At 38.3% G+C, this 72089-nt stretch overlaps 1 long non-coding RNA gene across 2 annotated transcripts; it reads left to right on the forward strand.

Annotated features, from left to right (window-relative positions):
- The first annotated feature begins 4420 nt into the window (after positions 1-4420).
- Positions 4421-40984, forward strand: LOC134739575 (uncharacterized). 2 transcript variants are annotated; one of them, XR_010126360.1, is made up of 5 exons: positions 4421-4566; positions 7691-7910; positions 12858-13142; positions 39376-39518; positions 40856-40984. It is a non-coding gene; the product is annotated as an uncharacterized LOC134739575 (long non-coding RNA). The 2 variants fall into 2 exon arrangements; XR_010126361.1 differs by lacking the exon at positions 40856-40984 and adding an exon at positions 39980-40248 and having other exon boundaries at positions 7725-7910.
- The last annotated feature ends 31105 nt before the right edge of the window (positions 40985-72089 follow it).

A 72089-nucleotide genomic window follows, 5' to 3' on the forward strand; every position in this document is an offset into this window, starting at 1 on the left:
CAATTTCACTTTCTGAAGTTTCCGTTACCTGTGGTATGATATGATATTTTGAGAGACAGACCATATTCAAATAACTTTTATTACAGAATATTGTTGTAATTGTTCTTTTTATTTTGGTTATTGTTGACAATCTCTCACTGTGCCTAATTTATACATTAAACTTTATCATAGGTATGTTTATATAGGAAAAAAATGTAGCATATTTAGGGTTCAGTACTATTCGTGGTGTCAGGCTTTCACTGGGGAACTACTGCACATTAATAGGGTGCTATTATCTCCTTGAGCACAGACAGCGGGCTCCTTAGACGGTTGAGATCAATTGGCAAGCATTTGCTTCTGTAGCTGACTTCGCGTAAGTTCCGAACTATGCCCTGAGACCCTGATAAAGAATCCTTTCTGTCTGTTCAAAGGGCCTGGTGAGCTGGATAGAGTGACTCAGAGCAAATCAAATTGGAAAAATAGCAAAAAAAAAACCAAACAAAAACACACAAACACACACACACACAAACAAGCAAAAAACCAGAGACAGACAGAATAATCATCAAGTTGACCAATAAAAAGAAAGCGAAATGCTGTACTGATGAACACTGCAGAAAGAGATTTGAGGGAAGCCAGGCTGTTCTCTTAATAAAACAGCAATAACATATGAAATAGTTGCAAAAAAATTTTTTTTAATTTAATCTACTGATTTTTTTTATTTTTCAGTAATAGTAATAGAATAAGAATCATACAACCATACAACCTTTAATGGTGATTTAGCAGTTTTATGGAAAGCTAAAGATAAAACAATTCTAAAATAGAAATGAAGAGGGGGCCACTAAATTCAGTCTTCTTCCCAACTGAGATCCAGGATAAGGAGGAACTGGATTAGCAAGCAAATGACAACCTCATCATTAGAGCTCGTTTCATAGTCTCTGCAAGCCTGTAACTAAGCCCTGAAGCAGATGAAAAAATTCTGAAGAGAGAAGCATGATACAGTTCATTAATTTAATGAAGAGAAGATTCTCTTTCTCCATGTCTTTAGGAAAAAAATGACATATAATTCAATCTCCTCCATTCCCTAAATCAGAGTTTCTAGTGTGTGGTCCCTAGATCAACATCAGCATCATTTGGTAATTTCAAAATGTAAATCTGAGCTCTTCCCCAGTCCTATTGAATCAGAAACTCGGGGAAGTTTCAGCAATCTGTGCTAATAAGCCCTCCAGGTATTTCTGATGCTCGGGAAAGTTTGAGACCTACTTCCTTAAAGCGTGTGTATTTTCCATTTTAAAGCCTTTATCAAGAATGTGTGTGGTGGAAATTATCGTAGAAGTGGACTGGATGCATTCACGCTTCCATAGGCTTTCTGTTTCTTGGCTTATTTGGAATTATAAAGCTAAGGGGTAGACGGACACATTCCTAATACAAGAATGTTGGTATTTGCACAATGAGGTCCTGGGAGACTTTTTAACACATTAAAAAAACTGGTATGAGAAGTAAGAGGGAGTTGAAACCTTAACTATTGTCCTGTTTTCCAGGATGAAGAAGATCTTCCAGGACTTTTCTCAGGGGATCATCCTCTACATTGAGAAGTGGCACAAGGAGGAGATAATTTTAATCCAACTCATAGCAAAGTGATATGAATTCAAAGAGGGCTGTAGCCTACTGGTTGACCTTGTGATTGGAAATTAGCTCATGAATTAATTTTTGCCATAGTGACATTGTATATATTCATTTGTGTCTTTCTTACTTATAACTTAATTCTCTTAATTTCCTGACTATTAAAAGTTTGGTATTTCTGAGAGTTTCCTTCTCTTTCCTCCAGCTCCCCAATGATATCCAATAAATATTCCAGTTCATATAAAAAAAGAGTAATTTTTGCACTTAGTGCAATTTAACATCCTTTTAAAATTGAGATAGATTCCATATGCCATCAAATTATTCTCCTAAAGTATATGACTCAGTGGATTTTACTATATTTACAAAGCTGTACAACCACCACCACCAATTCTAGACCTAGCAAATGCAGTAGTCTTCCCTGCTTCATGCCTGTGAAATGTGTTGCTTTTCCTTAGTGTCCTCATGAGGGAGCCTCAGAGAGTGGAGAAAGTCCGGGTTCATCATGATAGCACCTCGGCGGTGAACTCACATGAACAGGTGAGTAAATCTGAAAAGCACAACATACTGGCTAGATGATAGCTTGAGCTATATTTTCTTCTTAATTCCTGGGGTAGCTGAGCATAGAAATTTCAGTTTAGTTACATAAACTGTAGCATGATTTTTTACTCCTCTTTTAATATCAATTATCAAAGATTTAGAAAAATGGAAGAAATAATAATCTATGCTTCACAGAAACTAGGATAAAAATTAAAAGGCCCTTATTCCCCTCTTTTTCCAGATGTTAGCTATCATAACCCCTACGGAAATATTAAAAGGCTATGACCTAGGCTGATTAAATTTATAGACGCAATAAAAAGAAGCCCACCATATGCATAAATACCAGCTTTGGTGGGTGGGAGTAAGATAGTGGGGGATAAGAGAGCCCTAGAATAGCAGATACTAAAATAACCATGGGCTCTCAAGCAAAAGGGCCACCAAGAAGCAAGGGCGCCTTGGGAAGGGAAGTGTCCTGGGGTACAAGAGTAGGGTCTGCAGGATAAGGAAGGGAGCGCAGCTATCTCTCCCCTCTTCCTGCTGCCTGATTACCCCACATCCCTCTAGAAATTGGTGCTGTGGATCCAGGCTTCCATCTGTTTGCATTCAGATCTGTGATCTTGCCAAGTCTAATCTGACCAAATTATTGGCAGCTTTGCATCGTACACAAGTGACTGGGGACCTCTTCTCTGAATCCAGAGATGAAGTGAGCCACTTGGAAGAATCCTGCAAAGATAGTAAAACTTCTGAGCATTTATTTCCCCAATCCTCTTGGAGGCTATTCAGCCAGATACTGTGCAATACATCCACCTGGGAGGCTGCAGCAGAGGAGAGATCCACATTGATAAAACACACAGAAAGGGGATTTTGATGTCAATGTAAGGGAACTTGGAGAGTTGTAAACCATGGCAGACTGTACTGTTTAGCTTCTGAGGAATAAGAGCCATTACTTCAAGTTACTTGTTCAATACGCTGAGCTACAGGGTCACCCCAGACTTCAGGAAGAGCCAGAACACTCAGAACCTAGACTCTTACTCTAAAACTAGGAACTCCAGCTGCTGCTGTGTGAGAGCTGCTTGAGAACTGTGTGTCATGTTCTGGGCTTTTCTCTTTCAGGGATTGCAAGGCCAGGACCCTCAAATTTGCCCAACTCGGAGACCCTCAGAATGCCCCAGGGACCTGGGTCCTTCTTCCTCAAAACAGAAAGGAGTTTAAAATGAGATTGGACCATGACAACAGTGACTATCATTATCTAGATGACAGTAGGTTTAAGGAAAATATTCATTTACTGGCTTTCAAACTTGATGAAAGAGAAAGCATGAATTACAGACTCAGTATTTAAAAATCAAATGCATTATTCAGAATCAAATATAAAAGCCAGATGCCACGAATTACTCCAAAAATTCACATTTTTTTTGAGATATGATTGATTAAAGTTCTATTTGAGGATGGATTTTCCTATGTGACTTTTGGTTTAGGAGTCTTCTTCAGATAATCTTTTTCTAAGAACTAACCAAAAGGAATTTATTTGTTATCCAAGAATTGTCATTACTGTTTCTTCATTTCAGCACTCATTTATTTATTCACAGGTCGCATGCTGTCTGACCTGTCCTGGTTGGTGGGAGGGATGGAGACTGGCTTCCTGTGTAGGGTGCCCAAGGACTGGCTGTGGAGGCTGCTGGGCCTAAATGCTTTCCCCCCACTTTTTTCCGTGGACTGACTTCTGTATCCCAAATGACTGACATATTTATTATTGACCCTCTCTGACAAAAGACAAAGAATTATGGATCTACATTTTTCTCTCTCAATCTCAGGAGCCAATATATTCAGTGCAAAAGCTCAATTTTCATTTGAAAGAAAAAACAATTGGCTCAAGAAAATTTTTTTCCCATAAGTCTAAATTCTAAAAATTTGACTTATTAAAAACAAGAAAGATGTGTTATTTTATATATATATATATATGTTTTTGTCCTTAGTTCCTAGCTCATAACTCCCCTAGCTCTTGTTAAAATATTTTATTATTATATTGGGTGTGTTAGTTCGCAGGAGCAGAGCTTGGGAAACTGAATCTCTCTACTGCCTTCTTTCTCCTACCCTAAGGCAGGACTTTAATCTTCTCTCACCTTTCTGATTATGGATCTTAAGAAATTTCCCTGAGAGGGCTCTGCCCTGTACCCTATACTTGGGGAAGGAATGCTGATGTCACAAAGCTTCCATAAAAACCCAAAAGTACTGGGTTGAGAGGGCTTTTGAAGAGCTGGACATGTGGAGGCCGACAGGAAGGTGAAGAAGTCATCCGCATGCTGTGAGGGTGGCGCACCCCAACTCCATGGGGACAGAAGGTCCTGCATTTAGGACCCTTCCAGACCTCACACCTATGTATCTCTTCATCTGGCTGATTACTTATATCCTTTCAAAGACCCTTCTTTGCTGGTAAACGTTAAGTGTTTCTCTGAATTCTGTGAGCCACTCTAGCAAATTAATCAAACCCAAAGAGGGCGTCTTGGTGACCTCAACTTGAAACTAGTTGGTCACAAGTTTCAGAGGCCCAAACTTACAACTAGGAGGAAGAAAGGAACAGTCTTGAGGACTGAGCCTTCAACTTGCAGGATGGGACACTCTCTCTAGGTGGACAGTGTTGGAATTGAATTGGGGGACACCCAGTCACTTGGCGGCGGGGGAGAATCTGCATGCATTTGGTCACAGAAGTCTCCTGGGGTGATTGTTGTGTGGTGAGAGTGGAGGAGAAACACAGTTTGAGGGTCGTTTTTCTGATACGAAATGAAAATATAATTTAAATACATCTGGAAAATAGATATGTCTTTATTAACACCATTCTCAATTTGTCAAATTTCCAATGAAAGAGACGTCTATTTTGTGAATTTAAGGATTTAAGGCCAGGCAATAATAGATTTAAATACAAAAGTGTAGAGGTGTCATTATTATACATTTTCTTCGTAAGTGAGTATGATGAACTTTATCGGTTGAAAGATCGCTGCTGAGAGTCAATGGCACTGAGTCATATTTTAACCTTTAGAATATGACAGAATAAACCATTAGCTGTAATCTTATTCATATTGTTTCTGTGGTTGTCAGAGTCTGCCACAAAGTCCCAGCACTCCCTTCGTCATTCCAAAGCATCACATTTAGTCTTAATTTCTACTCTCACTTCATCTGAGATAGGACTCTTTTGTCTGTGCTAACACTGACAGGTTTTCAAACTGTCTTTTTAAACATTAGATTTTGTATTTGTAAGGCCCCTTTCCACTGCTAGAGCCACTGGAATTGCACTTTGAAGTTTGAGTATAATCCTTTATAAGTCTTAGTATGTGAGGATCCTAACTATACACTAAGGCATAAAGAATTCCCTCCATTCAGACAATGCCCCCAATCCTATGAAGCAGGGAATGAACCCAGACATGAAGCAGGGAGGAGGAAGTAGCTGGAGGGTCAGATGGAGCCATTCCTCCATGATGTGTTCAAAATGATTTCTTATACCTCCAGTGAATTTATAGGAATCCTTGCTGATTGAAGTCATAAACTTTGTCAATGATATAAAAAAGAAATTTTGGAAAAACAGGCTGAATGTCAGATGTAGACACAATACCACCATTGATTATGATGTTAAATTATATGGGGGTTGTCACACATGTCGAGGGACCACTGGTCTTCTTCATCCACTGTTAAAAGTCACCCTAATGGATAGTCTTTTTGGCATGCAAAGTGGTTCAGGATGTTTGTATTGGACATTTGTCTTAGAACTAAGTAGACTTTCCACAAGGGTGGTCTAAGAGTTAGGGTGTGTAGTATGAAGAGTGTAGGAAAATTTATTGGATACTATTTTGCACTGTTTCGCTCCATACTGAATTTGTTATGTCACAGGCTTTCACTCTGATTTTTTTCCTGAGTTTTAAAATCCATAAAGTGTGAGAAAAGAACAAAAACTTTTTGTAGTCTACAACTGCTAACAAATTAATCTCAGAAATCCCTTTGAAGGCCAACATAAATGTGACCTACATCAATGTATATGGACTCAGGGTCTATTCAGCTCAGGGATGTACCTGTGTTGGATACTGAATGGATATTGCATCTCTGTGAAACCTGCTCTGGCATCATAGTGTCTTAACATTAATCATGAAAAAAGTTATTTTGATTTTCTGCTGAGCTTTGGTTAATTTTACTGACAATAGATGCATTACAAAAGAAAGGAGCTCTTTGAAAAACTGAAAATTTAATAGGAAATTTTATTAAATACATCATTTTGATTTGCAACCTCATTATAAAATTTGAAAAGTTCATATTCCGCATTTGAATTGTCCATGTTTCCTTAATAAGGTGCAATAAAAATAGAATATAAAAGTATGCAGCTTCTCATCACTTTCATCTTTAATTTAATTAAACTTCTCTGGCTTGGTAAATCATACAAACCCATTAATATTGATCCTAGCATGTGTGGTTTTTTCCTAGCTATTTGTTGAATTCTATTATTTTTAAAATACGCTATCTTATTAATTATCAAAAACTACTTACATGTCTCTTTTCATTCTAGTTTACTCATATTGTTTTATAACAAGAAAAGAGATGAAATTTGTTGATATTAGAGGGAAGTTTTGTTTAGGTTAAACAGGGGGTAATTTGAATTGAAGATAAAATATATAACCACTCTAGATATGGAGTTCTGACCTCCTCTGATTAATAGTTGGGACTGAGGTGGAGTTGAGGTAGGGGCTGTAATTCCACAGTTCTTAGACAGACCTTGACCTGCAGTGGGTGAGATAAAGGAAATGAGGTCTTCTTGCAGTTCAGGAAGCCTGACTCCTATTCATGCGCATAACTCCATCTAGAACAGAAGCAGGGTTGTTTTTTTATTTTGGATTCAGGTTTCTCAGTGTATTTTCTGAATAAATAATGAAATTAATTAGTTCTAATTTTCAGAATTTTTCTATTTGCTTTAAAAAATATTTGTGCATGTATATGTATGTGTGTGTGTATATATATATATATATATACACACACAATTCTTTGGGTTTAGGGAATTTATTTTCTTGTATACTTATATACAATATAAATTGGTCTTACTTTATATTTGGAAACTGCATAAATTGAGGTAGTTGCTTGTCACAAAAACTGTTCTTGTTTTCTTTAACCTGAACTGGAAATTCAAAAGCTTATTAAAATATTAAGGCAACTAGTGTTCTCAAAGTAAATTTTCCCTACTCAGATTTTAGTCAAACAACAACATGCCCATAATGAGTTAAATTTGTGCTTTAAGAAAAAGAAAAGCAATTGTGCTGAGGAATCCTAGTTGGCCCAGGAGGTTAGAAAATGGACATTGATTCTCCCTCTACAAGTCATCAATTTGATTCGGTCCAGGTTGGCAGTTTCTCAGAACATCTGTCGTCTGATTGCTCTTTAGTGGTCAGTAAACAAGAAAATCCAGATGTTCTTAGTTTAGTAGAGATCCATCATCTAAAATGCCCCTAAGTCCTGTACACTTCTATGTGCCTAAAGGTCACATTGAAATGGACTAGGGATCTCTGAGAATCCTTTCTCCCAGGCATTACTTCTAAGTGGTGGACATGCTGTCCTAGTGCCTCCCTCATATGGCCAGAGGAGAAGGGCCTTGCCCTACCTCTCAGACTGCAGCCCTGAGCCACTCCTTGGAGGTGAGGAGCACCATTCACCTGAGCAGCTCCCTGCCCTGCTGGAGAGCAGAGGAGCAGTGTCTGAGAAATAAATCTGCCTTCAGTCATACGGTTCTACCAATCTGAGCACACGTAAGGGTTTTTCTGTGTTGTCTTCTTCCAAGCAAATGCTTTCTCCTTAGAGTATTTTTTTTAAATTAATGTAATCTCATCTAGAGGAGGAGATTGTTTTGTGATCACCCTGTGTACGCCATATCAGCCTGCCTCCCTAAAATGTGGTTCAGATGTCAAGACTGAAAATGCTACACATGCAATAAGACAGAATGCAAAGATCTGTTACAATATTAATGCTTTCTGGGGAGAGCATCATTTTGTAAAGGGATGGCTTAGCCATGGTCACCCATGCCAACATCCACAATACATAGTTACAAACGTGTAAGTGTAAAAAGTCATGTTGACTTGGGGCTTGGCTTGTAGACGTATTGATTTTTATAGGAATATTTATATACAAATTTTTCAAAATTTAAATCTGTAAAAGCCAATTATTCTTATCACTGCAGTGCAGGTGTATGTGGCCAGGTGATATTCTGGAAAAGGGTCTGGGAAAGGATGGTCATGTTGGATGACTGGGACAATCAACCAAGTATAGGAGGGGATACTGAATACTGATATTATTTTGCTATTAGTATTTTGGCTACACATACTATACTTCTATTTATCAGAGTAACAGGGAGCTTGTTGGAGGCATTGACGAACACTGTGGGCATTTTTCCATATGTACTTCATGTTAGAGTTTGGGTGAAGTCCCTGGTTAAAGAAAAGAGGTACCTGGGAAGTCAGCCTGTAAGTTAGAGTTGCAGCAGTAAGCAGAAAATAAACGTCCGCGTGGGTCACGGCTATACCCTGTAGCCATGAGGATGGAGGCTAAAGGTCCAGCTCAGGCCGTTGTAGCTAAAGAGGTATGCTCTCAATTTGCCCAAGAACTCCGACTTTCTCAAGACAGAACTGAAAGTACACCACACAGTTGACAGATCTTTGAGGGGAAGGTGTGTGTCCAAATTGCCAAGCTCGGATAGGAAAGAGACCTCCTGTGTTCTAGAGACAGCCCTAGATCCTCCCCAGCCATGGCGTTCAGATGGGCAGACACAGGCTGCTCAGCGGTGTCCAGAGATGGCTTCAAACTTGCTGTCATTTATCTATGCTCTGATCAAGGGCACGGGTTATAAAATTGTTGTAAAACCAGTCCAGTTGGGAAAGACATAGAATGCACCTTTCTCCCCATCTCAATGTTCCCCTGCCTGCCCACTACCCACGACTCTTGTGGAGCTGCTTTTCCCCTTTTCTTCCTGTGCTTTAGCCTTTATGGCATGCCACCAGGCATATCTATGTGTGTGCGCATGTGTAAGTGTGCACCTGCAGGCTAGATCATTCTCATAATTTATTTTTAATTACTAAAATTTGTGCATACAATCATTACACATATTTTTATTTTTACTTGTATTAATTTAAAATGTATTCTAATATCTAAAGTTCATTTTAAATTTTGTTTTATATGTGTTTATTAAAATTCATTTCAAATATTAAAATTTGCTTTTAATATTTAAAATTATTATAGAGTTCAGTAATTCATCACAACGTATACTTCATTTCTTCTCCCTAAAGGAAAATATATTCAAATTTTTTCATTGATTATTTTGGGGTTTATTTCCACATCATTAATAATTATTTTATATTGTTGCTTCTTAATTTTTCAGTTTTAGCTGTAATCTGTTTACTCCCTACAATTAAAGGTGGGAATTTACCCCCCTCATATGAATCTTTCTTCCCTGACCTCTTCTTTTTTCCAATTCTCCTTTGTTTAATCTTCCAAATATACTTGCATCATAATTTTGTTTAGATCAATATTTAATATTTACATTATTACTATATACATGTTCTTCATATGTGTTTGCATAGTTTATTATAATGAGTTTATCTTTCTTACTGGTATTCCTCTGTCACTGTTTCAGTGCCAGCCTCTCCTTCCACTATGTAACTTTTGTCTCAGGATGCTCCATCACACCCTCACTCTCACAGCCTGGTGTGAATTCCTCCCAGCCTTCTGGCTGCTCTGAGCTGCCTGGAATGATTTCTCTCTCGGCCCTCTGGCCGCCCCCCAACCTCGGACCCCAGCTTTACTATCATCTTGGAAATCCTTTTATCTCTTTGAATGGTGGATGTCAAATTTCCTGAATTTCCTTATCTTTTATTTCTTTCTTTCTTGGATTATTCCTTGGATTTTGTTGGTCATGTTTTCTAGTAGCTTCCTGAGATAGGGTGCACAGGTTGTAAAATTGTTGAGAACATATATGTTTGAAATGTCTTTTTTCTACCCTTGCGTTTTATTTGTAGTTTGACTTGCTTTAGAATTCTAAGGTGGAAATCATTTTCTTTTTTTTTTAGAGACAGGGTCTCCCTCTGCTGCCAGACTAAAGTTCAGTGCTGTGATCACAGCTCACTGCAGCCTCAAACTGCTGGGCTCAAGTGATGCTCCCACTTCAGGCTCCTAAGTAGCTTGGACTACACATACGAATCACCACGCTCTACAGTTTTTGTAGAGATGGGGGGTCTCACTATGTTGCCTCGGCTGGTCTTGAACTCCTGGCCTCAAGTAATCCTTCCACCTCGGCCTTCCACAGTGCTGAGCCACCGCACTTGGCCTCAATCCTTTACATAAAACCTGTTTTCCTCTTAAGAAGCTTGCTGCATTTTCTGTTTGTTATATTCAGTGTTCCGAAAATTTATGATGCCATCCCTCGATATGGCTCTGTTTCATCCATTATGTTCAGCAGTCAGTGATGCCTTTAAATCTGGAAACCCACGTTTCCCAAGTCCAACCTTATTTTTTTTTAAGTGTTTTACTGACAATTTTCTCCTCGTTTTCTTTGTTCCTTCAGTCATCTTTAACTGAGAATCTGTAATCTTTATATTATAATAAAATATTTAGACTTTTTTTGTTAATACCTTTAGAACTGGTTAATTTATTTTAACTACAGTATGGTATTATAATATATGAACAGATCTTAATTCAATAATACATTCATAGACATTTAGATTGCTTCCCTTTTGAGATTTTATAAATAATATTTTAATGAATGTCTTTGTGAGTGTATTTGTGTGCCTGTGTACAGAATTTATGTTCTGTAGAGAATGGCTAGAGGAAAATGTACATTTAAACTTTACCAGACATTTTTACATGTTAAGTGGTAGTACCATTTACATTCCTACTTATGATCACTGAAAAACATTTCTCTGCATCCTCATCAATGCTTGACACAATTATACCTTTAAAATGTTGCCAACATAATGGATAAGGAATTGTTACTCAATTGAATTTGCAGCTATAAAAGTTGGAGATACTTGCATATATATTAATTCAACATGAAAGTTTCCTCTTCTATGAATAGCTGATTCATATCATTTGTGCATAAATTCTAAACTAAATTGAATTTCTAGATATAACAAAAAGCATACCTCAAAATATAAAAACAATGCAAAATCTGAATTACATAGAAAATACTTGATTTTTGCTTAATAGGATTCCATAATAGGAAAATATCTAAATTTGAAGGATACATCTAAATGAAATTTATTCATAATTTTTATATTACTTTGTTATTTCAAATAAGGAGACCATTCCTTTTTAAAAATTAAAATAGCAAATGAACTATGAACACTGATTTGCTTTTTATATATTAATCTTGTTGGCTGTTTTCATCATTTATGGACCATTGCTAATGTGCCTTATTTGTAAGCTGCTTCATTTTTTGAAGTTACAAACAAAAATATATATTAAATGTTTTTCTATGTCCAAAATAGAAGACAAATTAACCATAATCCTGAAAATAGGTATAATCAATATTAATATTTTATATATATCTCTCTCCTCTTTTTATGCCTATATAAAAGTTATATATTTTAAATGTGAATATTTTGTGCAATTCACATTTTTTTCAGTCAATACCACATGAGGAGCATTTCCTTCTACATTATCAAACATTATTTTGCAACAGTATTTTAAATGGCTGCATAGTATTCTGTTATATGGATATACAACAATTTAGTAAAGCAGTTTCTCACTTTTCTATTGAAAAATTTAGCGTGGTAACGGTAAAAGTTCCTGATGAATGCCTAATATAGAGTATATTTTTACTCCTACTTTTTCCCATAACATTATCTGAATATCATTTTTATTTCCCATTCTAAAATTATTACAATACTTCTATGCTTCATTTGTTAAAGACAACATACACGTGCACACACGTGCACATACACACAGGCACTTCCCATGTCTTTTGGCAGAGAGATTGATATCCTGGTAAATGGAATCAAGTTTGGTACCATAAGAAATTAGTGACTTTGCGTGCTTCGTTAGACCAATCTGTGATCCATCAGGAAAGTGTTAACCTAGTTTAGTTCCTTTGCATGGTTATTTTTAAATAAATTGATATTGAACTGATGTCCAGTTGCATGGGGTGGTGTCTTAATAAGTAATTCATTGAACTTATCAGCACATCACAGGAATTTCAGATTAACACTCCTGATTTACATGATTAAAAGTGCCACCATTAGCAGAACAAGGAAATGAAACACTTGCTTCCTAAGGAGCTGTTGAGATGATCATTGAAATATCTGAGTACCGTATTTCACTGAATCACAAATACGTATTTTCATCCAATTTTAACATGAAAAATGTGAATGACCTTACAGTCAACTGTGTCTTAAAATATAGCTGGTGGCAGTTTTACTTTCTTAGTGGTATGCACATTATAGCACAGCTTGTATTTGGTGGCTTCCATGCTTGGACCCACAATCTACCAATGATGTGATGGATACCTTTGGCGTGGCTCCCATCATCCCCACATTCTCGTGGTTAAACACTGCGCAGTCCACTCCCCTTGAGCATGGGCTGGAGCCAGTACGCAGAGCACCGCAAAAGGGATGGAATGCCATTCTGAAATTAGGTTATAAAAGACTGTGAGCTCTGTCTAGCTAGCAACCACTCTATGACCCTTCTTTCCTGCTTGTTCTGATGCGCAGGACCACCCGATAAGGTACTGAGGATGGCTTCTGACCTGGAGGCATCAAGGACCTGAAGGCAGTAACCATTTCAGAGGACAGCCACATTTCTCAAACTACAAACATCTAAAAAGTCCATTAACTGTTGAGTGGATATATAAATTCTGATGTTTTATAAAACGGCATACCCTACATCAATGAAGATGAGTGAATTACTTCTGCATAAATCAACATACATGCATCTAACCAATATGACACTGAGTGAAAAAAGACATCCATAGAAGAGCACAGCTCACCATTCAGGAGGTGAGTAGGCTGAAAGAATCCATGGTGTTAGAAGCTGAGACATTAACTCAAGGATGAGAAAAGTAATAATAGAAATTGGGAACCGGTGATGAGGGTTTTTTGGTTAGATAAAATTCTGGTAATATTCTATTACTTTTCATCTGAGTGATGGTTATCAAATTGTGTTTATTTTTTGATAATTTAGAAAGTGGTACACTTATGATTTGTGTAAATTGTCTATGCAATTTTTATGTCATGACTTTTTTGTCACTGTGGCCGGGTGAGAGCTAGAGTGTCATGCACCGATTTTTTTTTTATTCTCATTTTGCTTTAAGTTCTGGGATACATGTGCTGAACGTGCAGGTTTGTTACATAGGTATACATGTACCATGGTGGTTTGCTGCACCTGTCAACCTGTCATCTAGGTTTTAAGCACCACATGCATTAGCTATTTGTCCAAATGCTCTCCCTCCCCTTGCTCCCCACCCCCCAGACAGGCCCTGGTGTGTGATGTTCCCCTCCCTGTGTCCATGTGTTCTCATTGTTCAACTCCCACTTATGTGTGAGAACATGTGGTGTTTGAGTTTCTGTTCCTGTGTTAGTTCGCTGAGAATGATGGTTTCCAGATTAATCCATGTCCCTGCAAAGGACATGAACTCATTCTTTTTTATGGCTGCATAGTATTCCATGGTGTATATGTCATGAACCAATTCTTAAATGTTTTGAACCAAGAGAGAGAAGCTTCTATTTGCAGCCTTTTGGCCAGACAGTGCTAATCTTAAGTCTTTGGCTAACTGCATGAGGGCTAAGGATTGTAGACATGTGTGTGACCAAAATACAGAACCAGAAATAAGCAAAGTGTGGGAATATCTATTATATTAAGCTATTTCCTAAGGTCACATAGCTGTTAAGTGGAAGAGTCAGAGCTGTAGCCTGAGAGTTGAATTCTAGAATCTACTCAGCTAACACACAGTAGACTGCCTATAAGAAAAAGTGGCTTTTTGAAAACTTATATAGTCATAGGTTATGGTACTTAAATTCAGGTATCCCTATGTTAATTTAGTGTTCCTTTAATTATATTAGATACTTTTCAATTTTTATTAGTCAATTTATACACTAAACATTTTAAGAAACTATTTTATATCAGGTAACATATACTAATCTTAGAGATTCAAAATGTTTAGGAAAAAATCCCTCCCTCAGTGGCTTCATGGTTAAGAAAAGCTTATGGATACAAAATCAAATTAACTTAAATCTGACACATATTTACTAGGGCCAGCAACTGGCAAAAGGTGATCTAAACAGTAGACATTCAAAGATGAGTAAGACATAAAGCACGCCCACAACAACCTCACTGTTTAGTGGAAGAGATGGGAACATTTTAAAAAATAGCTGAGGTCAGTGCAATATAACATGAAACATGTCTGAGGCTGAGAGCTGGGTGAGCCCAGCTGGCCATGTAGGGCTTCAGAGAGATGGCAAGATTTTATCTGGGGTTGTAAATAGAAATGAAATTTGTCAGGAAGATATGGAAATATTCGAAGAAGAAAAGCTGATTGTGGAAAATGTCTGGTGTCAAGGAATTGCCTGTCATGGCTTGGAAGGGAAGGAGTGGCCAGTGTGAGTGGTCTCAGCTTGCAGGAGACAGGGTTTTGCTAACAGCCTTGTTCCCAGCTAGAGAGCACTCAGTAGTCAGAGGATAAATGAAGTTACCATAAACTTGAGCTAGAAGGAAATGGTTCAAGAGAGAATTCAGAAACATATTCCATTGCTGGGGTGAGAGAGAGGACTCAGGGATGATACAAGGTTCAATGTTGAACAAGTGGGTACTGCTCACAGAGATAAGGAAGAAAATGGTTGTAGAAATTGCTACTGCTTTGGATTATGATATGTTGGACACATTCAGTCTAAGTTGCCTGTGAAGTATTTTGGGAGAAGAGTCCAATACATTTCAGCTAAGTAATAGTTGTATATTCTTACATCCTTACCTTTCTATATTATCAAATGCTCTTTGCTCTTTCACTACTTATACAGAGAAGAAATTCAAATGAAAATGTTATGAAAATATCCAAAGACTAAAAATCCACTGCTATCACTGAATCTAGGATGAATGCTTTTTGGAGCTATCAATTTGTGAAAATTGTAAGACAACTTATTTTATTAAAGATCATTTTTAAATCAAGGGTAAGGCTTTCTGTGGGGCCAATTTCATCACTAAAATTAGTAAAAAGTGAGAGCAAATTGATCTACCAGTTTTCTGTTTGTTTTTACCTTTGAATTTTAACAGTGTTATTGAGATATAATTAATACACCATATAATTCACTTATTTAAAATACACAATTTACTGATTTGTAATACACAAATTTGTGCAATTCTCACAAAAATCTACTTTCAGATATTTTCATTATCACAAAGGAAACCCTGTATTCATTAACAGTCTACAAAGCTCTTTCCATATTTTAGAAAAACTGTACTTAATACTCTAAGCAATTGTACTACTTCAAAAATATGTATTTCAAGATTCATAAAAGGAGATACTCCTTCACTATTTCAAACATAATTCTAATATTATAGCTTCTATATATACCAACTAAATCTAATTAAAAGTCAATGATGCAAACCAATAATATAATAGTAGATCAAATGCTAGCATATCAAGCACACAGATTGTTAGAATAAACTTAACAAATTAATAAACCAACTATATACTATCTGCAAGGAGCTCACTTCCAATATAAAGATACGTGTAAGTAAAAGGGGAAGAATGGAAAAATATATGCCATGCAAACATAAATCAAACAAAAGCTGAAGTTATTATATTAATGTCAGATCAACTAGACTTCAGGGAAAATATTCCAGAAAAAATAACATTAAATAATAATAAAAGTGCTATTCACCAAGAAGACAGAACAATCCTACAAGCATATGCACAAAATAACAGAGGCACAGAATATGTAAAGAAAGAACACTCTGCTTCTAGGAGTTAAAAACTCATGGACTCAGAGAGTAGAATGACGGTTACCAGAGGCTGAGAGGTGAGGAGAAGAATGCAGAGATTTTGATCACAGGATATGAAATTGCAACTAGACAGGAAGAATAAATGATAAGTATTTAAGATGAGGGATATGTTAATTAGCTTGATTCAAGCATTCCACATGGTATACATATATCATTATAACATCACTATGTATCCATAATTATATATGATCATAATTTGTCAAAAAATAAAATAAAACTAATAAATCTGAAAGGAGAAATAGGTAAATTCACGATTATAATTGGGCACATCAATAACCCTCCTCTCAGTAATTAAAATAAATGATGGGCAGAAAATCATAAAATACACAGAAGAACTGAACAATAATACCAATAAACAGAATCTGATTAATATTTACAGAACTCTTCAGCCAACCAAAGCAGAATATACTTTCTTTTTAAGTGCCCCAGGGATATTCACCAATATAGACATTATCAGTTCATAAAACAAACTTAAATATGTTTAAAATTTTATAAATAATAAAAGTATACTCTCTAACTATAATGTAAATAAATTAGAACTCAATAACAAAAAATGAGGTTCCAGTTATTCATAATCTTCCCATTTTTTCAAGTATTACATCAAATACTTGGAAATTAATTAGCATATGTCTAATAACACATGGATCAAAGAGGAAGTCTCAAAGGAAATATACAAACACATTGAACTGAATGACAATGAAAGCGCAACATATCACAGTACGTAGAATGCAAATAAGTTCTGCTGAAAAGGAAGGTCATAAGGCTTAGAAATGAAGAACGGTCTGAAGGAAAGCACTTTAACTTACTAGAAAAGAAGAGCAAGAGCAAAATAAACCAAAATCAGGAAGAAAGAATAAAATAAAAATATACAGCAAAAAATGATAAAAATTAAAATAAGAAAATAGAGAAAGATTAATAGACTCAAAGTGGTCTTTCAAAATGATCAATGAAACAGATAAACTTCTTGCAAGCCTGATAAATAAATAAAAAGAGAACATCCATCTTACAGAAATCTGAAATGAAGAGGGGATATCACTACTGGTATCACAGATAGTAAATAATCAGAGCTACAAACAACTCTATGCACTTACATTTGACAACTTAGATAAAATGGACACTACTTGAACAGTACAAACTACCAACACTGGTCCAAGATAGAAGAGATAATCTGAATAGTCCTACTATAAAGAAAATTGAACTATTATTTAAAAACCTTCCAAGAAAAAAACTTCAGGCTTAGATAGTTTCACTGGTGGAGTCTACCAAACTTTAGAGAATAAATAACAATTCTACATAGTCTCTTTCTGAAATAGAAGACATATTTCTAAAATCATTTTGGAGTTTGCTATTTCCCTGATACAAAATCAGGAAAAGACATTACTTATAAAAAAAAGAAAGAAAATTATAGAGGAATATTCCTCAAGAACATAAGCACCAATATCCTGAACAAAATATTAACCAAAATATGTTGGTTAATATTATATATACATACACACACACACACACACACACACACACACACACACATATATATATATATTTTCACCAAATGGGGATTTATTCCTAGGGATGAAAATCTCATCTGGTATTCAAAAAAAAAAAAAAAAAAAACAATCAATATAATTTTCCAAGTTAATAGTGTAAAGAAGAAATGCCATACAATCATATCGATTGATGGAGAAAAAGCATTTGACAAAATGCAACACCTTTCATGATAAAAAATATCTCAGCAACCTAGGCCTAAAACTTCCTCACCCAGATAGAGATCACCTACATAAAACCTACAGCTATCATCGTATCGTATGTATGTCAAGAGGTACAGATGCCATGTAAAAGAGCTCTCAATGGCCAAAGCTGAAACAATTTGAGTTATAACACACATACATATATAAATTTCTACATAAAGTAACATAACAATTTTGTATAAAGCCAAATATATCTTTCCTATGACCCGAAATTCAACTCCTAATTATTTACTCAAGAGAACTGAAAACAAGTTCACAAAAAGGTTTTTCCAAAATGTTCATAGCAGGTCTATTTATAATAGTTAAAAACTGGACGACATCCCAGGTATCTTCAATAATGAATGAACAAACAAATTGGAATATTCCCACAATGGAACACTACAATAAAAAAGTAACAAATGTTTGGTGAATGCAAGAACATGGAGGCATTACAAAAGCATGCTGAACAAAAAGCCTCACACATGTGAGAACATATGGCTCCATTTCGTTTACACAAAATTTTAAACAGGCAAAACTGATCTCTATTGAAAAAACAAATCCGAACAATGGCTGCCAATTTGGGTGTAGTGGGGGGGTAGTACTGGAAGTGGCATAAAGAAACTTTCTGTGCTAAGCGTAATATTCTATATTTTGATAGGGGTTTAGGTTATGGTGTATGTATTTGAAAAAAACTCAGTAAATCTACGCTTACTACTTATGCATTTCATTGTGTATACATTTTAATACAAATCTATAAAGAAATATTGAAATCACGCTAATGTATGCATACTTAAGCATTTGAAAAGTTGTGTACTGATGTCTGCAATATACTTGAAAGCATTTCTAAAAATGGATTAAATGATAAATGGATGTATAGATTTGATAAATCAAGTATAATAAAATAATGACAAAATCTAGGTGGTGGATATTTTCAGACTCATTGTAAACTTCTTTCAGTTTGCTGTGTTCTTGAAAAATTTCATTAGAAAATCCTGAAAAAATTAATGCTACCCAATTCGTTATAGAGATGCCATTTTCCCACCAGATTAGAAGATAGACTGATGCACAAATGCCTTTAAATCAACTCACTGTGTCTAAATAAGGTCGCTGAATCCATTGTTCGTCATTTGATATTTTTATTTTTTAGATTCATAACTTTTCTTGTGTCTGTTTACCGCTTTGAGCGAACAATGAAATTATGTGCTCTTAAAGATTCTGATATCCCAACAGACCTCAGACCTGCAAACCTAATTGTTCGAAAGGCTCTTCTTATTGACCGACCTATATTTATGTGCATTGTGATTGCTGCCTGTGGGGTCAGGCATGCAAACATCAATAACCTACCACCAGAAGGCACATTTTAATGACAAAGGTTAGGGAAGCAAAGATTTACAGGATTTGCTCCCAGCAAGTTCCTTATTCATTTTAGGGTCTTCCCCAAGATTTGTGAACCCCAAATATAGCAGAGAGGCTACTTGCTCATCCAGGGCTGTGAACTTGTTCATGTAGTAATGTTATACCATCTTTTATCCATCTTTATTCGTCTGTTATAAATTAACACAGTATCCATACCCTTGGAATCACATAGTATCCACACTCTTGGAATCACATTGAAAAAGCACATAGTATCCAAGCCCTTGGATTCAAATTGAAAAGGTTTTATAAAACTAGACAGAAAAGGTGGTTTTGTGGAGTACTCTTTGGAATTAAGCTGAGGAAGAATGTTCCAAAGAGGACGATCCAGGAGGACACAGGGCAGCAGAAACGAGGCACAGGGATGATTAGAGAATACAAAGATAGACCCTGGAAACTGTCCCATCTCCAATTTCCTCATTAAGGCATGTGTAACTGCAGCCACTGGCCTCCCATCTCTGGGATCACATTCCTCTCCTCCAATGTAGCACTGTGAGATTAGCAGGTTTCATCTGAATTTCAGATGTTCTAGGCACATTCCTGTGCTCCAACATAGCAGGCTTCATCGGAATTTTAGATGTTCTGGGCACTTTGTCAGAAGTGAATTTGTCAGCATGGAGAAGTAAAGCTTTGATTATCTCAAGGAAGGGGGATTCTACGTATAATAAAACACTTGCTACTCAGATGTGTCTGTGGGTACATAACAATTGCTGCAATCATATCTCAGTCCTGTGGAAAGACGTGGGTGGTATGGAAACATAAACCAAGCGGAAAAAAAAAAAAAAAGAGTCTGTATTAGTCTGCTAGGGTTGCCACAACAAAATATCACAGACTGGGTAGTTTAAACTGTGTCTTCACCTGGTTTTCCCACTATGCACGTCTGTGTCCCAATTTCCCCTTCTTGTAAGATCACAAGTCGTACTGAATTAGGGCTTACACTGTTGACCTAATTTGAACCTGATTACCTTTCTAAAGACCCTGTTGCCAAATGCAGTCACATTCTGGAGTACTGGGGGTTAAGACTTCAAATAGAAATGTTAGGGTGACATAATTTAGTCCATAGCACAATCCTTTTCCTTAAAATATTGTGAAACTCATAAGATAAGAGTATATCACCTTGGGAGGCTGAGGCAGGTGAATCGCTTGAACCTGAGAGGCGGAGGTTGCAGTGAGCCAAGATGGCGCCCCTACACTCCAACCTGGGTGACAGAGCAAGACTCCATCTCAAAAAAAAAAAAAAAAAAGAGAGAGAGAGTATATCACTTCAATAAACTGTAACATGCAGGGAAGGGAGTGATAGTTTTGTGCTTTGCTACAGACTTTCATCATCTTTTTTTTTTTTTTTTTCAAGACAGTCTTGTTCTGTCACCCAGGATGGAGTACAGTGGTGCAATCTTGCCTCACTGCAACCTCCACCTCCCAGGTTCAAGCAATATTGCTGCCTCGGCCTCCCAAGTAGCTGGGATTACAGGTGCATGTCACTGCACCCAGCTAATTTTTGTATTTTTAGTAGAGACAGGGTTTCACCATGTTGGACAGGCTGGTCTTGAACTCCTGACCTTGTGATCCTCCCACCTAGGCCTCCCAAAGTGCTGGGATTATAGGTGTGAGCCACTGCACCTGGCCTCGTCATCTTTTTTGTAGTGACAGGAAGCAGGCTTGCTTGTGCACCTGAGTCCACTATGCTTCCATAGGGATGTGCACATCAGTGCTTGTCCTACTGTGTTGGTTGCATGATTTTATCACAGGGGTCTGATTCCAGCCCACTCTGTTCCCCTATTACCTGGCTTCCCTTTCAGTCTGACCAATGAAAGGTACAGGCAGGAGACAGAAGGACAGAAGGGAAGGGATGCCAGGGTATCTCCCCCTCTCTCTCTGCCTTGGTGAGTGTTTCCAGTAGCAGCCACATCTCCTTGCTGCTCAGGTTCCTAGAAAGCCCTGAGCTCCATGGTTCCAACTTTTACTAGGCAGTCCCCAGTATAAAATGCTAGCCCCATCAAAATGCCTCTTGTATTTGGTTACTTGAAATTCTACTGCTTCCTACTGTTGGGACAGTAGCTCCTTCATGCAGTTAAACTGCCATGCTAACCTGCCTGCCTTCTCATCTTCCCATCACCTATGTAACAGATCTTTATGTTAAACTCCCTATATTTGGAAAAACTAGAGTAGTGTTTGCTTCACTGCCTGGATCCTAGCTGATACGGGGGTGGTCTGCTGACCAATGTATTTGATTTATACACGCACACACACACAGACACGTGAATAGACATAAACATACGTCTCGCTTTTCCTTTGTTCTTCTCTTTCTAAACTTAAATACTTTTTATTACCTAATTCGAGCTCCAATTTGGGGTTTGTAGATGCTCAGATTTCTTCTGAAACATATTTATTTGCAGAAAATAAAATTGAAGTCTTTATGAAAATCTAAAGATGCTATGCTAGTTTATTGCAGTAAGGAGAATGAAGGAGAAGAATAAGAGCTGTGACAAAATTATAGAAGCAAAATAATGTTGTCAGATTTAATTAGGGGGTGTATTATGGCAAGATGGGGTAGGGGAGAAAAACAATCCATGCTAAAGCTGGTCACTGGCAGAGAATATTTTGAGTAAAATATGAAAGGAACATTTGTATTCTTTGTCAAAATCATTACAGATTTATAGATAGTTTGAAAGTGGAAGACATGTGAAGAAATAATTGTAGGGAGTGTGGCTCACGATCTAACCTAACCTTTGCAAATGCCATGAGAGACAGACAGTAAAGAGACTAAAGGGCTTGAGACATAAAGGAGATGGGATTCATTCTGGATCTTTAGGAGTTACTAGGGTGTTGTGAAGGAGTAGGGGATGGGTCCTCTGGGCAGCTGGAACAGCGTGTGCAAATTATCAAGGTGCCCCGAGCCTCAGTTGGTTAGGGCATGGTGGAAACTGTGTGTGCTAGGAGCATGGGGTACATGGGCTGGAGAGAAAGGGAATGAGATTCGGGCTCACACACCCATCACTCTTGAATAGGCGGGACGCCTGACCACCCTTGGGAAGAAAAATGTGAGAATAACAAGGTTTGAATAATAGTACTGGGGCTGACCACAGACTGCTAGGGTTCCAGTGGGGAATGGAGGGAAATGATCTGATGAACTCAGTTTCCTTTCCTTTAAGGATAGGGCCACAAAGCTGGGGAGACCTTTGTTGTCAGTCTGTAGGCTCCTCACATCTCCGCTGAGATAATGATAACCCAACTTTCACTTTAGGGGCACTTGAGCAGAACGTACTGTTATTGGCCATGTCCAGGTTCATTCTGCCTGCACACAGTAAATCAATCACTGTGACATGGGCTTTGCAAAAGAGAATAGATGTATTCACAAGGCCACAGAGCAAGGAGGCAGGAGAACAGGTCTCAAATCCTCCTCCCTGAAGATAAGGCTTATGGATATTTATGAGTTAGGAAAGTAGGGTGTTCTAAGGTGAAAAATGAATAACAAGTTCATTCTGCATAAACGCAGTTAGGCTTCATGGGACTTCACAAGACATATGTACAGAAAACAGTAGTGTCACCATAATCTAAGGATGGATCTTTTAGCCCTCCAACATCAAAATGCCACTGGTAGTTTGGGGTAAAATATGGAAGGTCCAAGTGCTGTACGGCACTTGCACAGGCTCAGTTGAAGGGTTCATGGTCTCAACCAGTTTGAACTGAGGGAAGCTGGCTTAAGTTTCTCAAAAACAACTGAAGCAACCGTTACCATGGTGACCTTTGAATGTTATCTGTAAAGTGTCCAGTGAAGGTTAAGTTTGAGCGTTCAGTCGCGAAACCTTCTGCTACCGCAGCCTTTGGCTGCGTGGAAAAAAGGAAAACAATAATAAAGATAACACAAGGTAAGTGACCAAAAGCAATCAAGGCAGGCAGACCTGATCAGATTAACCCCTCAGTTTCAGGACTCAGAGACAGCGCCTTCAAACCCATAGTGCCTAGAAAGAGGAGAAACGGAATAGAGTGACAATTAGCTGAACAAAGAGATAAGCACAAAAAGGCATGTGCATGTGCCTGTGAGGTGGCAGCAGAAGCAGGAGCATTCATGCCAGCAGTGCCAGCGAGGGAGAGAAGAGGGGCCTGGGTGGGGACAAGGCTGGGACCTGCTGTGGGTGACCAGCTGGCCTGTATGTCTTGGAACCCCTGCCTGCAGCCTCCCCTCAGATAACATGCTGCACTCTGGGTGCTGTATGGAAACTTCTGGACCTCTGGGAGGACATTTTTACAAAATTGTTGTACACTATTTTGTAAAAATAAATTATTTTATTCAATTTCAAAATATTTATTCTTATTTCAAAATAAGAGCATACACATGAACACTGTCATTAAAGCCTGTCAGGGAGGTCCCAGAGATCTTCAAGGAGTTACAGTCTCTTACTTGAAAAACTGCCACAAAACTACAAATTAAATACCTACAACCTTAGAAGTAGAAATTATATTTAAAGATCATCGCACGTGATGATAAAAAACCCTGTATTCATATGAAGCTTTGGATGAACCGATTATTAATGAGAAAGATAATTTTAAAATTAATTACCTCCTTATCAAAGATAGAGTGATTACTGCATGAAAAGGCACTTTGAAATGAGGACCACTTGTGAATCCACTCTGGGTTTCTTGTACTGCCTTCAAAAGTTACAGGAACTGGCAGAGAAATCATTAAAATATGACTGTGTACATTTAAATTTAAGATTAAATTCAGACTCAAAGTTGATGTATATGAAGAGTTAAGCCTTTTCATAAAATTGTTCCACAAGAATCATCATCTTTAGATGCACTGAAATTTATTTTTCAAAAGGCCTCGTTAGGTATTTATCCTATTGTTGTCACAGCCAATTTAATACTCTTCAGGAACAGTTGGATCAGGATTTTGAGTCTACTCAAAATTTAATATAATAAAAATTATTTGTGATTTTACATTTCCCAAGAGCAAATGACATTGTTTATAATTATATCAATAGAAAATAAAGTTGCTAAGTGCATAAATTAATGGCTTAGTAGAAGTATTTTCAGAAAAATTTAGCCATCGAAATCTTATGCTCTATCAAGGTATCACATTAATAAAGTATTATTACTTATTTATTATATACAATTATTATTTCAAAATATTATTTTTGCAATTTATGATTGTGATGTTATGTACAAAATTACTATGAGTTTTATTAATGAAAAAAATTTTAATCAGAGTAATTTTGTACATTTCTGATTGTGGTGTTACTTATGTACAAAATTACTCCAGTTATTATTAATGAAAAATATTTTTATAAAAAAATTAGCTGAGCTTGCTGGTATGTTCCTATAGTCCTAGCTACTAGGGAGGCTGAGGCAGGAGAGTCGCTTGAACCCAGGAGGCAGAGGTTGGAGAGAGCCAAGATCAAGCCACTGCACTCCAGCCTGGGCGACAGAGTGAGACCCCATTTCAAAAACAAAACCCAACTATTTTTATATAAAAGGGTCTATATTTGAGTATCTGTAACTGAGCTTATTTTTCTTACTTTTGAAGAGGAGGTCTCATGTTTTCATTTAAGAATATTTACTGAAGTTTTATATATTTAATGTATGCAGCACGATGTTTTGAAATCCTTGTACATAGTGAACTCATGGCTGCTGTCAAGATAGTTAACGTGTGCGTCTCTTCACAGAGTTACCATTTCTTTGAGTGTGGTCAGAACACTTAATATCTACCCTTTAGCATATTTCATGTATATAATACAGTAGTATTAACTATAATCTGCATGCTGCACATTAGAACTTATTCATTCTACATAAATTAAAACGGTAATAAGATATCACCTCCCACCTGTTAGGATGGCTATTATCATAAAGACAAAAGATCACATGTTGGGAATGATGTAGAGAAAAGGAAAACCTTATACACTATTGATGGGAATGTAAATTGGCACAGCCACTATGGAAAACAGTATTGAGAGTCCTCAAAGAATTAAAAATAGAACTATCATATGATCCAGCAGTCCCTTTTCTGGGTGTATATCCAAAGAAATGAAATCAGTGTGTTGAAGAGAGATACCTGCACTCTCGTATTTATTGCAACATTACTGACAACAGACAAGAAATGGAATCAACCTAAGCATCCAACAATGAATACATGAATTAAGCAATAGTGGGATATTAACAATGGAATATTATTCAGCCTTGAAAAGGGAAGAAAATCTTGCCACTTGGGACAAGGTGGGTGAACCTGAAAAACATTCTAAATCAAATAAGCCAGATACAGAAGGAAAAATATAGCATGGTCTTACTTATATGTGGAATAATAATAATAATAATAATAATAATAATAAACCACAGTGCATTCACAGAAACAGAGTAGAATGGTGGTTACCAGGGACTGGGGAGAGGGGCAGTGATGGATAGGGGATGGTATTAGGGAAACTGAGACTTGTTGGTCAAATGATACATTTTCATTTTTGCACTGGCTTCACAAATTATGTGACTGGTTCTGCTTATAAGTGTGCTAATTCTATAGAATTTATTTGTTTCTCTCGTTTATATTTTCATTTCCTTTTGTTGGTATTTTTAAGCTACTTAGCTACCTCAGCATTACTAATGTGTTCTAGCTAATATTATCTTTCAGATTAATTACTCTGAATGAATTGCATAGCCTTATACAGTAAACAAGTTTAATGATTTGTAAACTTCCTCCAGACTGCTGTGTGCTTTACTGTTTCTAATGGAATCTGTCACTGTTTTATTTATTTGTTTATGTTTGTTAACATTTCTTCTTCCCAGTGAATCAAGGAGCTTTCAGCCCATCAACGTGAGCTGAGTGTCACCTAATTCCCAGTTATAAACATGAGCTCGTAGAAGGGTGACACAATTTGGGTGCGTCTCCACCCAAATCTCATCTTGAATTATAGTTGCCATAATCCCTATGTGTCATGGGAGGGACCCTGTGGCAGGTATTTGGATCATGGAGGCCATTACCCTCATGCTGTTCTCATTACAGTGAGTGAGTTCTCACAAGATCTGGTGGTTTTATAAGATGATCTTCTCCCTTTTGCTCATTCTTCTCTTTCCTGCCACCATGGGAAGAAGGACATATTTGCTTCCCCTTCTGCCGTGATTGTAAGTTTCTTGAGACCTTCCCAGCCCTGTGGAACTGTGAGTCAATTAAACTTTTTTCCTTTATAAATTACCCAGACTCAGGTATGTCTTTATTAGCAGTGTGAGAACAAACTAATACAAAGTGACACTGGTTCTCCAGGTGCCATCCCCATAACTGGTTGTTGAGTACCCCAAATGAGTTTACTTCTAAAGTCTGTGGGCCAGGATACTGAGGAGAACTTCCTTAAATACCACTTTGATACTCATTTTCCTCTGACTGCCCGAAGTACCAGTTATGTACCTACTAATGTCACATCAGGCCTCCATGGCCCTTAGAACCCAGCACCATTATTCCTTCAAAGTGAGCAAGGATGTGCTTCAGGCTGGGCCAGCAGCATGGCTCTTCCAGGGGAACCATGGAGGAAGCACACGGGGAAGGTTTAACAACCAACTTTCCAGTGTGCTAATAAAAATTCTGATTGATTAGTATTGCTATTATTTTAAGAGAAGGGGAGGGATGCTCTGCCATGTGGTGTAGGATTTTCTTGAATGGGAAGCAGTTTCTGAATCTAAGGTATAATGTTGGAGAGGAAAAGAGATGGTGCTAAGGACGGCTTGGTGGGATAGAGTCCTCCAATAATCTCATACTCACTTCCAACCCAAGACATGCCTGATGAGCCTACAATATGAGAAAATCGAAAGCAAAGGATGTTTGCAGAAAAGCATCCCTGGCCCTTCCTTTTGTCTAGACTGACAAAACCTCCTATAAACCTCCAATTCTAGAGCCTCCCCCGAGGTAGAGGACTGATGGATGGAAGGGGTGGAGGTAGGTGCTGCTATTTCATGGAGAAGTATAGGCCCTGTTGCTCCGTGATGTGGAAGGTTTTGGGGCCAGGTACAGAGGAGACAATTTGTTCACAGCATGGTGACCTGGTGGCTTTTCGGCAGTCCAGCAGAGATGGAGGTGTCAACACGACCACACACTGTTTGCTCAGCATGAGGTTCATCTATCTCCCAGACATGATTTGGCAGTCTTCTCACTATTTTCTGTATTCTTTCAAGAAAGAACTGCCACTCTGTTCTCTGCATTGCATGATTAACTTCAGATTTTTTTATCTAACAATTGCCAGTGTCTTCCTTTGTTTGACTACATACCATGTACAAAGTATTTTTAGCATATCTCTCATATTATCCGTTATTAACTCTCTTAGCTTTAATTTATGACATATAACATATCATAGTAACTTCTACTCAGTGTTCTAAACTGGTATGGAGTTTCTTCATTTAGCAATATGTTAAAGCTTGTGTGTGTGAGTGTGTGTGTGTTTTAAGAGAACATTGATTACATATGACCTATATGATGGGCCTGTGGTCACCTATACGATGGACCTGTGGTCACCTCTATAGCATTTTGCCTCCAGATAGGGGACTGTCCTCTAACTGGTCAATTTGGGGAGGTTAAGGGCTCATGGTCAGGTGGCCTCTAGAGGTCTTCTCTCTCTTCAGCAGGCCTGTCCAAGGAAAATATAAGTAGCCTTGGCTCCTCCACACTGCAAGTCTTACTATGCAGGCTTCCATCTGCAGCAACCCCAGTCCAGTGCTAAGACTGGATGGGAGAGTTGGTCTAATTCTGGAATTCAGTGAACTTTCACATAAGCTACATCCTGTGATTTAGCTCCTATCAATAGCATGGGTTATATTTTGATGACTTCTTTTCTTTTCTTTTTATGTTTTCTTATCTTTTCCTTTCTTTTCTTTCTTTTTCCCTCCCTTCCTCCCTCCGTCCCTCCCTCCCTCCCTCCCTTCCTTCCTTCCTTCCTTTTCTAACTTTTTTAGAGCTATTGGCAAGGGCAAGTAGAAGGGTGCTATTCATTGGGATACACATGGGATAATCCAATGTTTGTTTGGTTAATACAGTCAGTGAACTCCACAACTTCTTTATCACTGAACATTAAAATTGTCTCTATTGGATCAGGTTAACTTTCAATCACTTAGCTGGTGTGTGTGTGTTTCAAGATTATTTAGGTGAGAAGTACAATTTACATGCATCCCCCAAAAAAAACCCTGAGGATACTTCTCAGGCTAGGTAATCTTTGAAGACGAAACATGGGATGGTGATCCTTTCCGTACAACTCAATTATTAAAAAGGTATGCATCCCAATGTCTTGCCTGTGGGTCGTTCCTGCTTGAAAAGACTCTGGCAGAAATGTACAATGATGAACCTGCTATTTGTGGACTGGTAATAGCTAGGTTGAAGTGCACGTGGTGACCCACACATCATCCCTGCAGGGAGTTGCTCTGCTACTTAGGGGTTGTCATTATTGCATTTTTTTCATCCCAGTATTTCAGAATCAATCCAAGATTCATCTAAATGCAAAATAGGTGATAATGTTGCAAATGGGCAGAATACTGAAAGGAAATAAAATACAATGACCTTAAGAAAGAATGGGTCGTGAGATAAGCTTTTGATGAATTATAGAGCAGTCTTGGCAGTAACGCCATGATCAATGAATTAATCATTTGTTGCTGCACTGTTACATTGTTTTTAATCTGATAATGGAGGGGATACATTTTCAGTATAATTTATCCTATGTTTAGCATAGATGGGACCTTCAAAAAGTGCTTCTAGGTGAAGAAAAATCACCTCTGAATTTGAAACAAATGGAATGTACACCTGTTGAAGGAGAAACTTCAAGTATAAGAAACTTCTCTGAGAGGTAACTTTCACTTCTGCTGATGAAATTAGTGTGCTTTATAATTCAATCAAGAACACAAGATTTTTATAAATGTCTGCAACATTCTTGTATTAGTTTCCCATTTATGTGCAACCAATTACTACCAACTTATCTTGGCTTACCCAAATATTCTGCTTAGGGTCTCTCCAGGATGTAACCCTGATGTCTGCTGGCTGCATACTCAGTCGGAGGCTTGATTAGGGAGGGGTCCCAGTCAGTCTCACTCAGGTTGACAGAACTCATCTCCTTGGACTGTGCGACTGAGAATCCTGGCTCTCCCAGGTTGATGGCTGGAGACTGCCCTCAGGTCTTAGAAGCCACTCCAGTTCTCTGCCACATGTGCAATCATGACACAGCAGTGTTCTTCTTCCAGATTGGGAACAAAATTCTTATTTACTCATAAAAGTTCCCAGTTCTCTTTTAAGGGCTTTCATCCAATTTTAAGTAAGATCCAGTCAAGATAATATCCCTTTTGCTTGACCAAAAAAAAAAAAAAATACCTCATCTGCAGTCTTAGTTGCCTGAAAATCTCATCACTTTTGCCTTAAAATGTACTTAATGAAAAAAAGTGAAATATGTGTTCATTTTGCTAAATAATGTAACCCAATCAAAGGAGACTGATCCCATCTCATTTTTCATATCCTGGTGCTTAGAAACAAGTCACAGGTTCTGCCTCACTCCAGAAGCAGAGATGATCCAAGGCCATAAATCCTTGAGGGACATTTTAGAGTGCGTCTGCTACAACTTTAATTAGTTTATCATATCTGGTGTAATTTTCATGTGACAATTTGAAGAGATTGCGGAAAAGGGGAATTAAAGATGAGAAATTAATTCAGTCCACTGCAGAAAAGTGGGAATTTGATTCTAGGAGCATTGTACTCATTACCTGGGCAGCTAGATAGTCCTAGAGTAGTGGAAATATCCCTCAAGACAGTCACTTCGCTCCATGCTTTCTCTTTCTGCTGACCAAACACTTTGGTACTTTACATTTTGGTCTCCCAAGTGAAACTGCCACCACAAAAGGGTGTTCTGAAAAATCACACCACCAGTTTTAACCCTATTTAAATGACTATATTCTCATTCTGTATGAGTAGACATGGGACTGAACAAAAAAAATAAAAAATAAAAATAAATTGTCATTCCTGTTTATCTTCATCCTAAATTTTTTTTAACAGACATTTATTCATTGATTTACTGCTTGCCTGGAGCTTGTTTGTTTCTGTCCATGTAATGTCACTCACTGTCTGCAAGGAGACTGAGATCTGTTTTAGTTCCTGTGATTCATCTGCCCTGAGGCCAGGTCAGGGGTATCTTCTCCTAGGATGAATTCCTTCCTCCTCGCTGCCCCTAAGCCCACTATATTTCTCTGGAGCCAGGAACCCCTGGGGAGCATCCCTGTTAGCTGCCATGCTCACACTGAAGCTCAGCCCTGGGCTTCTTTTGGTGACAACTCCACTCTTCCAAGGAGGCCAAAATCTGGTGGGGTCTGAGGACTCACCTTGAGCTGCTGGGATCACAGGAAAGACCCTGCAGCCTTTGCTACGGGATCTGGTCCAGGGACCCTTTGGAGACTCCAAAAAGATAGTCATCCTTCTTTGTCAACTGAGGAGAGCTAATTTTCATTCCCTGGAGACATACACAAAATCTGTTCGCTGGACAGCTCCGCCCAATGCAACCAGGGGGTTTTCTTCTTCAACATCTCTCTATCTGCCGTGCCACCCTTGTGCATGATGATCATGGTTTTCCTGACAACACTGCTTCAGAACCCAGATTCTTCTGTTATGGCAATGGCCTCTCAAAAGAGCCTTTTAGTGATGAAAATACCCTCCAACATAGAACCGTTTCTAGGCTGTGATTAAATGTGGGCATTTGATACAGAGCCAAACACCTGAGGAAGATGAAGTGACTGGGTCTGGCTTTACAACTACGTGGTGTTAAGACACAAAGAGAGTGTGTTTCTATGTCTGGTTCGGCTTCCCTTTTGGGAAGAAGAGCAACAAGGTCAGTATCCCTCCACTCTAGAGGAACCACCATGAGGGTCATGGCGGTCTTGAATTGTGAGCTATGGAGATTGCATGACTCTTCTATGTTGCTGCGGCACATCATCATCCCCCTTGAAATTCATAAGCATTTCGGGTCCTGAAATCCTACGATGCAGGAGGGGACCCTTCTCCCTTTTGAAACACAAATTCCAAGTGACCAGTCCTTAAAGTAGGTTATGCTTGGGTATAGTTTTAATTTAATCTCACAACACTTAGCATAAGAATTGATATGCCGCATATCTCTAAATAATCATCTGAATTCAGGTTTTGTTTTATGTCTTTGGAGCCTGGTACTGAAAGCATTTTCTGGTATAGAAGATTCTGAGATTGTTTTCCTCTGACAGAGTCATCCATAATCAACCAAGCGATGTGCCACATTCAAAGAGGCCCAGGTGTCAACCCAGGACAGACAGAAGAATTTGTTACATGGAATAAACAGTGAAGCTTAAGCCAAAAGATCCTCTGGTGATTTTTCTCCTTCATCCTTCATTCTTGACAATGAATGAATGAATGAATGAATATGGATTGAACTGTCATTATTAAATATCTTTTATATTCTTACTTGTGTTGAAGGTTTCACAGGCAACAGAAGATATATTGATAGGATATACATATTGATGACTGCAAAATAGTCTCAGAGATAGTGCAATAATGACCACTTCTGCAAATGATTTTTCTTTGATGTGCTAGAAACTGTTAACTGTTCTAGATGCTTAGCAGAAATTATCTGAAATTCTCACTGGGGAAACTGCAATGTGGGTAAAGCTAGCCTACTTTAAAAATAAGAAAAGCAAGGCTCAGAGTAAACTTACCCAAATCTCCACATAAATAATGAATGAACAAGAAGGCATTACTATTATATGATTATTATAACATTAAATATGAACAGTTAATTGACAAGAGTGTCTTATGTGGGTTGGATTATCTCAGAATGAGAAGAGTACTTGGTGAGTTGCAGTCACAATGGAGGCATAGAATTGAATTAAATGGTTCATTTTTTTCTGGCTATGATTGATTATTTCACTCCTCAGAATTGAAAATTAGGCTGGGCACGGTGGCTCATGCCTGTAATCCCAGCACTTTGGGAGGCCAAAGTGGGTGGATTGCCTGAGGTCAGCAGTTCAAGACCAGCCTGGCAAACATGGTGAAACCCTGTTTCTACTAAAAATATAAAAATTAGCCAGGTGTGGTGGTGAGCACATGTAACCTGGGTACTTGGGAGGCTCAGTCAGGAGAATTGGTTGAATCTGGGAGGCGGAGGTTGCAGTGAGTTGAGATCCCACCACTGCACTCCAGCCTGGGCAACACAGTAAGATTCTATCTCAAAAAAGAAAAAAGAAAGAAAAGAAAAAAGAGAATTAAATAATCTTTAGCCACACAAAAAATAGTCTTGGTAGTGAAAATCATGTACGTAATTATCTACAAGCCAATTATTTTTTCCCTAAACTAAATTGGAATGGCTAATTTTTAACTTGTGGTCATCCTTTCTACCCTGTCTTTTATGATACTTCCCCTGTTTGAAGTTAATTATATATATGTTTTCTAAAAAACTAATATATAATGAAGAACAGAACCCATTGTAGGTCATTTTCTAAGAGAATAAAGAGTAAACGAGGCAGCTATCCTTTCTAAGCTTCAATCTCCTCATCTGTAGAAAGGAAAAAATATTCTATTATTATTTGTAAAGTATTATTTATTAATTTTTATTATTTTCTATTATTATTACCATGTAATATAATAACTTCCGTGATTTTTGTGAAAATGGATAAAATAATATTTGTAAAATGACCAGTACCATTGAGTACATAGAGAGATAATTAGTATTTATTACCTTTGGATAGGAAAATTAGCTTTCGGCTAATTGCCATCAGAATCAGCCTTCAAACCAAAAGCTCTTGGATAGTTTCTTAATTAATTTTCCTGGGGAGATGCACCCCTAAAATAATTCCACAAATTTCTAAAAGAACCAGCTATATTATCCAGTGAGCCTTTCATCTAGTCCAAATTTCAGCATATTCAAAGCTCTTAGGGGACTTCCAGGTTTATAAACTATTGCTGGTATTGAAAAGTTTTGCTTTTGGTGGTGCTTTGTATAATCAACAAATTTAATGTTATTCACCCTTAGGAGTTCTTGACAAATAATATCCTAAACAAACAGTTAAAACATAAGAAAGAACTAAAGCTTTTTATGAGTTCTAAAGACCCAAACAAAACTTAAACTCCCTTTATATTCTGACTCCCACAGCATCTTTTCAGACTGTAAATAATTATCACCTCATTGAGGAAGAAAACAGAATAAAATATTTGCATTCTAGCATCTCTTCCTACTTATACCTTAAGAATGAAATGTTGGATCCTGGTTATGACTCTAGGACAGAATGCTTTGGTACTGACCCAGACTGATATGGTTCTCAATCAAATGCACTCTGTTTCCTGTACTACATCAAATGCATGCTGCCTACCTGTCCACTTTGGGTTTAGAGAGCAAATCAAGAAAGTAAACAGTGTGTGGAATGTTTAAGATGTAAATTACTCTAAAGGATGAATCACAAAGATGCAAAATGGTACAATCAACTTAGAAGACAATTTTCCAGTTTCTTACAAAACTAAATGTTATCATACTATATGATATAGAGATTATGCTTCTACATCTTTATATGACAGATTTGAAAATTTATGTCCACACAAAAACAAACAAATGAATATTAATAGCAGCTTTATTCATAATTTCCCCCAAATTGGTAGTAATCAAGGTATTCTTCATTAGGTGAATAAAATGAGGTAGAATCAAATAATGGAATATTTTCCAGTGGTAAAATAATGAGCTATCTATCTATGCAATGATGTGGATGTACTTTAAACACATATTGCAAGTGAAAAACTGGCTAATTTGAAAAGGCTACTTACTAAATAATTCCATATATATGACATTCTAGAAAGACAAAACTATAGGTATGGTAAATAGATTAGTGGTTACCAGGAGTTTGAGGCTGAGCCAGAGTTGATGAGGTAAAGCCCACGGGATTTTTAATGCAGTGACACTTTGCATATACGGCTATGAATTAATAATGCTGTGTTTGTATCATACATGGTACTTGATAGCACAAAGAGCAACCTTAATCTATGCAAGTTTTTAAAAATCATTTGGTAGTTCAGGGGATCCCAGGATGAAATGCAGATTGTGACAAAAGAATCTGTGTACACATGTATGAAACAACCTCACTGATAGGCATGGTGGGGAAAGTGTTGACCTAAGCAACATTGGGAATTAGTGGAATCTGTAAGATTAAAAACAGTGGAAACTGCACATAAGCACTGTACTCTAGTTGATAAAGTTGATATGTATAGGTTAGCAGTGGTGAAACCACTGTACATACATACTGGAATGGAACAATTACAAAAACGGGTGGCAGATGGTAGGAACCAGGTTTCTAAATGTTGAAGTGGAAGTTTATAGAAAAGCAAAGAGAGAAGGCATGAATGATCCATGTGGTAATGAATTAGAGTTAGAGACATCAGTATGAGCTCATGTTTAGCTACATGTGTGTGCATATAGATGCATACATAGAAGGATATTTATAGATATATGGATATGCATAGTTTAGTATACACATATATTTCCTTGTTCTAGCAACTGAGAGGGTCTAGAAGCAATGACACCCAGTAGCAAAAACCGCACTTATCACCCAGAGTTTGTTTTCTAATTCTATTATGAGATAAAAAGAAGCAACATACTTGAAAAAATTGCTGGTTCTAGGAATGGTACAGGGAACAGGCTAGATGATCCTGGAGCTTCACATAGTGCCATGAAGTGAAGAAATGTTTTCCAAAGTCCACAGTCATGAGGGTATGTCAAGGAGACACAGGAGATGACTGAAGGAGCCCCAGATAGCTGAAGCTGAATAATTAAAGCAACAAAACTAACAAGGAAGTATTAAAACTCAAAATATAAGTTAAGTATCCATGATTCCACATTGATATAAATTAATGACTGTTTAAGAAAGCAGAATTGGAGAATATAAAATCTTTTTTTGGAGAAGAATTCCACACAATTTATGTAGACATTTCAGTCTCAGGGAGATAGAACATAATTCCACACTTCCTAAGTTTGGGCTGTGCACACGGCATTCTTTCCAAAGGGTACTGTATAGAAAGGAAGGGAGAGTAATTGTACAGTAGAGGAACCTGACACACACTATCTCAGGCAGATGATCAAGATGAACAACAGTGGTTAGTTGATTTGGCTTGGCTGTGTTCCCACTCAGGTCTTATCTTGAATTCCCACGTGTTGTGCGAGAGACCTGCTGGGAGGTAATTGAATCATGGGGGCAGGTCTTTCCCATGCTGGCCTCATGATAGTAAGTCTTACAAGATCTGATGGTTATTACACAGGGGAGTTTTCCTGTACAAGCTCTCTTTGCCTGCTGCCATCCATGTAAGATGTGACTTGCTTTTCCTTGCCTTCCACCATGATTGTGAGGCTTCCCCATCCACATGGAACTGCAAGTCCAAATAAACCTCTTTCTTTTGTAAATTACCCAGTCTCAGGTATGTCTTTATCAGCAGCATGAAAATGGACTAATACATAAGTCATGGTCAGAGTATGTACGCTTGATTTAATGTGATGGAAATGGCTGAGCCACTGCCATTTTCAGGCACAGCAAAGAGGAGCCTAAAGAGAAATAGTGACTAAAGGCATGTGGTGTTCTGAATGGGATCATGGGTCAGAAAAAGAATAGTAGGTAAAAACCAAGGAAATCCAAATAATATACATACTTAGTTAATAAAGATGTATCAATATTAGTTAAGTAATTTTGACAATTGTACTTTACCAATATAAGATGTTAATAATAGGAGAGACTGGGTGCATATGGAAACTCTGTGTACTATCTTCACATATTTTCTGTAAATTCAAATTTTTTTTTAAAAAAGTTCACTGACTTTTTTGCAAACTTGTAAAAGGCATTGCTTTTTTAAAAAATAAAATTATAATTATTCCTTGCTCAAAATCATTTGGATTTTTTATATTAGATTTGCTTTTTGTGACCTTGCTATATTTATTTATTAGTTCCAGGGATTGTTAAATTTTTTTAGCTTCTTTGATATAAATTCTTTGAGATTTCCCCTGTAGGTAATCATGTCATCTTTGAATAAAGACAGCCGTATTTCTTCCTTTGCAATCTATACACCTTTTATTTCTTTTTTGTGTCTCGTAGCACTAGCAAGACTTCTCTTACTGGATAGCAGTAGTGATAGAGCACATTGCTTTGTTTCCAATCTCAGGGAAAATGTTCAGTTTTTTACTATCAAGTATTATGTTACTTGACTTTTTGTAGGTTTTTTATTCTTATTTTTACTTATTTATTTATTTAAATCAAGTTGTGGAAACTCCCCTGTTACAAAGTCAGCTGACAGTTTTATCACCTGTGGGTACTGGATTTGTTATCTGCTTTTCCTGCATCAATTGATAAAGTCATTGTAAAACGTTCGTTAGCCTACTTATAGATGGATTACATTGACTAATTTCTGAATGTTAAATTAGACTTGTATAACTGAAAAAAAATCTCCTTTGGCTATGATGTATAATACTTTATATATATTGTTGGATAAAATGTGATAATATTTTTTGACAATCATGTCTACATTCACGAGAGATATTGGTCTGCAGTTTTCCTTTTCATTTTACAAGACATTTTTCTTTTAATGTCTTTATCTTGTTATTAGAGTAATGCTGGACTTTGTGAGTTAGAAAATGTTTCTTCTGTTTTTATTTTTGGGTAGAAATTGTGCAAAATGTGTATTATTTCACCTATTCCAAAGGCAGAAGCAGCCATCTGAGGTACTTAAAACTTTTAATGAGATGCATTATATAGTTTTAGTTATAGCAGATTCTTTCAAGGGTTAGCCTCAGCTCTCATGGTTTTCTGAATGGTTTTGAGATTGTTAAAATTAGAAAACCTATGTCATTTCCTTATAGGTTTTAGAAATATATTTGTCACAGGGAAAAATCACTTAGGTTAATCTAATCTACATTCTGTAGTTTGGCACAGAAAGAAGAAAGACAGGATGTCTGCCCAGCGAAGTCACAATAGAGTGAATTTTCATCCTGATTTGCCCAGTAAGTCTCATCCTGCCTATTGTCTAATCAGCTTTTCCAGTTTTGCATTTTTCCTAGATCTTTTATTTTTTAAGTAGTATGATTAATCATTGCATGAATACAAGCTGTGATGTTTGAGTCAGCCTCCCACGCCATGCATCCAGCTCCTCTCTAGTTTTTACCTGCCCATGTAAATAGACCTATATTTCTACAGTGATACTAAACATTTTCTAAATAAGCAAGTCCTCTAAGTTTTGCTTGTTTTTTTTTTGTTAAAAACCAATTGGAAATATTTAATCAAATATTAAATGAAAGGTAAATAAAAAGATAAGCTTTTAAACCTTTGAATGAGTTCTAGTACTCGCACACAGAAAGCAATTATACCTACAAAAACAAGGAAAAAACAAAGATATACAATAGGCATTTGAGTGTACATAGTTTAGTGTTTAAATCAATAATTGCACTTTGGTATACCTCATCTCATGAGAAGAATATTTTGGTGGAGTTTACATTTTTAATTTGATATACTATGTGCCACAACAGAGCAATACTGAGATACCTGTGAATTTTTAGCATCTAAACTCAGCAAAACTTTTAGAAGGATCATAAAGATAAAGAAAAGTACTCTGGATAACTGAATGGTGCCACTACATAAGAAATATTTACACATTTTATTTTAAAACTAATACACAAAATGTTTTAGAACTGAGACTCTCTGTTTAGCAGATTTTGCTCTCAGGTTAGCAGGTACTACAGCACTTAGAGAAATAATATTTTCCCTATTAAAAGTATTATGATATATAGAAAAGGGCCAATTAAACATTGTCAATAATTTCAAATACATTGACTACAACCTGCAATTTAGAAAATTAAAACTAATATGACCATATTTGTTTTATCTCTCTCTGTTTCTGTATCTCTGTTTCTCACTTTCTCCCTCATGTATCATAAAGAAGAATTGTTGATGTCAACCAAAATGTTATTTGTTTGAAAATAAGTTTCTGTTTTGGTAGAGGTATTAGCAGACCAGTCCCAGTATCTGGTCCAGGAGGGTGGGTTAGGTACTGCTGTTGGGGCTGGGAAGAGAAACTATGGCTCTCCTCTTGGGTGCACCATCGTTTTGAGTATGAAAATAGACAATACAGACTAAGAGAGAAGAAGATTATTTACCCCAACATGGGGGTTGTAATCAGACATTACATCACCTCATGTGAGGTAAGCAGACCCTGTAGAAACAAACAATTTTATGATTTTATTAGCTACACAATCAGAAACAATATTGGTTAACTGAAGGGAGGTTCACACCCACTTCCTATTTCTACCTATTGTCACACAAATACATTCTTTTACCACCCTCTTCTCATTCTTACTTCTTGAGAAGACAGAAGATGTGGGTCACACTTCTTTCAGGAACACTACAATTTAGCAAGAGGATAAAACATGGTAACTGAAATTTAGAAACACAGGCCTGGCGCAGTGGCTCACACCTGTGATCCCAGCACTTTGGGAGGCCAAGGTGGGCGGATCACTTGAATCCAGGAGTTCCAGACCAGCCTGGCCAACATGGTGAAACCCTGTCACTACTAAAAATACAAAAAATTAGCTGGATGTGGTGGTGCACACCTATAGTCCCAGCTACTCAGGAGGCTGAGGCAGGAGAATGGCTTGAACTTGGGATGCAGAGGTTGCAGTGAGCTGGGATTGCTGCACTGCACTCCAGCTTGGGCGACAAAGCAAGACCATCTCAAAAAAAAAAAAAAAAAAAAAGAAAAGAAACATAAAGAGACATTTACTCAAATAGAGGTGGCATTTAATAATTTTATTATACTACAAACTCCTTGAATATCTTCATTGCCTTCTGTCCACTCTCCAGAGTGAGCGGAGGTTGGGTGATGACAGCAATAGTGATGTTGTTTAAAGTAAGCAAAATTGATAGCAGTTATTAGAATAAAGCCTATTCGATCTCCTTACCTCACTAAAGTATTTACCAAAAATGGTAAATAGTGTGAATATCCACCCACATTCTAATGCCAGATAATTCAGAATCACCCTTTACACACCCTTATTCTTGATCTCTGCTGATTTTACTTTCTGTCTACTTTCTGCATATGCTAACTTCTCTCCAACACGTCCAGCATCACGCTGGTCCAAGCCACCATCATCTCTCACCTAGACTAATGCAGTTCTTCCTGTCTCCATGAGCCTCCTCTCCAGTTGCTGTATTGCAAATAACAATCGAAACAGCATTTAAAAGCAAAACAACAACAACAAACAAATGGTAAGCAAACAATCAACCTAATCATTCCCTCTCTTAATTATTTCGAAGTGGCTTATTCACAAAATAAAATCCAAATCAGTTGTATGATCTAACTGTCCTGTTAGTGGCATGTATCTACTGCTTCAGGCTTAGTGTCCATCACTCAATCATTTGCTCAATATACCCTGGGTTCCCCCTTTCTTCTATTTTCTGAAACTCCAACATCACCTCCCATCTCTCAGTATGAAGAAGGTATGAAGATACCTTCCCTCTATCTGGATTGTTCTCTGACATGCTTCCTCTAGCTACCTCCTACTCATCCTTCATGCATTAACTGTCACTTCCCGCATTTTCCTACTCTTGAGTTTCCCCAGATCAGAATTGATTCTAGTAAAATTTGCTATTTCTCCTTTGCCAAATTTATTATAATTTTAGTTAGATTCATTTTGTGATTCTGTGTTTCATATCTACCTTGCCTCTAGACCATAATAAGCCGTATGGCAGCATGAGAGAGATTATACAAGCTTTGGTGACTAAATACTTAAAAATGTCTGACCTAGATGAAATAATCAAGATTGTCATTTGGGGAAGAAAAGCCTGAGTGTTTCGAGTGTTGATAAAAGCCCTGTCCACTCACATCTATGGGAGCCCCTTCTTTCTTATTGGTTTCATCACTTCCTATAATTCATCTCTCTCAGCTTCTCCAGAGCCTGACATAAGCTGATAGAGTCATGAATTTAATAAACTAGAATAATGTGACTCTGTAGACTGAAAAAAACTTACCATCCAGAAGATGAGGATTGTATTCCCAGTTTTGCTATTAATTTTCTCTCTGAACCTAAGCAAAGCACTAAGCATTTCCATGTACAACTTCATTGCTTCAGCAAAACACTGATTTGGTTCCTTAGAGAAATAAAACATTGTAATTCATCTTGAATTTTTTTAAAAATTAGATTGAAATGCTAAGCAATTACTTTCTTATGATGTAATACTGATCACAATGCAGCTATCTTATTGATTCAACAACATATTTATTATTGATGGAAATTGTCTGCCTGGTATTCTAATTCAATTAAATGTTACTGTCATCATCCTCATGGTAATGCTGCATTCATCATCAGAACTGTTCACTGCTAGATAATTTGAATTCCCCCCCCTCCGCCTCCAGTGTTGCTCTGTGAGTGGATTGCTTCACATCTAAAAACAAGCCAAGGAATGATGGGCTCGACTTTATTAAAGCCACACACCTCAGTGCTTCACTAGATTTCTCCTAGAATGTGACATACAGAGTAAACTATTAAAGTATCTTCTTCCAAATGTATGAAGAAAAAAGCTTTACAATTTTTGTTTTGCTCAAGATAAACCTTCTACCTCCCCAAGTTTCTACAGGCACACATCTCTTTGGGATTTAACAGAGCATCATCACTTAGCCAAGCAAACTGCATGCTAAATAGATCCAGCTGAATAAATAGGACCACTTGATTCTTTTTTTGTTTGGTATTGTCTCATGTATCCAACTCTGTTAATAGAAAATACAGTGCTACTAAATCATTGCTATGTTATAAGAAAGCAAGAAAATCCAATGATTGCACAGATATATAACTAAATTTATGGTAAAAAAATTCTTTTTTTGGAGTTGAACTCTCTCATGCGCCATTACAATTGACTTATTTAATGTACAGAAGAATCAGATTTATTCTTGTGGATTTTGAAAACACTGGGACCTATTTACAAAAATCATAGAAAGCCACATATTGGTTTAATAAAGAGAGGGTTTCTAATGACTAGGATGGTCCAAGAATGAGGTGGTCTGGCTTGTGTCCTAGTAAATTAGTGGTCACTGAGAGTACTGGCCTGATGACCTCTGTCAGATAAAACTCCCAGATGAAGTACAAGGTTGTACAGAGGACATCTGATAGCATCTCTACCTTCAAGGTTTCCAATGTTGGCCATAGTCATAAGTTCTCCCTTCAGGTAACACTCACAGCCAAATTTCATCCTTGACTATTATTATGTTAGCCATCCACTGGAGAGTTCAGGTTCAGGGTCTTTTATGAGGTTATAGTCAGATGGTGCCTGGAGCTTCAGGCATCTGAAGGCTTAAATAAGGTGGGGGGTCCACTTAAAAGGGGCTTTCTTGGATAGATGGCAAACTGGTGCTGGCTAATGGCCGGGAGACTCAGCTCCTCTCACTGTGTGCTTCTTCACAGGAACATCTGAGTGTCTTTATGGCCCTCATCCCTAAAGTGAATAATTCAAAATACCGAGGCAGAAGCTACAATGTCTTTGTAACAGTCTTAGTCGTGTATTGCCACTTGAATAGAAGTAGAATGGAACTAAACAATGGCATGAATATTAGTGGGCAGGCTCACTGGAAGACATTGGAGACCAGCTTTTATAGTCCACCTCCTTCCCCCGTTGTCGCATGTCTATTTCATATGCAATGTATACTTGTGCTTTGTTGGGAGACAATTCCTCATGAGTCTCATATTTCTCCATGTCTTGTAAGCAGAGAGTGCCTATTGTTTCACACTCTGTTTTCAAAGATGGTTGTATAATGAACAGCTGTGGAAGATACAATTTCTCCCTCGAGAAGAGAAGACCTGTCTTCTTATAGCTGTAAACAGAATATATCCCTCGGAAGCAAAGCAGAGGCAAGCTTACCATGCAGTGCAATCATGGATAATGTCTTTCTCCAGACTAAGGACAGGCAAGCTTACTGTTACAAAACACTTGGGGTTTCTAAGCTCAGTATTCCTTTCCTGTAATGCAATCCACTCTGTGTACAGGTATCTATCCACGTCTCACTGCATTGTCCTCACGGTACTTGGGAGCCAGGGGAACTGACATGTGATGTTCATACTTACTGCTATTCTTGGAGTAACAAAAAAAAATTCATTTTCTTCGACCAGGAGACATCATGTTTTCTACCAGCATTCTTGAAACTATGGCAAGTTAACTAATTATCAGGTAAATGTGGTAACATATCAGACCCCTCTCAGCTCTTGACACTGTCTTCCAAGAATACCTCCATCCACCATCCAAGTCTCATCCCATTATAGCATCAGCTTGAATCCCAGATCTTAACATTCCAATCAGGTCCATTTCAGAAAGTGGCTCTTCCCATATCAGCTCTTTGAAATGTGAACGCCTGTGAACTAGAAAGGCAAGTTATTCAATTTCCATGTGCCCAACACGTAGTGGTGAGACTTGTGTAGAATAACTGCTACAGCACTTTGGGAGGCCGAGGTGGGCGGATCATGACGTCAGGAGTTTGACACCAGCCTGGTCAATGTGGTGAAACTCCGTCTCTACTAAAAAAAAATACCAAAATTAGCCAGGCGTGGTGGCACAGGCCTGTAGTCCTAGCTACTCGAGAGGCTGAGGCAGAAGAATTACTTGAACCCAGGAGGCGAAGGTTGCAGTGAGCCGAGATTGCCCCCACTGCACTCTAGCCTGGGCAACAGAGCGAGATTCCATCTCAAAAAAAAAAAAAGAGAGAAAAAAGAATAACTGCTACAGACCCTTCTATCCTCAAAGGGGGAATAGATAGAAAGCAACACTTAAGTTACTTCTCCATAGTAATTCTAAAATCCATTTGGACACATCAGGCCGATTTCTTCATGAGGGCTCAGCACCACTGCCTGAGATCTTGGCTCCAAACTTTGGGCTTTTGGTTCTGACTTCTGCATCATTCTACCTTTTGGATAAAAAAGTGGCTGGTATTTGCATCTAAGTAGTTTTTTTCAGTTTGCTTTTTTCTTAAAATAGTTGAGAAGCCCAAGGCCTCTTTGCCTTTTTACTGACTCTTTCCCTTTTCATCCAATCTGGTGGTGTTGTATCTATTACAATTGTATAAAATGTGTGTAGGTCTTTTGTAAATTTTGCAGGGATTCACTCCATTGGAAAATAGACACACACAAATCTCATCAAGATCATCTTTATTTTACCTTTTGTTGCCCATAAGGTACCTGTAGCACAATGCTCTTAAGGTTCTTAGGAGTGATTTTTTCATAATAAAATGTGTGGTGCATACCGTTTGCATCCTGGGAAGGGCACTGATCTGTTTGAGGCTCTGTCTTACATGTTTCTGATATATCACAAAAAGGCTTCACAGTCACACCTTTGACCTTACCTGTGAACCATTTTTGACTCACAGTATTCTGAGCTATCTTCATCTGGAAGCTTTTCCTTTAAGATCTTTTACTATTTAGAGAGACCAGAAATGATAAACAGTTTTTAGTTTTGAACCCAAAAAACCCTGGTTCCTTCACATAGAACAGCTTTTTTTTTTTTCTGATAGTATTTCCCTATGTCTCTCACATTTTGTGATGGGTACCGAAGAACACAAGACAGTGCCTTCAGCACATTGCCTAGAAACCTCCTTTGACGGACCCTCCAGGTGATTAGGTACATTTTTTCCCTATATTCCATCTTACATAGGAGAGAGTGTTGTTCTACTCTATGCCACTTTATAATTTTATAAAGGGGCCCTCTTTCCCCCATTTTCCTCAAATGAATGCTAAGCACTCACTGCAGCCTACTTGGAGGGCATCAGGCTTCTGCCAACACTCTCTTCAAGCTCTCTAGGATGTCACTAACACATTTCCCAGGCACTTTTCTAGATTCTGCTCACTGCAGGGTCCCAATGCCCATCCCATGTCTTTTAGAATTTCTGTTATTGCAGCAATCAGAGTTGGCCCTGTGTTATCAATTCAATTCTATGGGAGTGTGGCTATATCATAAAATGCATGGCAGCTTCCATCTTGTTTTCTTAAATCACTTTCCCTACAGCAAACGAGACACTGTTCCTTAAGGATACTCAGCCTCGTGGACAGGCCACTGGAGAGCAATGGAGCTCCACAGGATGGTCCACAGGATGGCTCACAGGATGGCCTTCATTTTTATGTACCAAAATCTGTACTAGTTACCTATTTTTGTGTAACTAAACATCCCAAAATGCATGTTTAGAATAACAATAATCATTCCTTATCTCCCATGTTTTCTGTGGGTCAATAATTTAGGAGCAGCCTGGTAGGAAAGTTCTGGCTCAAAGTCTTCCATGAAGCTGCACTCAGGTGCTGGTTGGGGCCAAAGTCATGTGCAGGTTTGACTGACTGATGCTGGGGGAGCCTCCTCCAAGGCGTGTTCCTGACGTTGCTGTAAAATAGGTATGGTGATTGAGAAGGGACCTGCATTTCTCTTCCTCCGTGTGGGCCTCTCCATGAGGGTGTTTAAATACACTTACAGAACAGGGTCTAGTTTACCACAGAGAAAGTGATTTAAGAAAACAAGATGGAAGCTGCCATGCTTTTAAAGATATAGCCACACGTCCATAGAATTTAATTGATAACAGAGGGCTAACTCTGATTAAATGTGAGGATGGATTGCACACAGGCATGCGGACCACAAATGGAAGTCAGGGCCGCTGGAGAGCTGCTTGCAAGCCCACCACCACTATAGCCAGATGTGAAAAGTTCTACATAATCCGTAAAGAAGCAAGAGGTCAGAAAAATCCACTGATGTGCTAGGTGGTGTTACTCAGAGGAATATGGTCAGACTCCAGTGTTTGTGGGAGATTTAAGTGTGAAAACAAGGGATACTTCAAAATCATGTTACCACATTGGGATGTAGGTGTCTATGCATCTGTGTGTCTGTGTGTCTATGTGTCTATGCATCTGTGTGTCTATGCGTCTGTCTATGTGTCTGTGTCTGTTTTTAGTTACTCTTTAAAATGTGAATTTTCCTGAAAAATTTTTAAAGTAAGCTTTACATTTTGGAATAATTTAAAATTTACAGAACAGTTTTAAGGATAACACAGAAAGTTCCCATGTACCTTTCATCCAGTTTCTCTAATGTTAACATCTTATATAACTATGGTATATTTTCCAACACTAAAAAATGAGCATTGGCGCATTACTATTAATTAAAGTCCAGACTTTATTTGGATTTTGCCAGTTTTCCATGGATGTTCTTTTCCTGTTCTGGGATCTGATCTGGGAAACCACATTATAGTTAGTTAGTATAGTTGTTAACTGTGATATCTCACTCAGGAATCACAGTCTTCCATATTCTCAGCTCTTCTACCCCCTTTCTCCCACCAGAATCACTTCAGAGATCATTGAGATGACTAGTCCATGATCTCTTTCCTTACCCCCATCAGTCTCCTTCAAGTTTTGACTCAATTTTCTCTTCATTTGGACCACACATTTCGCAACATTGATGGTCATTCAAATGTCACTCTATCAACTCTCTGCCTTCCATTGATTTTCACAGCCGCTTATCAAAAAGCCTCATTTCTGCGTAAGTGAAATCTCCAAAGCTTCTCCCTCTATTCTCACATTGGTGATGGATTACAGTTTAGAATCTCTAAAAGTTCATGGTCTCCAACCTCAGTTTTCTCAGGACCATCTGGCTATCTTACTGTGTATTCCTCATTACTCCCTGACCAGTCCCTATTTAAACCTGTTCTAAGATTTAATCGCTGGTTTATACTATGCATACTATTATGCCCACCATATCTTCATTCAGAACACTACCTTCCCTTTCCCCGCTTCACCATAGAAATACAGGAATCACGAAGGACCTGCCAATATTCTTCCACAGCTGCCCTGCCCCAATTAGTAACACAATTTTTGGCACCTGCCCTCGTCATTCCTTATCTGCTCAGTGGAGGAGGCTCCCCTGATCACAGACTGTCATCCACCTTGTCCTTGCACTGCATACCCCTTCCACTCCTTGGGGACCTTACCCCATTAATTGCCCAGCCTCTGCAGATGTCTTTAATCCCTCCTCACTTGCTGCTGTTTGAGCTTATACATGGCTTCATGTACATTTCCTGCCTTAGAAAAACTTTCCTCCAAACCTACATCCCCCTTTTGCCTACTGCCCAAAGCCTTTTCTTCAGTTTTTAGGTGCCATGATTCCCTTTGAATCACTCACTCCTCAACCTTGATAATAGAGCGTATGCCCCATTACTCCATGGAACTGGCCTTGCCAAGGATGCTAACAACCCGCTCCCCTGTTCAATACTACTGAATCTTATCACTTACTGTTCCTCATTTCACTGCAGGATTAGACTTGAATGACCTCATCTTCCCTCCAAAACACTTTTGTTCCTTAACATCAAGATGACAAGTATCCTGCTCTTGTACTTTTTTTTTCCCCCTCTGAATGTTCTTTCTCAATATTCTTTGTAAGTTTCTTCTTCCCTGTTTTTAATATTGGGGTCTCATGAGGTTCCAGCCTGGTTTATTTTCTTTATTCTCTCTTCATGAGTAATGAAATGATCACATCAAACCTTCCTGCAAACTACCACCTTCCTAGCTCTAGACTGAAATGCACCAGGTTTAGGCGATTTTACAGCTGATTTATCGGAGAAAATGGGTATTTTAATAATCTCTTATAACTTGTTTATTTATGAAACACTCTGAAGGTCAATAACAAATATTCAAAACTCCTTTCTTACATTTTACTTATCCTTTCTCAGAACTGATTAATTATAGTTTGATGTTATTTGAATGCTATTTCCTAAAATACAGATGGAGTAGAACTTTCAATACTCATCGCTTCTTTGTTCCATTTTCATTATTTCCTTATGGAAATGTAAGATATGTTTTCCTATTTACGTTCTTCCAAGTGGCATTGCAGACTTTGAAAGTATCATTAAAGTTATGCCTGAGCCTTAAGTTTTCCATGTATTTTCTATGCCAGAAAATTTAGCATTTGTATAACATAATACTCTAAGCTTCTGACTGATTATATATATATTATATATTGATTATATATATATTATATATTGATTATATATAATATATATATATAATAATATATAAATATATTATATATAATATATAATATATAATATATAATAATATATAAATATATTATATATTATTTATTATATAATATATATTTTTATATAATAATATATATAATTTATATATAATACAATATATAATTTTATATAATTATATAAATTATATATTTATATAAAATATATATAATATATATTATGTATATTTAATATATCAATATATGTTACATATTTATATAAATATCAATATATGTTACATATTTATATAAATATAAATATATGACATATTTATATTTCTATAAATATATGACATATTTATATAAATATAAATATATGACATATTTATATAAATATAAATATAAATAAACATATATAAATATCAATATATGTTACATATTTATACAAATATCAATATATGTTACATATTTATACAAATATCAATATATGTTACATATTTATATAAATATCAATATATGTTACATATTTATATAAATATCAATATATGTTACATATTTATATAAATATCAATATATGTTATATATTTATATAAATAAATCTCCTTTGGTTTGAAGTTACTCTCAATCAATAGTAAAGGCATATTTTAATTGATGTTGAAGTGGAGGAAAAATACTGAAGTTCTTCATATCAACAGAGGGAGAAGAAAATAGAAAATGAGTGTTAGAATTGGGAAATTGTTTACACAAGTTATTTATTAAGAGTTTAGTCAGAAGGTTTATTAAATGAATAGGCTTTTGACTTCCAAGAAGCAGTTCATGGTATTTGTGGTTTTACATATTCATTGGATCTCCTTCCTTTATGCAGCATTGGGGTTAATTCTTTTCCACAAAACAAGATAAGGGAAAGAAAAGGGAAAGGCTTCCCCAGGGAATATCACTGGGGAGCCCAGTCGCCCCATGTGGCAGGACCTGTAGCAGGGACAGTGGTGTGATGTGGCTCCTGATCGGGTTTTCTGTTGGTAAAGCAAGGAATGCTTGTGGCTCAAGAGACTGAAAAGGAGCATCCTACTCAGATGAATAGCTCTGGGACATAATTTCATCCACAGGAGACTGTTCTGGGAGAGAGGAAAGGAGGCCATGGAACAGCAAACCCAATCACTCCCCGGGGCCAGCAGAGGCCCTTCAGGTTCAGGTAGGGGTCACTGCCTGTAACCACTTTCCTTCACCTGTGCTGTATTTGCTTCTGCTTCCAACAGACTTTGAAACTATAAAGACAAATCAGCTAGTCTTCCAACTTCTGGATTTAGCCACTTCCCATTATAAATGAAGGGATTTTCAGGCGGAATGTAAGCCATGTTCCTCTCCTTATCTAAATTTTTTCTGCTGTGTGCTTGAGCCCCAGCAGGAGATCTATGCAGGACAATGATCTTATAAAGCAGACAATCCAGGGAAGAACAAGGAACATTATCTTCATTCGCATAAATGAGCTATTACCATATACCTAACCAGCAGGGAATACTGAAATGAGAGAAATAAAGGTAGGCTGAGTAAGAGATTCTGCACAGAGAAGAGGAGTTGCACAGGTGCTGAAGGATAAAGGAGAGTTCAGGTTATGGCAGGACCAGAGTTCCGGGAGGGCAGTAAAAGTATCGGGCTGTTCACTGCTCTATTGCTGTGTCTGGCGCAAACTCAATAGGTTGTTTTTAAATAAATGATAGATCCAAAGCACTGAGAATTTCCCAGTAGAAGCCTCAGGTTTAGGGTTCACTGAATTTTGAAAGAGACAAAATAATTCTGTTTCTGAATAAAATTTCAAGAGCAAGTATTAGGTGGTTTGCCAAAAAGTACATTTTATCTTGATAAACTCTAGTGATATAAAGGAGGAAAAAAAAAGACTGTCATGATCATTTCCCAAGTAATCAATGTATATACAAAGATGAGTTGTTGAACTGCGAAATTACAAAATCTGGATATTAATGTTAAGAATGATACCCTTTTTTGACATCAGTTATCATAAAATTGCAAGCAATTAATTTTAGAGAGGAAAAACTTACTCTATGAGGACTTTGACATGACTCAGGGACACTAAAAAATGATAGTTGTGGCTGGGTGCAGTGGCTCATGTCTGTAATCCCAGAACTTTGGGAGGCCGAGGTGAGTAGACCACTTGAGGTCAAGAGTTCAAGATCAGCCTGACCAACATGAAACCCCAACCCTACTAAAAATAACAAAAAAAATTAGCTGGGCATGCTGGCGGATGCCTGTAATCCCAGTTACTCCAGAGGCTGAGGTGGGAGAATCATCTGAAGCTAGGAGGTGGAGGTTGCAGTGAACCGAGATTGTGCCATTGCACTCCAGCCTGGATGACACAGTGAGACTATGCCTCAAAAAAAAAAAAAAAAAAAAAAAAAAAATGACAGTTTTAAAAATATGTCAACAGGAAGCCACACCCTTATGAATAACAACCTGCCACTAAAAACATATTTAATATATTAAAAATCAAGCCACATATTAGAGTTTAAATTAAAAATGATTCATGCATGCTTTTAACCCTTCCCCTCAACTGACCCCAGTAACACAGTCTGCAGGTAACCATTTAAACAGGTTTCCCATCTCTTCAGATGATGACCACTATAAATCTAAATCATCAAAAAATAAATTAACATTTTAATGCTGATATAGTAATATATTTTTACATATCTATACGATGATTGTCTCTTTTGAACACAAATAATTTCTCATACTAAAAGGAAGGGGGAGAAAGTGGATAAAAGGGAGGGGGAGAAAAGGGAGGGGGAGAAAGTGGATAAAAGGGAGGGGGATAAAAGGGAGGGGGAGGAAGTGTTCATTATATGTAAGAAACTTCCGGCATTTCAAACATTCATCCAGTGTGCTTGAGTACAGTGCCAAATAACTTACAAATTACAGCTAAAATTAACTTTAAACTTTCTCAAATTGAGACTTTAACATGGAGCTAAACAAACATTATTATTCTGAGAAAGCAAGGGTCTAAGTGGCTCAAAATCTGGAGCTTTCTTGCTTGACGAAAAAAAAAGTTACAAATCAAAGTCTAGGAAATTTAAACTCGCGAAGGCACAAATTTAAATACCCCACATTCTCAGAGCCTTTATTTTTTCTTTTCTTTTCTTGGGCAGTAGCAATACATTCTGGAGAAATTCAGGACTGATGTTACCCTTTAAAAGTAGCTGTCAAGAATTATGCTCCCGTTCATCAGCACCCATCTTGGGGTGTCAGGCTGAAACCTGTGATCCACTCCCAATGAGATCACATGGAATCCACGCCTGTCTGCTTCATGTCGTCAGTTGTTTCAGGCGGAGGCTGACATCCCCGATGGAACAAATGTTTGTGCTTCTGTGTCTGCGCTGACATGGGCCCAGCAGCCTCCTCCTTGATATGATTCCCAGGCCCTGAGTGGGTCATGTGGCCTCCCCCAATGTTTCCCCTGTTTTTGGATGCCCCAAATATCTTACTGTTCCAGCCATATAATCTAGTAATTCACAAAAAGTTACTGTTGTGTAGATCATTTGCAAAGGTCACGGTGGGAACCAGCACTTCTTAGTGAATGTTGCCGTAGTTGGGTATTTCCCATCCTTTCAGGTCTCATTTTTAATAGCACTAGAGCTGGAAATCAACCAAATTCTGGACGCAGAGTTTGTCTCAGAAGATGAAGGAGGGTGGAGTGATAAAAGATTGGGCCTATGATGTACCAAGACACAATTTTTCCTCTTTGAAACTTTTTCTAAAAGCTAGCTCTAGACACTTCTAGAAGTTCATGGGGTAAAACATGAAATTTGCTCATAAATTAGTCCAAAAGCCCATTCCCTCATCCTATTGAGAAAGGAGTTGAATTTCCATCTCTGTAACACATATGTGGAAAAAGGCAACTGTGCGTTTGGTCATCCATGTTCACTTTGCAGACACTTCTACTGGTATAAAGTGTATGAGCCATTCATTCCTATGATGAGGGCTTTGGCTGATTGAGATCAAAGCTGGACATTTTATTTGCTCAGGTGGTGCTGGGCGGCATTTCAGGAGAGGGCTGTAGATCATAAGAAATTGAGGTTTTGTGTCATTAATTTGGATTTAGAAGTGATTGGGAAAATGTCCTTCTCTGTTGGTTGCACTGCCTTTTGATGCTGCTAAAGCCAATAATTAATAACATTTTTCCTGAGCAAATTTGATAAAACAATTACTAATGACTATTGGTTAGGGTTGACATTAAGATAAAGTAAAATAAAAAGAACAGAAAACCAGTGGTAATTATGGTCTTTGTTAAATTCCAGTAATCCAAAAGCAAGCAATAGATTTAGTAAGAGAGCTTAATCTCAGTATGTGCAAAAGGCCTGTCCTAAAATGTAGAATAGTAGTGATAGTAATAATAATAATAACAATAACCTTTTATAATCCATGGAGACCATGAAATCACAAAGTTTGTCTTCTAGCCCTAAACTATATAGTTTTCAATAATTTGAGGATTTTGTGAAAGCATATGCCTTTTCTAAATGGAGATCTCATAGTTGTTTTGGTTATGGCTTCCAATTTAATATGAAGAAACATTTGCTTTGTTTTGTTGCTATAGGGTTTAATTTAGAGTGGGCAGTTTCTTAAATCCATCAAGAAGATTAGAGCGGGAAACAAATTTGGTTATGTTCCCCTTTAGGAGAAGAGGGCAGGCTGCAGTGAGAACTGGAGACACTCACTCTTGAGTGGTCTGCATTCTCTACGCTGAAAGGAGAGCAGGTTTGATAACTGTGTCATGTTGCTGTGTAGAACAGGCTGCCCTCACACAAGACCTAGGCCACTGGAGAGAAGCTGTCCAAAGAAATCCTACTGAGCAGATAGTGGTAGCCCTGGAGGGTGAAAATTTTGCATGAAAAACATGATCCTTGGGTTAGATTTTCTTAGTGCCATGATCTCCCTGCATGCCCCATCTCCACATTCAAGTAATTCCTCATGTTCTTTTTCCTTTGGTTACTTCTTTCCCTCCACCCCCCATCACACTGATACTCACTCTCATACCTAGATCATTCCAAGTGTGCCTGAACCAAACCCAACTTACTTGTATTCCTCCAGCTTCCCTCTCAGCCTCTTCCTTCCCTCTTCCCCCCTTATCACCATTATCCAAACTGCTACAGTCACATCAGAATTCCACTGCCACCACCACATATCCTCTACATTTCCGAAACATGGAGGTTTTGCACTCCACATTTATAGTGGAGTATATTAACAGTCCTAATAGAGATTAAAGACTATGTATAGTACAGCTCCACCATCTATTTCTATCTTTCTCTCTAACCCTGCACCAAATCTCTGCTTCAGGCTCATTGATTAACCTGTGGCCCTTCACATAGGCCAGGTGATTTTTATTAATGCTATTTTCTATTCCTTGGTGCCTTTCTTCTATTATTTTTTAACTTAAACTTATTCACACTTTGCAAGTCTATCCATCTTACAGAGCCCTGTTTTCCTAAGCCTTCTTCATCCTCCTCTTTTGAACTCTACATATTGTCTGCTCCATTAACTAGAATTTTTAATCATGCCCCTGAGTTTCCTTAGCTCCCATAGAACTAAGGATAGTCATTTTTTTTTTTGTGCAACATTCAGTGGCCTCAGATTTGCCCCGGCCCAACCTGTGGCATGGGTGATATGGTTCTATCTCTTCATCATCATCAACTTGTGCCGCACCTCATTAGCTTAGCACACATTTATTAGGCTCCTGTTATGGGATGGGGGCTCTGCTAGGTGCTGGAGTTATAGAGTAAATAAAGCAGACATCCTGGTCCTGGAACACTCATAGTATAGCAATGACAATAGCAGCATGCATAAAAATAGACAAACATGCTCCAGTGAGGGAGCAACTGAGTGGAGTGTGCACAGTGTGCTCAGATAATACATTTGGATTATCTGGGTTTAAATCCCTGCTCTCACACTTATTATTTCTGCCTCACTTACTACTTGTGTCCAGCTCCTCCCCTGTAAGAGGAAATTAACCATAGCTTTATCGTAGGAATATCATGAGAATGAATGTGATAATCTGATGCAGCCCCTGGTCCAGCACCTGGCACTGCAGACAAGCCCAGAGGCTGCTCTGGGTTGTTCCTGTCACTCAGCTGGGTCCCAGGGAAATGGCCTGGGGCTGCCTGGGACTTGGAAAGGAGGAAGGAGGCGTACCTCATGGGTGGGGGGAAAAGCATTAGGGCAAAAAAGTGGGATTTTAAAACTTAGAAAATGCTTTTTTTCTGCTATTATTCTGAGTACTTCTCCAGAATAAAAAAAAAAAATCAACTCCATGGAAGAATCTGATACAGAATATAAGAAATAGAAAATCATAAATTAAAATGTAGTTTCAGAGCATGCAATATATTTAGGCAGCTGTATTCGTCTGTTTTGAATTGCTGTAAAGGAATACCTGAAGGTTGATAATTTATAAAGAAAGAAGGTTTATTTGGCTCATGGTTTTTCAGGCTGTTTAAGAAGCATGCCATGAACATCTGCTTCCAGTAAGGATGTCAGGAAGCTTTTACGCATGGAGAAAGGAGAGGGGGCCCCCACTCCGGGAGCAAGAGTTGAGGAGTCAGGGAGGAGAGGTGGGGAAGGCACCATGCTCTTTTTTTTTTTTTTTTTTTTGAGATAGAGTTTCGCTCTTGTCACCCAGGCTGGAGTGCAGTAGCGTGATCTCGGCTCACTGCAACCTCCGCCTCCCAGATTCAAGTGATTCTCCTGCCTCAGCCTCCTGAGTAGCTGGGATTACAGGAGCCCGCCACCACGTCTGGCTAATTTTTTGTCTTTTTAGTAGAGATGGGGTTTCACTATGTTGGCAGGCTGGTCTCGAACTCCTGACTTCAGGTGATCTGCCCTCCTCGGCCTCCCAAAATGCTGGGATTATAGGCATGAGCCACTGCACCTGGCCGGCACCATGCTCTTTTTAACAACCCGCTCTCTTGTGAATGAATAGGGTGAGAACTTATTCATTACTGAAGGGAGGGCACCAAGCCATTCATGAGACATCTGCCCCCACGACCCTAAACATATCCTACCTGGTTCCATCTCCAACATTGGGGATCATCTTTCAACATGAGTTTGGGAAGGGACACATCCACACTATCTCAGCAGCAATGTCACAGCCTGGCTATATCATTTCGGGGACTTTTCCATATTCCTGTGTAATTCATCCTTAGAAATTTTAAGGAACAAACTTGGATCACTCAGTCTATAGAACTTCCCATAGTAGTTCAAAAAGCTACTCAACTCCTCCCCTCTACTTATCACAGCAAGACCACTATGTGGTGACATGGTGGATATCAAAGAGGAGCCCATCCTCCTGTGGCCAAGGGAATTGTGGGAAGTGAGGGAGAGGAGACATTGGTTCTGCTTCTCCCACCCCTAGCAAAGTCCAGGCAAGGGACCCCTTCTCCCAACACTCCAATGAGGTGTGAGCCAAATATCCTCCCTGAAACCAGGACTCCTGCCAAAGACAGAATTCGGGGAGGGTCAGCTCTTGGAGAGACTGAGCAATTTCTGAGTGAATTCATTAAATCCTTGATAAAATGAAGATTTAAGTTGCTTGGTCTCAAAAATGTTTTCCCATCCCCTAACGGCTAAGGGCTCAAAAAGATAAAGAGTTCTGTTTTGACTGCAATCCAGGGGTCAGGAGCGTGGCAGCCTCTATCACAGGGTCCTGCCAAGCTTGTGAATCCTCAGGCAGTGACAAGGACTTAAATGACCTACTGAGAGTCTGTGATTTGTGCACCCAAATGCTGAGCTGTATTTATTTTTATTTTATAACTTATTGACAACTGGATGGCCTCCCTAAAGTGAAAACAGCCTCCTTTGTCATCTTGTCATGGTTTGTTTGATAGTTTTGTTTCACACATGATCTATTAGGAAGCAGCCAGCATACCACAGCAGTTCAGGGACACAAATTATTGGAAGGAAAAAGAAGATCCACTCAGAAAGAAGATGAAAGGAAGGGAGAAGTTGAGGCAGTTCTGATTGTAGTCGTTTTCTAATGAATAACTCATGGCGGGTTCTGAAATACTGTTGTACCCACTGTTCTCAATGGGAAGGAACTAGGAGAAGAAAGCTTAGGGACAGAAACCAGGGGAGACATTCTGACACAACCAGCACCCCACACTGGTGCTGCTGCAAGACCAGTTGAGAAAAAGTGCTGTGAGCTTGTCACTCAAGGATTTCCTACTAACGGCAGTGATGAAAGAAACATCCTTTCATTAAACAGATTAGACTGTGATTGCTCAATGATTCTTAGGCAAAAGTGTGGCCTCCCGGGTACAAGGATGGCAGTAAATCACTGACTAACCAACAGGAAGATGTGATGTGGGCTGGGCGCCCCCAAGCACAGGCAAGAGAGGATGGAAGCCTGGACAACTGAAGACTGTCACCGCCACCTCCCTCAATCACCTTCCCCTCCAGCCTGGTTCATTTTTCCCTTAAGGAAAATCTACAACTTAAATTAGCTCATATTTGGACCCAATATTCAGGGCAAAGGCAAGAGGCACTTCATCGGCATAAGTTAAACATCTTTATCTGTCTTTCCAGAATTTTTCATCGTTTTAGGAACAAGAGCTGAATAAAATAAACAGTGATATTACTTTGGTCCATGTTTCTGAGGCAGTGTGGAGTTTATGTTATACTATGCTAATTTTAACATGGATCTATTATGTGGCAAAAATCAGAATTGTCCTTTTTCATTATTTTCAGTGTTAAGTGATTACTGTCTAAGCATTTAAAGATAAACACAGATTTTAAGAAATAGTAATTCTTTTTCTCTTTCATACATGTCTGTTTTCTCAGTGATAAGCTGTGGATATAACTCTTTTCTTCAATGATGGTCGTAATGAATCAACAATATTAATGCATGTGGAAGCGTCCAGTGCAATGCTGGGCACCCATCAGCTCCTTCCTTCCGGCCTCCATTTTTTCCTTTCCCTCTTTCTCTTCTCTTTCATTACTTTCTCTTAGGAAAAATAGCAAATAATCAAATAGTTCAAATAGTTTATTGCTGACATTCTTTAAGATTTCCTAAATGAACAAAAACTCCACAGAAAGATGATTTTTTCTTTTTTGGTTAATTTTGTGGGAAGATTCTCTAAGATCAAAGTACCCCTTTTCCTTGGCAGTCCTGGCTTACGTATTCAAGAAATACAAATCTTCTCAGAGGCAGCAAAGTCTCTATGTAGCCTAATTATTGAAAGGAATAAAAACACTGAGCAATGCAATCCATGAGTGATATAAATTAACATACATTTAGTAGGTAGTTTTAGCACTCAAATGCAGGACCTTAAGGTGCTTAAGATCCTTTGCAAGGCTAACGTTACAAGGTATGTGTATGTACCTGACCATAAATGAATATGTCAGAAAAGAAAAAAACAAAAAACTACATTTTTTCTTCTGTATCATTCAATTATTTTTGGTTAAATTCGGATCTGTTAAAAAGTGGTTTCACATGACTCCTGTAAAATTTCACATACATTCCACTTTAGCACTTTCATTTCTTCCTTATTTGACATATGTGCAGCTGATTTTGCCTCATTTTGGTCATGTTGTCTGAAGAAGGGTCTAAATATACACAGGGAATATTTCATAATTTAAATCCAGCCACTGGTTCCCAAACACACTTGGTCTAGGTATATTTGCTTAGTTATCATGCACAGTGTTTTTGGTTTCTTAATCCAGTGTTAAATGCAGAGACAATCCTCTCAGAAAATTTGGAAATCAAAACCAAAATATATCTTATAAATATAGACATTTGATTTTCTATTACACAAGTAATACCTATAAAATTGTTTTGAAAAGAAATTGTGTAAAGAACTCTTAGAACTCAGTAAAAAAAGGAAAAAAAATGACCCATGTATAAATAGGCAAATATGTAAATAGGTATTTTCCAGTGAAGATATACAATAACCAATATTCACAGGAAAAGATGTATGACATCACTGGTCATCAGGGAAATGCAAGTCAAAATTGGAATGAGATGCTAGGTAATTTCCATTAAGATAGTTTCAGAAAACCAGAGAAAAACAAGCATTGACAAGGATGTGGAGAAACTGGAGCCTTCATCCACTGCTGGTGGGTTTAAACATAGAGAGTTACCATGAGACCCAGAAATTTAACTCTCTAGTATATGCCTAGGATAAATTAAATGTATGTCCACACAAAAGCTTGGACCTACATATTCTCATGAGCATTATTCACAAGAGCTAAAAAGTGGAAAGCATTGAAATAGCCATCAACTGATGATAAAAAAATGATAATAGACAATAAAATGTGGTATATTCACAATAACAGGCTCTGAAATTGTGGCAATAATCAATAGCTTACCAACCAAAAAGAGTCCAGGACCAGATGGATTCACAGCCGAATTCTACCAGAGGTACAAGGAGGAACTGGTACCATTCCTTCTGAAACTATTCCAATCAATAGAAAAAGAGGGAATCCTCCCTAACTCATTTTATGAGGCCAGCATCATCCTGATACCAAAGCCGGGCAGAGACACAACCAAGAAAGAGAATTTTAGACCAATATCCTTGATGAACATTGATGCTAAAATCCTCAATAAAATACTGGCAAACCGAATCCAGCAGCACATCAAAAAGCTTATCCACCATGATCAAGTGGGCTTCATCCCTGGGATGCAAGGCTGGTTCAATATACGCAAATCAATAAATGTAATCCAGCATATAAACAGAACCAATGACAAAAACCACATGATTATCTCAATAGATGCAGAAAAGGCCTTTGGCAAAATTCAACAACCCTTCATGCTAAAAACTCCCAATAAATTAGGTATTGATGGGACTTATCTCAAAATAATAAGAACTATCTATGACAAACCCCAGCCAATATCACACTGAATGGGCAAAAACTGGAAGCATTCCCTTTGAAAACGGGCACAAGACAGGGATGCCCTCTCTCACCACTCCTATTCAACATAGTGTTGGAAGTTCTGGCCAGGGCAATTAGGCAGGAGAAGGAAATAAAGGGTATTCAATTAGGAAAAGAGGAAGTCAAATTGTCCCTGTTTGCAGATGACATGATTGTATATCTAGAAAACCCCACTGTCTCAGCCCAAAATCTCCTTAAGCTGATAAGCAACTTCAGAAAAGTCTCAGGATACAAAATCAATGTACAAAAATCACCAGCATTCTTATACATCAATAACAGACAAACAGAGAACCAAATCATGAGTGAACTCCCATTCACAATTGCTTCAAAGAGAATAAAATACCTAGGAATCCAACTTACAAGGGACGTGAAGAACCTCTTCAAGGAGAACTACAAACCACTGCTCAATGAAATAAAAGAGGATATAAACAAATGAAGAACATTCCACGCTCATGGGTAGGAAGAATCAATATCGTGAAAATGGCCATACTGCCCAAGGTAATTTATAGATTCAATGCCATCCCCATCAAGCTACCAATGATTTTCTTCACAGAATTGGAGAAAACTACTTTAAAGTTCATATGGAACCAAAAAAGAGCCTGCATTGCCAAGTCAATCCTAAGCCAAAAGAACAAAGCTGGAGGCATCACACTACCTGACTTCAAACTATACTACAAGGCTACAGTAACCAAAACAGCATGGTACTGGTACCAAAACAGAGATATACATCAGTGGAACAGAACATAGCCCTCAGAAATAACACCACATATCTACAACTATGTGATCTTTGACAAACCTGAGAAAAACAAGCAATGGGGAAGTGATTCCCTATTTAATAAATGGTGCTGGGAAAACTGGCTAGCCATATGTAGAAAGCTGAAACTGGATCCTTTCCTCACACCTTACAGAAAAATTAATTCAAGATGGATTAAAGACTTAAACGTTAGACCTAAAACCATAAAAACCCTAGAAGAAAACCTAGGCATTACCATTCAGGACATAGGCATGGGCAAGGACTTCATGTCTAAAACACCAAAAGCAATGGCAACAAAAGCCAAAATTGACAAATGGGATCTAATTAAACTAAAGAGCTTCTGCACAGCAAAAGAAACTACCATCAGAGTGAACAGGCAACCTACAGAATGGGAGAAAATTTTCGCGACCTACTCATCTGACAAAGGGCTAATATCCAGAATCTACAATGAACTCCAACAAATTTACAAGAAAAAATCAAAGAACCCCATCAAAAAGTGGGCGAAGGACATGAACAGACACTTCTCAAAAGAAGACATTTATGCAGCCAAAAAACACATGAAAAAATGCTCACCATCACTGGCCATCAGAGAAATGCAAATCAAAACCACAATGAGAAACCATCTCACACCAGTTAGAATGGCAATCATGAAAAGTCAGGAAACAACAGGTGCTGGAGAGGATGTGGAGAAAAAGGAACACTTTTACACTGTTGGTGGGGCCGAAAACTAGTTCAACCATTGTGGAAGTCAGTGTGGCGATTCCTCAGGGATCTAGAACTAGAAATACCATTTGACCCAGCCATCCCATTACTGGGTATATACCCAAAGGACTATAAATCATGCGGCTATAAAGACACATGCACACTTATGTTTACTGTGGCACTATTCACAATAGCAAAGACTTGGAACCAACCCAGATGTCCACCAATGATAGACTGGATTAAGAAAATGTGGCACATATACACCATGGAATACTATGAAGCCATTAAAAAATGATGAGTTCATGTCCTTTGTAGGGACATGGATGAAATTGGAAATCATCCTTCTCAGTAAACTATCGCAAGGACAAACAACCAAACACTGCATGTTCTCACTCATAGATGGGAATTCAACAATGAGAACACATGGACACAGGAAGGGGAACATCACACTCTGGGGACTGTTGTGGGGTGCGGGGAGGGGGGAGGGATAGCATTAGGAGATATACCTAATGCTAAATGACGAGTTAATGGGTGCAGCACACCAGCATGGCACATGTATACATATGTAACTAACCTGCACATTGTGCACATGTACCCTAAAACTTAAAGTATAATAATAATAAAATAAAAAAAAGAAAGAAAAAGTTATGCCAATAGACTTGGTCAATGCAGGGTTACCATAAACCATCAGCTGGTCAAAGAAATGCAACATCTGAAAAGTACAATAAAGTGGAGTGCAATAGAAAAAAAAAAAAAGAAATGTGGTATATTCATTCCACAGAGTGTTATTCTGCAATAAAAACATATGAAATCCTGTGCATGATACAACATGGATGATGGACCCTGGAAACATCAAGCTGAGTGAAAGAAGCCAAAAGGAACAAGACATACTCCCTACACCGTGGGTCTCATGCCTGTGGCATAATGGCTATGTGCTGGTCAGGGGTAGATCTGCATTGTTTGTTAGTTTTTTACTTAACCATCATAATGAAGTACCACAGTAGAGAAGTTGGGAGAGAGCATTAGAATGCATAAAGATGCAACGTAAATAAGAGGAAATAAGAGAAAGTCATTTTTATTTTAGGTCAATTGATCCTTTCTTAATTTTAAGACTTCCTACAGTTATATTTACTTCTTATTTTCCTGGATTTTAAAAATGTTTGTCTTCTAAATTTTTCTTTGTACATAAAATCTATAATGCTTGATTTTAATCCAAAAGCAATCAGGTTCATACATTTTCATGAAAATCATAATATAGCTGTAAAATAACCAACTTACAGACATTTATGGACAGTCTGTCAGACCAGGCACAAGCTGTCTTTGTTAACTTTAGATACTAAGAAAAGGAACTTTCTGCAAGTATAAAGCTTCACATTTACATGGATACATGTGTATACCATACATTTATATAAATCAAATTGAATGAACAGCCTGAAATGTGTTCTTAATAGCAGAAACAGAGTGAATTTAATTATTTCTTTTGGATTTCCTATAAAAAATTCATACAGGATGTGGTCAAGTCACCTTTATCATGGTTAACAAAAAATTAAAGGGCTGCTCTCTGAAGTGTGGATCAAACTCAGGTGCACCAAATAATGAATTCTGGGCATCTCAGGACACAGCAATTCTGAGGGAAATCTACTGGATTCTCAAAAGCGTGTTGCATATCTTCATTCTACATTCAGCTTTTGCTTCCAAAGTTCTTCCACCTAGGACCTCAGTCTCTCACTCTGAGCATAGATTCCAGCAGGGAATATGGCACAGATTCCAGCAGGGAATATGGCCTCTAACAGAATAAAGTATGCCCTGGCAGTTGTGTGCAGGGCCAGCTTCTACCCACCTGTGAGTTTTCAGGGATTTGTGAGCTGGTTGACATTATTGGTAGCTTGACACCAGAAGCAGTGGGAGAATATTATACACCACGGAAACTGGCAAGGACAATTTCACATAGAAGTTCCTCAGACAATGTTGAAGAAGCCTTTCCAGCTTGTTCCTGGGCCTCATGTACCAGCTTCTAAGAGAGGGAGACTTCTGAGTCATGACTTTCCATGCTTGTCTTTGGTCCTCTGGACTTGGCCTCTTTACAGATCTGGGGCCTCTGGAGGCTCCTGCCCAGAGTGTCTTTGGCTTATTCAGGGGTAGCCTCTGGTCTGAGGCTGTGGAGTCCTTCCTGTCACTTGTGCATAAATTTCCTTCCTTGTGAAATGTAAGAAGCCAGTTGTGGCCACACATCAGCTAGGATAGCATGAACAACGGCACAGGTGGTGTCCATAGCTCCCACTCCTGGATCCGTCTTCAGTTGGTGTCAAACTGAGAAGGGGAAGAAAGCATCCCCAAAGCCCCGCAAAGTTAACCCTCAAAGTATTTTAAGTCTTTGTATATATCCCATTTTCTCTTCACAGGTTTGTTAATAAAATGTTAAACTTATGTTGTAATTAACGTTCTCCCAAATCTACCAACTCCCCCACTAAACCTGCAAGTCCATAAACTCAAGTTTCTTTCTACTTCTTCTCCATTATAAATATCATTTAAAAAACATTCTTCAAAAACTCAAAGGCCTTGTCTCCAGTTTTCTGAAATCTGTTGTTCACAATGTGTAATTACTTTGTGTTACCTTTCAGGCATTTCCTTGGATCTGAATCATCCATCAGCATTACTCTGAAATCACATCCTTCCCTTTCATTTTGTCTCATACATTTTCCAGGTTCCACGTTTTGTATGGGAGTCAGAGTGTCATGGTTAATTTTATGCATCAACTTGGCTAGACCAATGTGCCCACATACTTGGTCAAACATTATCTTGGAAAGGTGTTTTGTTTTTGTTTTTTTTCTGAATGAGATTAACATTTAAATCAGTGGACTTTGAGTAAAGCACATTACTCTCCATAATGTGGGTGGGCCTCATCCAATCAGCTGAAGGCCTTTCCTAGAACAAAAGACTGACCTCCCTGAGCAAGAAGAAATTCAGCCAGCAGAAGCCTTGGAACTCCAGCAGCAGCTCTTCCCTGGCTCTCCAGCCTAGATGCTCCCCAAGATTTGGGACTCACCAAGCTTCCATAATCACATAAGCCAATTCTTAAAATAAATCAATTTCTATGTATCTATTTCTCTCTCCCTTTCTCTCTCTTTCCCTCACTTTTCATCCTGTTGGTTCTGTGTCTCTGGAGAGCCATGAGTAATACACATAGATACTAGCTTTTCTTCCCTTTTTGTCCTTTCTCTGTCTCCTTCAATATCTTTGGGACACTCACTGTACCACTTTCTCTCTGACCCCAGGAAGTAGCATTTCCCAGTGGGGAAGGTTTTAGAGAACCAGCCCCACATTCTCTTTGCCAGGTCAGGAACCACGTTCTCCCTGCAGCTCTTCCTCACACCTGCCTTCTTGTCACAACTGCCTTCTTCTCACACCTGCCACATCCTCATACTGGCCCCCTCCTAGCACTTGTCCCTGGTACCTGCCCCTCTCCTTCCTCCTGATCCATCCTGGTTCCTTGCCCCCCTCCTCCCACCTGCCTCGCTCTTAACATTCACCCCTCCTCAAACCTGTCCCCTCCTGGCACCTGCCCCATTCCTCCAACCCAGCCCCTCCTAGAACCTGCTCCCTCCTCAAACCTGTCCCCTCCTGGCACCCACCTGCCCCATTCCTCTAACCCAGCCCCTCCTAGAACCTGCTCCCTCCTCAAACCTGTCCCCTCCTGGCACCTGCCCCATTCCTCCAACCCAGGCCCTCCTAGAACCTGCTCCCTCCTCACCCTGCTCCCCTCCTCATACCTGCCCCATTCCTTGCACCTGCACCTCTGCTCGGACCTGCCCCCTCCTCACACCTGCCCCCTCCTCACACCTGCTGCTTAACTCTAACTCCTTTTCCTCTCCTTTTATTTCCCTTCCTTCTATCACTTGGAATCCATCCTCCTTATCTATCCCACTCCCCAGTTAATGTCTCTGCCATTTGGGGGCACATGCAGCTCAGCTGGCTTCATTTGGCTGCTAATGTGGGTGTACTTTCAACCCGCCAGCTGTGTAGTTGCCAGAAGTCCTTGGGAGAGAGCAGCTCCCCTCCCTCTTCATAGGTAACTTGCTGGGTCCCTGTACTCCTCCCAGTGGCAGGTGATGCTGCTCCTGACTACACATGCCATGTGCACAGTTCCTTATTGTTTCTATAGCTTTCCTTGGCTGTGCACTGTCATGGCTCCAATACACCTGTTTCTTCACAGAAAGCACAAGAAAGGTCACCTCCATCTGCCCCTTTGCCCAGGTTATACTTTACACACTTCCCAGGCCATGTCCATTGTGATTGTGGAGCTGTTCGTTCTCCCCTGGTCTCCGTCTCTTCTGTAGTCACTGTTTCCCATTGAGGGAGAAGGGGACTTGGGCCCTAGATATGAAATCAGCACCAAGTTTTGGTCTCTAATGATCTTAGATTCCCTGCTTCATATTGACTTGTTGCAGAAGCAAATCTCAATTCAGATAGCTAGCTTCCAGGAATAAATCCTACAGTAATTATGTTCTTAGGGATTAATTAATCAAACAGGTAATCTGGTCTTCCCTGCATATTATTTCTGAGAAGCCACCTCATGTTTTGTGTAAAACCCCTCAGCTTCATCTTCCCCAGAAAGATTTCCCTACTGCATGGCTCTCCCACCCATCCTGTTTCCCCCAGGCCGTGGGGGCCATGCACCTAGGGAAGGGTTTGCTTTCTTCTATTTGCTTCCCTCCACTTCATTTTTTACCAGCCTGTCTACTCTCCTACTGAGCATTCTCATCTTCCAATGCTCCAATGAGCATTCTGATTTCTCTGGTCAAAGTAGGAGAAAGGGCTTTGCTGTACACATTTTCAGATTCATACACGCTCTGTAGTTACCATCTCTGAACAACCTACTCAGTAGCCTCTGCAATGGTCAGTTACTCCATCAGCTGGGAACTCCAAAAGGCTCATGTGCTACCATTCAGTGACCACTGGAGAATGCTCTGAAGAGAAGGCACTGAGATGTGCTAGAAAATTCCAGGCCGGTTTCTGTGTGTGAGGATGGTTGTTGCAGGGGCAATGATGGGCTGGGACTGGTCAGATGCAGCTCAGCACTGATTGTGAATCTTGAAGACTTTTGCAAGGCAGTTGTTAAACCATCGGCAACTTGAAATTACCCAGGGTGGAGGTATTAACATAACAGAAATCACTAAACCTACAAATCTGTTTTTGGTTTTGTGCTATTGTTTTCTAGAAAGCTAGTCTGCCAGCACACGACTAAGGGTGAGTGTTCTACCAGTTTCTGGTTCTTTTTACAATAGTGATGTTTCCTGGGTTCTCCATGTGTGGGAGAGAAAGAGAGAGAGAGGAGAGAGAGAGAAGTGAGGGGTGGAGGGAGGAGGAGAGAGGGAGGAAAAGAGAGAGAGGCTAGAGATAGAGGAAGAAGGATTGCTAGTTTCTTGGACATGTAATACAGTGCAGTAGTGACTGCACCCTCCTCCTCCCTTCCTAACTAGGGCTACTGATATGGTTAGGTTTTGTGGCCCCAACCAAATCACATCTTGAATTGTAATCTCCACATATCCAAAAAGGGACCTGGTGGGAGGTGATTGGATAATGGGGGCAGTTTCCCCGATGCTGTTCTCATGATAGTGAATTCTCATGAGATCTGATGGTTTTATAAGAGGTTCTTTCCTTTTTGCTTGGTGCTTCTCCTTCCTGCCACCTTGGGAAGAAGGTGCCTTGCTTCCCTTTTGCTTTCCGCCATGATTGGAAGCTTTCTCAGGCCTCCCCAGCCATGCTAAACTGTGACCCAATTAAACCTCTTTCTTTTATAAATTACCCAGTCTTGGGCAGTTCTTTATAGCAGTGTGGAAACAGACTAATACAGCTACTCTGCCTGGTCACCCTCCTCCCATCATCTGGACAACCTCTTCTCATCAAGGGTGACAGACCCAGAGCCTATCTACCCAAGCTTGAAATAGGGTCAGTTAGACCATAACACTGTCTGCACAAGCCTGTCATCACATGCCCCAGTGTTGTGAAAACATGTTTACTGGTGTGTTTGCTTTAGTCGATTGTCACCACTTGACCACCTTGGAAGCAGAAACCTAATTTTATTTAATTTGAATATGTACAGCCTCATTCTGCATCTAAATATCACAGACTCACATTAAATTTTATTATTCATATGAATAAACAAGAGAAGAAAAAAGGAGAATCTCTAAAAAGAGATTGAGGGAATTCTTTAAGCCCAACAGGTCCACAGCAGTAAGAACAATGACCACCTCAGCAGGAAAGTAGGGGAGGAACATGGGGCAGGTTGGAAGAAGCCAGCCTGTCTCTGGAACCAGGAAGGGGCAAAATTCACAGGCTACTTTAAGTTGGAAAATTTCTAGACTCCTTGTGTTAGAAGAAATTGTTGATCTAAGTTAAGCTCATCTCAATTTGTTTAAGGGATTACTTTTACATTGATTAGATATGTTTAATTTAAATGGGCAAGTGATCTTTAAATGCCTTACTATTCTGCAAGCACAATTGTCATTAAGCAGTCCTGTCTCATAACAGTGTAACAGGTTGTAAACGGATGGAGCCCTGCCAACTGCCTGGACATTACTTTCACGCACAGACAGACACTAACTACACTCTATTGGGTGGACCTGCACAGTTACCCACAGCATGAATGTGTGGAGGCTGGGTGGGAAACAGAGTAGGGTGGTGTCTTAGGTATGTAACTGTTTCTTTCTCTTTCTCCCAGAGGGTTCTCAGCTTGGCCTGTCCATGGCCCACTGTCTGCTGCTTCAGGATCCTAGTTCTACCATAGGCTTTTAACTTGCACAGACAACTCCCCCTCATTACACACACACACACACACACACACACTGATAGTTGATACTCATTTGATCAATGCTAATTCTAGAAAAATTGACATAATAATCCCCATTCAGTGGATGAGAAAACTGGGGTAAAGACTTACCTCAACTTCCATGACTAGTCAGGATCAGAATTGGAAATACCACATTTGTCCTCTTGCTCCCAGATGCACCTGTCTCTGAGTGCACCAAGGGTGTCTCCATCTGGGCCACTGAACTCCACCCTGCCAGGGTGAAGTCCCTCTCTTGAGGCTGAGTGGGTAATAAGAGAATAATTCCCGCTTCCAAGTCAGTGAAGCAAAACCTACTGCCCTGCATGACCCAACACTCACGATTTAAGTGGATTAATTACAATTGCCTGTGTGTTTCTGGCATAAAATGAACAATGACTGTAAAGAGATTTATGAGAAAAAAATTAAATTTTAGATATATCAATATTTGTTTCCCAATTTGGAAATGATTTCCAATGCAGCCTCTCTCCAGCTCCTATGGTTGTGTTTTTAATATTAACTGATGGTCTATTTGGAACTAAATTATTGTTGAGGAATTAATTGGACTTATTATAATTTTAAATGAGTACATTTGAACAAAAATTAGTTTGTAATCAACTAAGTGTGGAAATTTATAAAAGAGTGGCATCCAATTGGGACCAGCCTAAGGTGCCCCAGTGGTGGAGCCCATCTGCTTTTAAAAGTTGTATGTTTTCTGCAAATAAAAAGAAATTTGGAAGTATAGTTTAAAGGTAAAAATGCAAATTTACACTAATGCATAGATTTTAAGATAGAAAATCAAAGTCATCTAAATATATAGTACATACACATGGTCATACACTCAACCACCTAGTCTTATGTATATAACTCTCTCTTTCTCTCACCCGCATTCACACACACACCCACACCCACACCCCACACACACACATACACAGAGAAACACTCAGTTGGGCACATTCATACGTATGCACGTGCACAAACACCAAACACTATTCTCTTACTTTGTGGAGAAATACTAAATAAAATATTATGAAAAACTAAAAACAATTTTAAAAACCACAAATATAACAATAAAAACATAGCCCAACATTAATTCTGGTGCAACCTCTATGCCCTGATGTTGACACTGGTGGACACGAACATGAGCTGGGAGGCGTTGTATTCACCAAGGATGTTCTTACATTGCTGTATCTGTCAGCCCCTTTGAGGATCAAGCACAGATTTTTTTTCTTTTTTTGTCCTTTTTATCTCAATTCTACATTTCATATTAGAAAATAATCCAATCTAATGTCTGCCCCAGGGAAATCTCTCTCTAGATTCATACATTTATTGATAGAGTAAGTCACATGGAAATTTAATCTAATATAGGTTTAAGTGGAAAGAATAAGAACAGGCACGTGTATTATTTCTATATTTTCCCAAACCAGCCAAGCTGATGTTATTTTGAGATCTCTGCAATGGAATGTTTTTTAAAAAAGAGTATTAAGTAAAACACAGCCTGCATCATAATTTAATGATCCTGCTAATGTGCTTCTTGATTTTAATCTACTATAAATCCACTGCAATTATGTAGTGGAATTATTTAATGTGATTTTTCCTGTCTGAATCTATTATTTTTCCAAAAGAAGCTGTCTGGAAAATACCAAAACATATATCACCTGACAGGCAAATAGATTTCCATTCTCAGCAAAGTATAATATGTAATTTAAATTCATTATCTGAGGGTGTGAGACCACATTAAATATATAGAAAATAATCTTTCTGGTCGGGGACAGCTGAATTTTTACTATCAAAATACATCAGATTTCTATCACATTAACAGTTTCATTATCTTGAAAAAAGAAGAAAAGTGCTATTTTTATCAGCCCACTTGCATTGGATTCTAATATGTGTTTCAAATTTGTTCACACCTCTTTAACATTAAAACCAATGAGGCTGACTACATGATAGAAGATTCCCTCCTTCTATAGCGTGGAACATATTGGCTGCAATGTTCTGAATGTTGGTGTCCTCTCCCCTACATTTATATGTTGGAACCCAATGTGATCATATTAAGAGGTGGGGCCTTTGTGAAATGATTAAGTCATGAGTTCTATCCTCATAAATAGTATCCTTCTCACTCGTATGAAAGAGGCTCAGTGCCAGCGAGCTCCCTCGCCCCCTTTGCTTTGTGAAGACACAGCAAGAAGGTGCCATCTTTGAAGCAGAGAGTAAACTCTCACCAGACAACAAATGTATATTTCTTTCTCTCAATTTTGGTGGACTATAAGAATATAAATACTCCTTTGTGAAATATTAGAATTGTAAATAGGATTAGTGGGACATCCTTTTTTTTTTTCTTCCCCTTGGGACCCTGGGATGTGCCATCCTCAGGCCACAGACACTAGTCTTAGGTCAGGTCTCAGCCTCCATGTGGGGTCTTGACACGAGCAGGCAGCCACCCCCAAGCCGTGACTGTGGTTCTCACTTTGGAATTTCATCAAACTGCCAGAGATACAGAAACTTGGGGTCAGGTCCAGCAGTGGCAGCTGCCCCTCCCAGGGACAGCGTGTTGCTCCCTCCCACCACCTCCCAGGCCCGCTGTCTCCTCTGCCTCACTGACCACCTGCCAAGTCCCCCTGTTCCTGAGCCAGCACCCCATGCATCCAGCTCTTTTTTAAAAATTATTATTATACTTTAAGTTCTGGGATACATGTGCAGAACGTGCAGGTTTGTTATGTAGGTATACAAGTGCCACGGTGGTTTGCTGCACCCATTAACCCATCATCTACATTAGGTATTTCTCCTAATGCTATCCCTCCCCTTGACCCCCCACCCCCCAACAGGCCCCAGTGTGTGATGTTTCCCTCCCTGTGTCCATGTGTTCTTATTGTTCAAATCCCACTTATGAGTGGCAACATGTGGTATTTGGTTCTCTGTTCTTGTGTTAGTTTCCTGAAAATGATGGTTTCCAGCTTCATCCATGTACCTGCAAAGGACATGGATTCATCCTTTTTATGGCTGTATAGTATTCCATGGTGTCTAATTAAACTAAAGAACTTCTGCACAGCAAAAGAAACTATCATCAGAGTGAATAGGCAATCTACAGAATGGGAGAAAATTTTTGCAATCTATCCATCTGACAAATGGCTAATATCGAAAATCTACAAAGAACTTAAACAGATTTACAATTTAAAAAAAAATCAAAAAGTGAGAAAAGGATATGAACAGACACTTCTCAAAAGAAGACACTTACGCAGTCAACAAACATATGAAAAAAGCTCATCATACCTGGTCATTAGAGAAATGCAAATCAAAACCACAATGAGACACCATCTCATGCCAGTTTGAACAGCAATCATTAAAAAGTCAGGAAAAAACAGATGCTGGAGAGGATGTGGAGAAACAGGAATGCTTTTACACTGTTAGTGGGAGTGTAAATTAGTTCAACTATTGCGGAAGACAGTGTGGCAATTCCTCAAGGATCTAGAATCAAAAATACCATTTGACCCAGCAATTCCATTACTGGGTATATACCCAAAGGATTATAAATCATTCTACTATAAAGACACATGCACACGTATGTTTATTGCAGCACTGTTCACAATAGCAAAGACCTGGAAACAACCCAAATGGCCATCAATAATAGATTGGATAAAGAAAATGTGGGACGTACTTTTAACAACTCTAAAAAGTAACTTTAATTTAAAAAATATTTACAAACATTATCAACCCTATTTTCTATAGCAGGCTTATTGGAGGTGAAGGAGTGGAGGAACAAGACTTGGAGAGCTTTGGTTGTGTTTCTCTTGCTCTCCAGAAGTATGAAAAAATAAATTTTCATTGTTCAAGCTGCCAAGTTTGTGGCACTTTCTTGAGGCAGCAATAGCTCTCTAATACACAAGCATGGTTTTATTGCAGAAAGAATTTTGTTTTATAAAATATCAGAATTATGTTTGCATGGGTTGTGATTTAAAGAGCTATAATGTGTATTGAAATCTCCACCACATTCATAGAAAACTCATGAGGTTCAATGTAATCATTCCTTTAAAATATTTAGCAGGTTAGGAGACTTTTAATCTGAACTTAGCACTTTAAAGTTCCTGGATTATATTGTTGGACTAGATATAGATAGACAGATAGATAGATAGACAGATTTAATTCATTTTGCATACAACTATCTAGTGGGATATATATAATGTAGTATGCATAATATAGATAGTATACTATATATTATAATTTATGCTGTATAATAGATATTATATTATCACATATTATATGTATATTATATATCATGTTTGTATGTGTGTATTCCATCAAATATTCATATTTTTAGACAAAACGAATAGGCTTGCCTAACATTTTATCTTTAAAATATCTTGGTTTTAATGTCAATAATTTGTTTGCATCATTCATCCCAAATTTAGTTTTAAGGAAGAGGAAGAGGACTAGCCAATTCAATATGGGTGCACCATAGGAAAAATCATATTATGATGTATAATGTTGTTGAATGTGGCCTTGGAAAACAAGAATTGTTAAACTATTTTAATCCTTTAGAGAACTTTGATCCTTTAGAGTCTGTCAGTAAATATTGCATAAAACATAAGCAACTTTCTTACTAAAATAATAAAGACATCTTCTCCAAATTGAATTTTAGTGAGTTTTTCTACACATGGAATGTCCTAAGGAATTACTGGGATAAAAACTATTATATGAATTATATTGATAGATCTCAATATTAAAATATTTCTGCACTACAAATTGTCATGAACACTCAGCAAAGCCAGCAAGGACTCACACTTACAATTTGGTTCAGATGTTGACAGCGATGGTTACACACACACATACACACACACACAAACAATCCAAGAGGTATGATAAGTTTTATTACTTACATAATTGAGGTTTTTTTGAGTATAGAATGGCAGATCCACCCAACAGGCCCAAAATCTCTTGGGAGAATAAGGAAAAGAGAGTAGCCTGGGGCTATTACTATGGTTAGAGGTTGGGGTCAGGGTGAGGGTTACTTAATACAACAGGGGCTTCTATGGATTGAATATACCCATTGCACTGGCTGGCTCCAAAGTACAGAGACCCTTCTTATCAGCTTGCCCAGATGTGTGACACAAAGAGAAGACAGAGGGGTAAGGCTCAAAATCTGTCAGCAGCCAAACATCAAAAAGTGAAATCAGACTCCTTGTAACAGAAACATAATGTTAACTTAGTTACGAGATCTAATCCATTTACTATACTCCTAAATTAGACTTGCTAAATATTTTATTTACTAATTTGAAATCTATATTCACAATTGATAATTATCTGTTACTTTTTATTTTAGGAGTACTATTTCAAATTGTACTCCTATTTGAAATAGGAGTACAATTCCAAATAATTGTATTTGGAATTGGATTGTGTAGGCTAGCTTCATAAAATGATATTGTAAATTTCCTTTTATTCTTCTTATAGTAGAACAGTTAAATAAATTAGTAATTATTTGTTTCTTGAAAGTTTTGTAAAATCCCAATTCCAGAGTTCTTTGATAGCATTATTATATCTTCTGTTCCTGCTAAGTAATGTATTTAGATTTGACATAGTTGACTCTCTGTGTGTGTTTGTGTGTGTATGAAAATATGCA

This window comes from Pongo pygmaeus, chromosome 4 (genome assembly GCF_028885625.2).
Source record: "Pongo pygmaeus isolate AG05252 chromosome 4, NHGRI_mPonPyg2-v2.0_pri, whole genome shotgun sequence".
NCBI classification, from domain to species: domain Eukaryota; kingdom Metazoa; phylum Chordata; class Mammalia; order Primates; family Hominidae; genus Pongo; species Pongo pygmaeus.